Source organism: Artemia franciscana, chromosome 5, assembly GCF_032884065.1.
Source record: "Artemia franciscana chromosome 5, ASM3288406v1, whole genome shotgun sequence".
Classification (NCBI taxonomy): Eukaryota; Metazoa; Arthropoda; class Branchiopoda; order Anostraca; family Artemiidae; genus Artemia; species Artemia franciscana.
Window position 1 is genome coordinate 54,580,432 of NC_088867.1, and position 72,089 is coordinate 54,652,520.

General features: G+C 35.0%; 1 long non-coding RNA gene across 2 annotated transcripts; it reads right to left on the reverse strand.

Annotated features, from left to right (window-relative positions):
- Nucleotides 1–5,572: 5,572 nt before the first annotated feature.
- LOC136027609 (uncharacterized) lies at nucleotides 5,573–56,246 on the reverse strand. 2 transcript variants are annotated; one of them, XR_010617634.1, is made up of 8 exons: nucleotides 56,189–56,246; nucleotides 52,353–52,502; nucleotides 38,395–38,522; nucleotides 32,510–32,662; nucleotides 28,158–28,270; nucleotides 17,859–18,005; nucleotides 13,531–13,643; nucleotides 5,573–7,135 (listed from the first exon to the last, which is right to left on the reverse strand). It is a non-coding gene; the product is annotated as an uncharacterized LOC136027609 (long non-coding RNA). The 2 variants fall into 2 exon arrangements; XR_010617633.1 differs by having other exon boundaries at nucleotides 5,574–7,135; nucleotides 17,859–18,011.
- Nucleotides 56,247–72,089: the final 15,843 nt, after the last annotated feature.

Sequence of the window (72,089 nt, forward strand, 5' to 3'; positions counted from 1 at the left end):
TGCTTGCCTTACAACAAATATAATAATGCTATCTACACCAATAATTTGGAAAAAAAATCCAAAAGAAGCAAGATTGAAAAAAAGTAAAAAGACTTTCGGTAAAATTCTAGGATAAACTACAAAAACGATCAGAAATAGAAATACTTGAGAAGTAGCAATTAGTGTTTTTCTATTCTTGATGAAAGGCTAGGTAGTGATAATTATCATAAAAATGCTTCTTTTTCTTACGGAGAAGAACATCGAATGAACCAGATGGATCCAGAGTGCATTGAACGACTTAAAAAAATTGTTCGTGATCAAGTAACAATGACAAGACTGGGTAATATTATAAACGCTGTCTTAGAAATTTCATTTGTGACCTATAAAGTCATATTCAACCATATAAGTTCGGATTCCTAAGGTTCTGGTACCATTTATTAAGTGAATTTCATTCAGAGAGAATCAATTTAATGAACCCGATAAATGTTGGCATTATTGGTGCTACAGTGTCGATAAGTGCCTTACAACATATGCAATAATTCAATCTACACCAATAATTTGGAAAAAATTTAGAAGAAGCAAGATTGAAAAAAAAGTAAAAGTCTTTGGGTGAAATTTTTGGAATAAACTATACAAGCGATCAGAGGTAGAAATACTTGTAAGGAAAAACACAGAGAGCAACCAACTCGACATTATAGAAAGTGAAATAAAGAAAATTGGTCAATTGACGAAGAGTTTAAAGGAAAATACAATGTGTGTTTTTCTACTCTTGATGAAAGGCTAGGTAGTGATAATATTATGGCAGCATATAAATGCATGAAAATGCTTTTTTTTTCATACAGAGAATGAACATCGAATGAACCAGATGGATTCAGAATACAAAAAAAATAAAAATCAACTGCAATATCTTTTTTGAACTCGGGGCAGCTGTTTTCAAATGAGAATTTTACCTACGCTTTAAATATACTACTATTGCAATATCAAACAATGTAAGCCATTTGACAAGAGAAAAAATGTGATGTTTTCCCAATGTTCCCCAAAATGACTCAGTGCGCTAGAGTAACCATAACATTTGGTTACTCTAAAGTGACTCCATAACATGATGGTTACTAACCATCATGTTATACTGATAAAGTTACTCCATAAAAATACATTTTATACTGATAAAGTTACTCCATAACATGATGGTTACTAACATTGTGACCTATGAAGTCATTTTCAACAATATAAGTTCGGATTCCAAAGGTTTTGGTACCAATTATTAAGTGAGTTTCATTCAGTGAGAATCAAACTAGTGGACCCAACAAGTGTTGGCATTATTAGTGCTACAGTGTCGATAAGTGCCTTACGACATATGTAATAATACAATCTAAACCAATAATTTGGAAAAAATTCGCAGAAGCAAGATTGGAAAGTAAAGACTTTCGGTGAAATTTTCGGATAAACTACACAAGCTATCAGAAGTAGAAATTCTTGTAAGGAAAAACACAGAAAGCAACCATCTCGATATTGTAGAAAGTGAGATGCAGAGAATTGGTCAATTGACAAGCAGTTCAAAGGAAAATACGATGCGTGTTTTTTCTACTCTTGATGATATACTAGGTAGTGATAATCTTGTGGCAGCATATGTTGGCATTATCTGTGATACAGTGTCGTTAAGTGCCTTACAACATATGTAATAATACAATCTACACCAATAATTTGGAAAAAATTCAGAAGAAGCAAGAATGGAAAAAAGTAAAAAGATTTTCGGTAAAATTTTTGGATAAACTACAAAAGCGATCAGAAGTAAAAATACTTGTAAGGAAAAAGGAGGAGAGCAACCATCTCGACATTGTAGAAAGTTAGATACATAGAGTTGGTCAATTGACCAGCAGTTCAATGGAATATACGATTCGCGTGTTCCTATTCTTGATGAAAGGTAGTTAGTGATAATCATAATAAAATTCTTCTTTTTCTCACAGAGAACGAGAATGGAATGAACAAGGGGGGGTCCAGAATGCCATGAAAAATTGAAAAACACTATTCCTGATCAAGTAGCAATGATAAGACTGGGCAATATTATGAACACTGGGGTAATAGGTCTGAGTATGCAGGAATATTTCATTTGCGACCTACGAAGTCATTTTCAAAAATATAAGTTCGGATTCCTAAGGTTTTGGTACCATTTATTAAGTTAGTTTCATTCAGTGAGAATGGAAAAAAAAGTAAAAAGAATTTCGGGGAAATTTTCGGATAAACTACACAAGCGATCAGAAGTAGAAATACTTGTAAGGAAAAACACAGAGAGCAACCATCTCAACATTGTAGAAAGTGAGATACAGAAAATTGGGCTATTGACCAGCAGTTAGGGAAAATACGATTCGTTTTTCTTCTACTCTTGATGAAAGGCTAGGTAGTGATAATCTTGTGGCATCATGTAAATGCATGAAAATGCTTTTTTTTTTCTTACAGAGAACGAGCATCGAAAGATCCAGATGGATCCAGAATGCACTGAAAGATTTAAAAAAAATCAAATAACAATGATAAGACTGGGCAATATTGCAAACGCTGGGGTAGAAAGCCCGAGTATGCAGGAAAATTTCATTTGTGATCGTTTGTGACCTATGAAGTCATTTTATAAGTTTGGATTCCAAAAGTTCTGGTACCATTTATTAAGTGAATTCCATTCAGTAAGAATCAATATAATGGACCCAATAAGTATTGGTATTATGGGCGCTACAATGTCGACAAGTGCCTTACCACATATGTAATAATACAATCTACACTAATAATTTGGAAAAAAATCAAAGAAGCAAGATTAGAAAGTAACAAGACTTTCAGTGAAATTTTCAGATAAAGTACACAAGCCATCAGAAGTAGGAATACTTATATGGAAAAACAAAGAAAGCAACCATCTCGACATTGTAGAAAGTGAGATGCAGAAAATTGGTCAATTGACCAGCTGTTCAAAGAAAAATACGATGCGTGTTTTTTCACTCTTGATGGAAGGCTAGGTAGTGATAATCGTATGACAGCATATAAATGCATGAAAATGCTTTTGTTTTCTTACAAAAAAAGGCATCCAATGAACCAGATGGATCCAGAATTTAAACCATTCAAAAATGAACGCTAAATTATGCTACTTTTACAATCATGAAGAAAATAAAACACAATCACAAAAAATGCCTACTAAATACGAAGGTGTTTGTAAATCTGTTCATATGGCACATGTAGTTTATTGTAATGTTTAGTAGTTCTGCTGGTCTATATAGATGGTGTAAAGATAGATCGGTGCCTCTCGCTTTTAAATATTTTTTCCCCAAATTTCATCATTAAATCATGTCTTCGAGTGAATAATGTAGGCAAGTTCAAGAGTAGTTTCACAGTTGCTGAAGCGAAGTCCAAGTATTATTTTAGTTGCTCGTTTTTGGACATCTTCTAGTTTTGCCGACATGTAAACAGTGTTTTGAGTTTGAGGACCCCGAAGGGGACAGTAGATGTAGGTTTTATACGCCATAAGGAACATACAGAACCCTTACAAAATGTGACACAATGGATTTTACAAATCTGTTTGTGCGGCACTTAACAGGTTGTAGTTTATTGTGATATTTTATTATTTTGTAGTTTATTTTCCAAATTTCATTATTAAATCATGCCTTCGTGCGACACTTACTTAGTTCTTCAATCAACACTTAGGTTCTATATTAAATTTGAGTAGAATCCTTCGCTTTAATCCCCTGAAGAGAGACTTTGTGTGCCCTCCTCCTCCTTATCCTAGTGAATCTTCGGCAGTAGTGCTTGGTGTCAAGTTTAGCATCGACTGCTCTTTCAGCCTCCATGTCGATACAATTATCAAAAAGGCAAATAGTGCGATGCGGACACTTATACTAATGCGTCGATTTGGTTTTTCAGTGACACAACTAAGGATAGCCTATCTTACTTACATTCGACCAATTTTAGAGTATGCATGTCCCGTATGGGGCCCACAAGTCAATAACACTATTTACCTAAGTGACCAGCTTGAGTCAATACAAAAAAGAGCAGTCAAAGTAATATTGTGCGATGCTTTTATCGAATATAAGTTAGCATTATCCACTTTACAAATTCCCTCTCTTCAAGAGCGTCGTCTCAGTTTGATTCTTGAATTTGGCCAATATCTTCTCAGAAGTGATAAAAACAGATCGATACTACCACCAGTTTTAGTGAAACATCGAAGTACTAGGTTGAAGAAATTTGACAGATTAGCAGCACCTCCTTCACGCACAAATCGTTTTTCCAACTCATTCATCCCTTTCTTTGTATGAAAGTATAACAATTGTTGATTTTAAACTATTTGTCTTCTGATTTTTTTTTTTTGTCGTTTGATTTAATCCTTTTTTCTTTTTTGTAAGCACAAGCGCCATTTAGTTTTATGACTACGAGAGATTGTGCAAATAAAACCTATTCTATTCTATTAACTTGATTTGATTGACAACTATTCTTCTGCAAAATCTTTCATTGGCAAACTTATGTAATTATTTGTGATTTTTTCACTAGCTTGAATGTACTTTTAAACTATATTAGATATAGAGCAACCAAAAATCCCTTCTGTTATGAAAGTCTATTAAAGTGGGACAGCCTGATTTTTATAAGATTACATTTAACTTGGAATACAAAGTGATACAATAAATGGTCAAGAAGAGTCAGCCCAAGTAGGAAAGAGACTAATTTTTTAAATAAGAATTTATTAATTTTCTCATGAGCTAACATAATGTCATTGACTTCTTAAATTATCATTTTCAATTTCAAAATTGATGCTAACAATTTGACCATTTTATGAAATTCTGTTCTAGTTTGTTGTGATACTATTATTAATAGAATTTATTTTTTAATCATTTTAGGATCAATTCTGTCACTCTTAAGCAAATCAGAGGTCACTCTTTTTCACGTGGCTGCCTAGGAAAATATGGCCAAAGGATCTGTTTTACTCTAGGCATCGTTTTGGGCTTTTGTGGTTTAATTGCGTCCGGCTTTGTCTTTAAAACAGGTAGAATTTCTAACATTTTGTGAATTATTGTTCTTAAAAACGATGTCCTTAAAAACTACAAAAAATGCTTGCTAACAATTTTCCCAACAATTATGTTTCCTGTTCAAAGCAAAACTATTAACTAACACTGCTAGGGAATTTCTTTAACAAATTGAATCATTGTTGGAGAATTTGAAGTGCAAAATTCAAGCACCAAATAATGAGGCAAAGCAGGATGACTTGTTTTATTCTTACAACATTAATAGAGAATTCAGGACTGCTAATATTTTGTGGCTAAAATCTTCGAGAAATTGAAGACTAAAATTTCTCCAACGATCTTATGGCTATTCTGACTTGACAAATGTCGAGTCTGAGTAGCCATCATTTTTTTTTTTTTTTAATGTCTTGATGTCTTCAAGCTGTTTTAAAATGAATATTTTAAGAACAGCTTAAGTATACTACTATTGCAATATAAAACATTATAATGTTTATTATAAACAATATAAAACATATAAGCCATTTGACAAACGAAAAAATGTAACGTTTTCCCTATTTTCACCAAAATGACACAGTGCGTTAGACTGGTGATGTGCAAATGCAAATGGTGATGTTTTTTCTATTTTTGACAGTCTATTGTTCTTTATAGATAGATCCAGATAAAACAATGCAAAATAGATCCAGATAAAAAAATGTAATATAAAACAATGTAAGCCATTTGGCAAACGAAAAAATGTGATGTTTTCCCAATTTTCATGAAAATGACACAGTGCGCAAGACTGGTGATGTGTAAATGCAAATGGTGATGTTTTTCTGACAGTCTTTTGTTCTTTATAACTGGCTTTACGATGATTTTGAAGTAACAATCATGAAAATAAGCTTTATTTTACCCGTGGCTCCATCTTAGGTGAATTTATACCTGAACAATGGAATTTTGAACCCTGCTTGTTTTGATTGTTATATAATTATTGAGATTTTCCGTTGCCAGGTCGAGCCACCACAAAAAAGTTCAAAATGGTACAAAATGACGTCGTAAAATTTGAAACCTATGAAGTCATTTTCAACAATATAAGTTCGGATACCTAAGGTTCTGGCACCATTTATTAAGTGAATTTCATTAAGTGAGAATCAATATAATGGACCCAATAAGTGTTGGCATTATTGGTGCTACAGTTGCTGGCCTTATAACAAATATAATAATGCTATCTACACCAATAATTTGGAAAAAATCCAAAAGAAGAAAGATGGAAAAAAGTAAAAAGACTGTCGGTAAAATTCTCGGATAAACTATACAAACAATCAGAAGTAGAAATACTTGAGAAGTAGCAGTTAGTGCTTTTCTATTCTTGATGAAAGGCTAGGTAGTGATAATGATCATAAAAATGCTTCTTTTTCTTACGGAGAAGGAGCATCAAATGAACCAGGGGACAGAATGCAATGAACAATTTAAAAAATTATTCGTGATCAAGTAACAATGATAAGACTGGGCAATATTATAAACGCTGGGGTAAAAAGCCCGAGTATGCACGAAAATTTCATTTGTGACCTATGAAGTCATTTTCAACAATACAAGTTACGGATTCCTAAGGTGCTGGTACCATTTATTAAGTGAATTTCATTCAGTGAGAATCAATATAAGGGACCCAGTAAGTGTTGGCATTATTGGTACTAGAGTGTCGTTAAGTGCCTTACAACATATGTAATAATAATACAATCAACATCAATAATTTGGAAAAAATTCAAAACAAGCAAGATAGGAAAAAAGCAAAAAGACTTTCGGTGAAATTTCCGGATAAACTACACAAGCGATCAGAAGTAGAAATACTTGTAAGGAAAAACACACAAAGTCCGAGTATGAAGGAAAATTTCATTTGCGACCTATGAGTCATTTTCAACAATATAACTTCGGATTCCAAAGGTTCTGGCACCATTTATTAATTGAATTTCACTCAGTGAGAATCAATATAATGAACCCAGTAAGTGTTGGGTTATTAATGCTACAGTGTGGATAAGTGCCTTACAAAATATCTAATAGGTTGTCAACTGATCATTGCTGGCTTACGACGACGACAATGCTGGCTTGCTTTTGTCAAGTGGAAGTGTCCAAGTGACATCACTATATAAATTCTGCCTAAAACACCTGATTGCAAGCAAATATGCAGGAATGTCTTTCTAAAAAAAAGAAAAAAACTGTTATGGACACCCATCTAAAACATACTGCCTTAAAAAATAATGTACCTGTTTATTAGTGTGTGTAGTACCAACAGTGAATATTTCCCAGAAAATGTAGCATGGAAATTAACCAAACATCTAAATCCATCCTCATTGGCAGCAAGTGGAAACGTTACTAAGAGGAAGACCAAAGAATACACTCTGTCGGTCATGCTAGAGGGGTCATCATAAAATTTAAATATGTGCATACAACCCCACAGGGAAGACGTAGCAGCGGTGGATTTGAGGGACAAATAATGCCCCTTGCGTCCTGCTAGACGCAAAGTAGTCTAAGGTCTCAGCTGAGGTAATAAGCTGGAAGTCTTTACTTGATTTATGCACAATTTGGCCGACTGGGTATTTTTTTTTTCAAATGTGATTCAGAATAGGAGCAAACCTAATATTGACCCATATGAAATCAGTTAGTTCATCGAAAGACGTAACATCTACCTGCCAAAAAAAAAATCGGCTACTGTCAGAACGACACTTTGTGCCAGTAGTTGGCTAATTTTAACCAAGTGATATTACCAAGAACGGATCCAAGGTTTCGTTTCTGGGGGGGGGGCAAAACCTCTATCCCCACCCGCTCACTCTGAATACGGTCTTGGATGTAATCCCTTTTCAATTCAGTTTATTTCAGATGTTATAAAAAAAACTAAGCCGTCATTTCCCAAAAGAAAGTGTATATAACTCACCTTATTCTGAAGCTTGGACTGAGTATTCCAAACTCGTGTGAGGAATTTATTTCTGCTGGAGCTGGGGCCACATTCAAAAATACACCAAAAAGGGTAATTTATATAAGGTATGTGGGAAAACGATAATAATTTGATGATTTTTGATCGTCAAATTCAAAGAAAAAAGGTGACAATAAAAGAACAAATGTGATTTCTGAGGGAAATATTTACATCCAATTAAGGGTATAAGCCTCACTAAGTCTTGCTGACATAGTTTGAAGTTCCCAAACATTGGTTTTAGCCCTTAAAATTGACCAGTTTGTCACCGATTGCTACCTTAGCCACTTATATTTGTGCCTGACAGGGTCCTCTACCTCTAAAATATTGAGCCCCCCTTATCACTGAACTGTGTCTTAAAGCTGGTGATGTTGCTCTGCATATACAAAATGTTCTTATGATGAAAAAGAAACAGATGTCACGCTAAATATTGTAATTTCGGAAATAAGATTCAATAAAATAGGTACTATTTTCCATGGGTGCCCATAAGCTGAATTTTAGGGGGGGGGCTTACCTGGTCTAATCGGCCGTTTGAATGCTATATAATAGAAATCTTAAAACTAAAATATAAAAATATAAGGCACCATCATTCAGCCAGGGGGGGGGGGGCTGGAGCTCTCCATTCTCCCCATATGGACGCCCGTGTTATTTGATTCTTGATTTTGGTGTGGTTAAAAGAGACTTGCTTTTTTTGCCTGTTGACAGGTGTTTATAAAAAGGCTAAGAAACAATATTCTGACAAGAGGCTGTTCTTTTTACCTCAGCATCTTGAATATTAAAGTTGAGATTTTTTTTTTGATTTTAAAGGGATATTTAACGTAAAAGGAGCTGTCCCCCACTCGACTTTCTGCAACCCTTAATAATTTACAAATGATTCGGTCTTAATTTGAACAATAAAATCATGAAACATATCTTTCTAGGGCTATAATGAAAGAAAGATTGAGATGGCTAGGCCACATTCTGCGGATGAAGGATGACAGATTATCCTCTTTGGTCAACCGTCTGGGGCTACACGGAAAGCAGGTCGTCCTTGTCTTGGTTGGGAGGATGTCATAAATAAAGATTTAAAGGAAATTGGAACTTCCTGAGAGGGTGTAAAGAGGGAGGCCCTAAATAGATTAGGTTGGAGGAGGAGTGTGCGTTCTGTATTGGCCTCAGGCAGCCTGGTGCTGCAGTGAGTTATTATTATTAGCAGTAGTAGTAGTAGTAGTAGTAGTAGTAGTAGTAAAGCGATCTAAATTCAAATTAAATTCGCTCTTTAATTTCCCTCCCATTCTGTGTGTTAATTACTAAATGACCCCCCGCCCCCGGAAAATCTTCTTAAGTCTCACTTTTTGTCAGCTTTGATAAATCTATATTGATTTAATTTGATTATTGTGTGATTTAGTGTAATTTATTGTGATTGGTATTGACGTTAAAATATTTTTCAGGCGCAAACAATCAAAGCATCAAATTATTTTTCGCACAATCTGTTAATCCGGTGTGGTTCAGTATGTTTCAGATTCGGAAGAAGTGAGGATTTATATGAAAGAACTCTTATAAATTAAATAATACATTTGTGTAGTAACTGTCATAGCAGCCGTTACTGAAACATGGAAGCTCGATGAAAATACAGGTCGTGTGGCTGGATACTCTGAGTTCTTGAAAACTCGCTCTAGTCGTGGTCTATCGAAACTTGGGGGCGGTGTTGGTCTGTTTGTAAGAGAAGATATACCCTGTAAACTCCTTTCTGATCTCGCTAATCCGAACCATGAAGTAATCTGGGCGATGTGCAGACCGACATACTTGCCACGCTTATACTCGTGCATAATTGTGGCATCAGTATATTACCCAGAAAGTGCAAAGAATCGCCGAGACCTTGTCTCTTACTTCCAAAAGACTGTTGATGTGCTTCGGATCCACTAAAGTAATCCTGCTTTTATCATAGCAGGCGACTTCAACCAGACGAAAAAAGGCTGGCTTTCATCCAGTCTATCCCTTGAACAAGTTGTTCACATGCCTATTCACGTCTCAGGCAGAATTCTGGATCTCATTCTTACGAACTGTGAGTCCCACTACTGTAATCCTGTTTCTCTCGGACCAGTGGCCAAGTCCGACCATTTTGCTATTCTGTGGAAAGCCCACAGTTCATTGCCCAAGCCTAAACTAAGCCGCGTGGTTACCCACCCGCTGACGGACTCTGCATATCGAGCCTATGGTCAGTGGATAGGCAATTACGATTTCCCAGAAGTTGACGGGGATTCAAGCATCCACGAAAAGACTAAAAGATTCAGTGACATTCTGTACTCCAAATACACCGAAATCTTCCCCACCAAGTGAGTTTGATAAGCCATGGATTACCCCTGCCATAAAGAAACACATCCGTGAGAGATGCCGCCTATATTCTATCGGTGATGTAGTAAACGCAAAGAAACTACAAAATTACACCGTCACTGTAATACGGAAGGCCAAACTTCAATATGGCCGTTTATCAATGTCACCGTCAGTAACAATGCGCGTCAGTAATCCAAAGAAATGGCATCAGTCTGTTCGAAAAATGTCGGGAAAATCCACTACCTCTAGTGTGAGAATATTGGACGATAGTGGCAAACTTCTCACTGCGACAGATGTGAACTCCTTCTTCACTGAAATCTGTACAACCCACCCTCCACCCACCGAGTCCCAAAAAGCCTATCTCTTGTACGGCTGCTCAGAAGAGGAAGTTATTGAAGTCACTGAAGAAGACGTCTTCAAAGAATTAATGAAAATTAAGCCCAACAGTGCATCCTATCCTTCGGAACTTCCTGTAAAACTTGTTCGTGAATACGCCTCCTTCATTGCCAAGCCATTATCCGTGTTGATTAACCTGTGTTTCATGCTTGGTACTTTCCCAGATATTTGGAAAAAGGCATATATCCGGGTTATTCAGAAGTCAAGCCCCCCTAAAGCATGTGATGAATTGCGTCATATCTCGATAACCCCCTGCCTGGCTAAAGTTACGGAAGCATTTGTACTCCGTCGATTGCTCGACCAAATCAGTTCTTCTATCGATAAGTACCAGTATGGTGGACTCCAGGAGTGCAGTACTATAATTTATCTAGTGCGTATGTATGATTGTATAGTTACATGGCTGGATAAAGGTAATCGATTCCTGGATCTAGGTGCAATAGACTTCCGAAAGGCTTTTGATTTCATTAACCACCTGATTGCTGGCCAAAATTTGAAGATAGTGGGTGCGAAAAAGCGCGTGTTATCCGTGATTATGGATTTCTTATCTAATAGGAAAGAGCGAGTTTATGCCCTGTTTGAGGGGGATTCTGACCCCGATTGGACAGGTATAACATTTGGAGCTCTGCAGGGCACAAAGTTGGCTGCCATTGTATTTATAGCCGTGATCAACTACCTACTAGTCGAATATGAGGATCATTACAAGTTTATAGACGATATCTCTTTTCTATTGAAATACTTAGTTGAAAACGGGATTGTTAAGAAAGAGTTCAGTGACGATTTCTTCGATGCGTTTATTGCCGAGTGCAATGTCTCTAAATTGATCATTAACACGAATAAGTCAAAGGTCTCACGCTTTAATCCGTTGAAGCGCACATTCAGCCAACCGTATGTTCCGTTTCCGATTGTCGACTCAATAAAGATTTTGGAAGTTACTTTTTCAAGTGATTGTTCTTTCGGCTTGCACGTTGAAAATGTTGCTAAAAACGCAAATCTGCAGTCTTTGAGTACAATGCGTAGATTTGGCTGTGATGTCCAGTGCCTATTGCTAGCTTATTTTACATAAGTCCGTCCAGTTCTGGAATATGCAAGCCCACTATGGGGCCCTGCAGCACTGCGTACTGTATACCTCATCCAAGAACTTGAGTCGGTGCAAAAGCGAGCCGTGTTCATTATTATTGGCGATCGACAACTATCTCATGGTGAAGCGCTTGCTAAACTCGACCTCCCCACGTTGGCCCAAAGATACGAGCAGATTATCCTGAGGTTTGGGAAGTTTCTTCTCTCTAAACCCCAGCATCGAGACATCTTACCACCTACTGCACCGCCCAACAACCGTACGCGTCACCAAAATAAACTGGTTCCAGTAGCTTCACGCACGAACCGCCACGCAAATTCGTTTGTACCTTTTTTTACGGATTTGCTAAACAAAGCCGAGTGATATTTTCTTCTTTTTTTTGTGTTAATTTGTTATTTAGCATAGTGAAGCAACGCAATTTAGCTGTTAGCTACGATGTTGTTTAAATAAACCTATCTCTCTCTCTCTCTCTCTCTCTTGGTTATATGTACAAAATTCAAAATTCTGAGCATTTTGGTTTGATATTTATTTATTTGCTTAAGCCCCCACCCCTCCCCAGTCTTCAGGTTTTTCTTAATTTTATTAAAATTGACATCCCTTTTCCATGCATATTTTTGCATCAATCTTATCAGGGGGACTCTCTTAGGCCTCTATTAGATCTGCTTCTTTTGTTTCTTATTTTTGATTCCTTTCCCTTCAGCTAAAAATAACCCCGTCTCTCTCAGTAAATTTTATCGTTCCTTTGTACCAGCTAATTTTTGCTTTTCAATATCACAGCTTATTTGAACATTCTAAATCCCCATGCCTCTAGCTCGGGGTAGTTTTCTGACCTTCCTCCTTAAATTGCTACCATACATTGTTCATTCAAATTTTTACTTTTTGGTACTGCTTTTATACATTCCACACGTGTTTTTACCTGTCATCATTTGATGTTCACTGCTCAAACCTCCCTCCCACCCAATGGCCAAACTACCTTACTTTTCCTTTATTTAAACTAAGCTTTCCCAGACGTATTTATACCTTTAGTTAGGGCCTATTTCAGCTTCAATTACACCGGTTAGGTAACAGCAAGAATACTGATAACAGATTTTCACCAACCTCTATGTTTTCTTCGGGTCATGGGTAATAACCATCATCAGGTAGGCTCTCATGGCAACTTTTGACAATTGCTCCAAACTGGGAAAACGCAGATCTTGAAAATATTTCACGTAAAACAATATCATTGATATTAGTACTTACACTTTTGCTTATGGCCCTTCAAACTTTTGAATTAAAAATAAGACTTCTGTTTTCAAAGCTTTAATGCCTAACACTGGAATTAAGAAAAAAATAATGTTTTTGAATTTGGTTTCAGTTATAAGTTTTGTTTAAAATCATATTCAAATATTCAATTTTGTTCAAAAAGTTATTTTAAATTGTAATATTATTTTAAATATAATTTAGCTGATGTGTTTCTTTCCGTTGTTTTACTTCAAAACCTCTTCTTCTTCTCTCTCTTTCATAACGTAATTTAAACTATGGAATCTGAACCTTCCTGAATTAAGTTAATATCCTTCATTTAATTGACAGAGGTCCATTGACAAACTAATTTATTTGTTGTATTTTTTTTCTTTCTCACTTCTAATTGACTTACATCTTTAGGCGAATTTAAACAGTTAGATTGTAAAATTAAAATGAAGTTGGTGACCTTAAAATTAAAGAGTTAAAAGACATGGCTAATTGACGAAAAACCCAAGACTGATAGTCTGAGTAAGAGGCAAAGCTGGCGAAAGTCTTTTTCTTTTAAAGCATCAGGGCAAGAAATTTGTTAAAGAATTTTCAGGAAAAAACTCGCATCTTACCCTGAACATACGACGATACTCATCATCTATGGTTTCAACTGACTCAAACTCTTATTATCCATGGTCAAGCCCGGCGAAGGAGAAATAGAAGCTATAACTGTCTTTTCGTCTTACTGAAAAATAAAATATTCTTAATTATATTCAAACTTCACTTTTTACCAGGCATTGATAGAATATTTTACAAGGTAATAATCATTTAAGAGATTACACTAATTGTTTTATGCTTATATAAAAGGAGCAATTCTCGAGACAAGCTAATCATTTAACTGCAACTACGTGAAGTCTCTAGGAATAAGAAAGAGAAATTATAATTTATGAAAATGTGTCAATTTTGTACAAACCTGTGCCTTCAGGCACAAGGATATGTCTCAAGAGTGTGTTACCGAAAGAATTGGCGGAGGGGGGGGGGGCTATTGAACAATTTGGGAAATGTTAGACTATAGCTTTTGTAGAAAAAAATTATAAGTTTTGTAATATAATGAGAAAAAAAACAAAAAATCCACAGTTAATTTTGCGAATTTTACATGGCCCTTCAAATTTGAAGTTCGCAAAATTTTTATTAAAAGTTGAACAGCAAAAAGTGAATATTAACAAAAAACTATATACATTTACTGCTTTAAGAAAACTATGAAACAAACACAGCAAGAAAACGAGTGGTATATGCAACAAACTATAGAGATTAAAGATCGAATTTTGAAAGTATATATCACCCAGATAAAGAGTGATCGAGGATTTAAAAAATTATAGTAGGTGTGGAATTTTTACTTTCCTTTTAAACGAAGTGAAATCTACTTACTTGAAAAGATGAATTAGGGTAAATGCTAATGAAATGTTTATAATATAAATGAAATCAAAGAGAAAAGGAAAATGTTGATAAAATAACATTGGTTCTAGCAACAACTGATTTTAATTATAATGTTTAGAGTTGAAGCAACAAGAAATATGTATTTTGTATTCAGACATCATACTCACTCGTTAGTTTTATCCAAACAAAACTAGCATAAAGCTGAGATGGCACATTGGGATTGGAAATACAACAGATCAGTCATTTATAACAAGTTGATATTGCCATCTATATTGTTTGAAAAAAAGCATACATCTCAAACATAGGTAGCGTTGACTATGAAATAATTGCTGATAAAATCATATAATTTATTCTTAAATTTTATAGTTCAGAATTTAATGCGAAATATTCCGTTTTGTTTCGAAAATTTGGTATATCTGATTCGTTGTACCCACAATGTTTTATACAGACTTGACAAAAAAATTAATAGTTTATTGTGGCAACCAAAAAAAAAATTACAAAATCGTCAGTAAATACTAGTTGAATATTTCAATTTCAATTTATATGTACTTAACATCGAATATAATGCACATATTCTGAATAAACTATAAAGAATGCAACAATTAAGAGTAAGAAAAAAACTAGATTTACGTAGCAAGGCCAACGTGAGGTGATGCGGCAACCTTTGTTCGGCTTCGACAAATAAAGTGTTGCGAGAACACTCGCAACACTTTGGTTTTGTTCCCTCGCTTCGATTAAACGCTGAAGTTGTTAAGTTGTGAAGTTGTTAAATCCCCTACATTTCTTATCACTGAGACCAAATTGGTCTAACCATCAAATACACAGGAAACAAATAATAGGTACGCAAACTAGAACCACATTTTTGTATAGCCTACTGTTTGAAATATGGTCAGTCAGTTGGGTACCCAAAACAATCTATTTGCAATTTCTCTGGAAAGCATCTTAAAATCTTCCTCTTTTTTTTTGAAGCACCTATACTTCAGAACCATACTTAACTACTACTTATCATCAATTTAGTTTCCAATATTCTAATCTCGGCTTGAAGACTTTTCTTCATATCCTGTCAAACTTTTTTCGACTGTGGAAAAATATCCTGGGACTTAGGTATTCAGTTTTAATGCACCCACCATTTTTACTAATAATACTACCTAGGTCAACTAAGCTGTCTGCTTGATCAATGTTTTGTTACCCAATGTCACCTGTTCATTTTGACTTACTCCTAGCCTTAGCAACCTAGTCTACTAAACATTAATTTTCAAACCTAATGTAGCACCCTGAACTTGCAAAACGTCTAGAAGCTCATTCATTTTCCTCATATTTTCATCTAGGATGCTGAAATCATCAACAAAATCTAACTCCAAGAAATGTTTACTTCCCCCATTGGTTCCATGTTTTACATTAGCCTTGCTTATCTCCTTAGGGCCAATCCATCAAAATAATCTATCCAAATAGGCAGAGAACACAAAACTGCTTAACTCCTGATTTTGAAAAAAAAAAACAGCTACTAACCTCTTTTACTACCTTGACTTTAGCTTTGATATTTATGTATATAGCACTAATTACTTTGATGTATTTGTTTGTTAGGCTACACCATAAAAAGACAATACCTTTGCTAAAGGTCTTCAATAAGCTGAATCAAACCATTGCTCATAATATATAGAAATGACGACTAAAGGTGTTTGATAACTCAGGCACTTCTTCATTATTAATGTCCCAGTAAAATTGTGTACATTCGCTATGCTTCCTAAAAGCACACTGTTCTTCTCTTAAAGTTTTGTCTACTATATCTCCTAGTCTACAAATTATAACCTGAATTGCTGTTACTAGCAATAGGACAAATCCTGTGTCCTTATTATGATTACCATCATGCTAATTAATTAGCCAGCTGTGGAAACTAATTAATTAGAAAGGCTGTGGCTGATACCTCAAAAATAATCAATTTGCTTTTATCACTTTTGTTATACAAAGGTTTTAATTAGGATTTTCTTAAAATTGCTAGGTGCGACCCTTTTTCAAAAATCACATTCATAATCTTCAGTAACTTATTTCTAAGCCCATAACCACCATATTTAAGAACCCCCATTTACCAATTATCAGCACCTGAGGCATTGTCATGTTTCAATCATTTTGTTACTGTCACTAATTCAAAATAAATCATCCTTCACATTTCATCGTCCTAGCTTATCTGGAAGTGCTTAAACTAGCAAAACCGGGACGGACGGACAGACAGGCCGACCGAAAGAATTTGCGATCACTATATGTCACTTGGTTAATGCCAAGTGCCATCATAACCAATTACGAAGAAAATTACTTTCGTCCCTACCCAAACCACAAATCCACCACCTTTTCAAGGGGAGAGGCGTAAACCCCTTGCCCCCCTCCCTGCCTGGATCCATCACTGCTTCTGAGGTCCCTTACTCAAAACGTATCGAAAATTTTTATTTTGAGAGATTGAAGGCTCGGAGAATATATTATTACCGTATCAAATACGGTATGTTACATAATATAAATTCCACAGGAGAACCCTTATGAAAAGGAAACAATAGAAACTTATATTTAACTTGAGGACAAAATGAGAATAAATGAACAAACGAGCTAGCTTAACAATAGAACTTGTTTTTTAGAAATTAGAAATTGTTCTACAGCTTTTTTTTCCGATTTCTTTTAGGGAAATGCCACATACGCCTTTAAATTTTTCTGGCAAAATAGTTTCACATTTTCTAATTCTCATGCTAACCATGGCATATACCGGTAAGAAGCTAATTTAAATAATTCTATAGAACAAATAAAAGAAACACATGATACATTTCCGGCTATTATTTTAAAGAGATGTCAAGGATTCTTCAAAAGTCTATTTATTTGCGTTTTAGCAAGGAGAATATTTTCATATTTCTGGCAAAAAACAACTCGTCAAATAATCAATCAATAAATCAATTACTCATCGCCTTTTTGAACAGATTTCTGTAATTAGGGAATAAGATACTGACTTTATTCAATTAAGTCCTTTAACAAAAAACCTCAAACTTGAAAATCTGAGAAGTTCTTTTTAACCGATTTGACTTCTGAACAACTCGTGTAAACTAGTGGGAGGAATATTTTTATTTAACCTCTTATTAGTTTCTGAGTTTTGTCAAAGGCTCATAAGAGCTCCGAAGAAAACCAAGAGAAATGGCCAAGAATTTCCTACTTTCATTTTTGCTTTCTAATGTAGTTGTTTGGATTCTATATCTACTTTTTGCATTCCATTTTTTATTTTAAAATCCTAATTATAATGCCTTTGAATTCTATTTCTTTATGATTTGATTTCTGATTCAAATACATTTAAGAGTTCAATCCTAATTCTTTCCCTCATAATCCTAATTTAACTTTAATATACTCTAATTTAATTTTTGCTTTAGAACCAATTTTCTTATTTCACTGTCCATGTGGACTGAATAGTCCCAGGATGGAACCTCAAATTATGTAAATTTATATCAATTTTGTATTCATGTCAATCAATAGCACCTCAACTGGCTATACAAACCTTTTAAAAGAAGATTGGCTTTAGGGTATTTAGTGTTCTCGGTCTTTTCAGGAAATTTTTCCTCACCGGCAGAGCTTGCTGTTTCCTTTTCTTCTTTCCTTTCGTCAATTTTTAAGTTGTTTGAATACTCGTTAGAATCTTGCTTTCCTGCAACTGATATTCACATGAATTTCACTTCAAAAATTAATGCTCACATTTACAGAACAGTTTTCTATAACAGTATTATAAACAGTATTCTATAGTCCAGGACAGGTATCAATTAAATCCTTTAAGAGAAGTCTAGCCGTCATGGACTGACAAAATAAGAAAAGTAAACATGGATTATTTTTAGGGAACGAAATAAAGCATTATAATTATTTTTTGTCTTCTTTAATAGCAACAAAAAAGTCAAATCTTTTTCAATGGTTTTTGTGTGGATACTAAACTCGTCTGAGAAACAAATAGAACTTGGAATTTCCGATCAAATAAGCCTCCTCTAAATTGGTATGACAACCCCATCCACAATAACCTTATATGCCCCAGGACAAAACTTAGAGCCCTTTCCCAAATCTTAGGGGACTGTGTCAACCTCAGAGATTTCTCAAAATTTTGGCAAGATACATTTCGGGGAAGAGGGCGTTAGGAGGGCTAGTTGCCTTCTGATAACTTTTGACTCTTAAAAATAAAAATAAAAATTTCAAATCAAATGAGCCTCTATCAGCGTTGATATGACCAACCCATCGAAAATAACCTTATATGCCCCAAGGTCACAATTTAAAACTCTTGCCCCCTAGATCGGTAGCATTGTCAGCCCCAAGAGTATTTTTATATGTCACAAGGATTATTTTGACCAACGCTGCTGTCTCAAAATTTCTATTCGATATACTTGGGAAAAAGAGGGCATGAAGGGGCTGTTGCTCTTCTATGACTTTTGACTCATAAGATAGGGAAACTAGAACTTTCGTTTTCTTACGAAATAAGCCTCCTTCAAAGTTGATATGACCAACCCTTCTAAAATAACCAAATATACCCCCAGGGCCAAAATTTATAGCCCTTTTCCGTAAGCTTTGGGGGCCAGTGTAAACCACAGAGGCAGTGTTATATGACAAGTGGACTATTTTTAACAAAACACTATCTCAAAATTCTGATCAGATATATTTGGGGGAAAGGATGCTAGAGGGGCTAGCTGTACTTTAATCGATTTAACAAAGTACAATTTTAATATCAAATCAGCCTCTTCCAACATATATATCACCACCCCTTCCAAAATCCCCCAAGCTCCATGGGCCTGTTGCCCTCCAATCACTTTGACTCATAAAAAGAAAACTAGAATTTTAAACTATCAATCAAACGACCATCCTCCAAAGTTGACATGATCAACTCTTCCATAATAACTATAGGCCCCCAGGCCAAAATGGAAGCCCTATTCCCCACTTTCTGGGGGGGGAGCTGTGTAAAACCAAAAGGCATGGTTATATGACACATAGACTATCTGCAAGAAAGAGGGCATGGGTGGCTGTAATCCTCCGATCAATTTTATCTCTAAAAAAATTAAACTGGAATAATTAAATGTAACTTTGGCTCAAATATAAAACATTTCGAAGTTCTGTTTTTTACAAGGGATCAGAGGATAAGCAAAATAATCAGAAGCTGCAGCCCTTTTCATTTGTTGAGCAATGTTTTTTCCTTTTTCTTCTATATATTTATTGATTTTAAGACAAAAATGTGGAGTCAAATGCAATATCAAAGAGAAAAGTGTGGACGTTGCTAAATGGTGGTATGCCTCACCCTACTGTTCCACTTATAACTGTTCCACATTTTAGCAAGACTTTTCATCTATCTATCTTTTGTCTGTGGAGCATAGGGGTTTCTGCTTGCAAAAATCAGACACAACAAAAAGTGGAAATTCAAATTTATCATTGGTAAAATATTTGCCCTGAAAAATGAATCAAATGAAAAGTATTACATACACAAGAGCTACACTCCATGTAGGATTATTATTCAAAAATTTTTAGCATTTGAAAGTGCTTTTTTTGCGAATATTCATCACAGTCACTAATTTTAAACTGGAAATATTCGAGGCTAATTAACACAAGCAGTTTTAGAACGGATTAAACAATGGAAAAAAAAATAACAGAAAAATATTTTATTAAAGCAATAAATGAGTTTATCAGGAGAAGGGAGTACACCGTCAGGGTAAGATGATTTATCTTGAAAACTAAAATACATTTAACTAATTCATTAACCACAGAAATGACTTTACAACCCTTTAGGGTGCTAATCTATACCCTGAAATGCATATATGCAACACATTTTCTATTATTCTGAAAAATGTTAGAAAAATTTGTGTAGTGAACAGTTATAACGAAACTCTGACAATATAGACATTACGCTACTGACTCCTGTAAGTAATTACAGATCTCGTTAAGTGAAAGTATAAAACATCCCTAAAAGTCTTATTATTTCAAAATATACTTTTTACTAAAATTGGACAATTAACAAGGTTTAGTCATACTTCCTGATATATTAATTTTGAACTCAATATTTTAAATGTAAGTTTCACTGAGTCATAATCTGTTTTTTTTTTTTTTTTTTTTTTTTTTTTTTTTTTTTTTTTTTTTTTTTTTTTTTTTTTTTTTTTTTTTTTTTTTTTTTTTACAGATCCTATTTTCTTGATGGGATCATTCTGAATCCCACAAATAAAAGGAGTATAGTATCCATCCGTGTCTCTGAAACTTTGTGCGTAAGTGAATGACTCTCTAGACCTTACTCCCATGAGAACCATGACTGAAATAATAAACTTTAAAATGTCTTGGAAATTATACGGTAAGGATGTTTTCTTTGAAGATCTTATAATTAACCCAATGGATTGAGATATGTGAAGCTATGATATACATTATCACAATTTAAAGACTGCGATAATTTCTCAGACTGAATAAAATAGTTGACAGCTATGAATATAAAACCAGATGTAAAAAAAATCTTTGACAACTTTAAAAGATGAGATAAAACTAGACTCATCTTTGTCAAAGGGATTATGAAAGCTTTGTGCAGAACGAAGAGAGGAGCACCAAGTAAAAGATTAAGAAATATATTTACTAATAGAGGTGGTAAATAAACGAGGAACGAGGTGTAGAGGGGGCTAGGAATAGAGAGAAAAACAGAGGGATGATGTAAGAGATAGAATAGAAGATATTTGCGATTATTTGGATCTTACTTTCTTAAAATTTTCATTTAGTATTTTAGTGTAATTTTCTATTTAGTTTATTTATCAGAAAGGAAACCGAACCATTAATTTTTGCATATTCTTCTTTATCTAGGAGTCTTTTGAAAGCTCGCATGAACGATTGGCCAAAATCCCTAATTTCAAATCAACAAGTAAATCAATTAAAATATTCTATTTCTCAATCCAATAATGGAGCTCAAACCACAACCACAAAACCCAAAAAAAAGATCTAAAAGAAATACGTTAATGTCACAAATTTCCTTCAGTGATTTTCCGTAGATGGAATAGTCCGTAGAGAGGAGGGTCCCAAAGGGAATTTCCGGTGAAGGACCAGGGTATTCCAGTGGAATTTTCTGACGGAAAAGATTTTCCGCAAAAAGAATTTGCTTTAAAGGTTGTCCTTTTTGTTTGATTTTTTGTTGTTGTTTTTTACTGCAGGTTGGCGGAGATCCATTGTTTTTCATTTTGTTTTTTTTTTACTGCAGGTTGGTGGAGATCCCTGTTGAAAAATCTGTTTTTATTTTAACCATTCTTTATTTCACAAATGCGTAAAATCACCCTCGATTTCTAGATTATAATTCCTTGTTGTTTTTTTTTTCAAACATCACGCAGCTTTTATGTAAAAAAAGAAAAAGACGTTTTTTTTTTGCAAGAGCCATTTATTTCTAGAAGTGCATGTATTTCCTATCAAAAGCCCTAACTATAAAAAAGCGATAATTTAATAGAAGTTTCATCTGAAATTCCAAGAGAAATTCTTTTTTTCAAAATAGTAATGTCAACAAAACCCTACAATTTATGCGTCGAATTTATGATATTAATTTGGACTTTCTTATGATTCATACAACTTTAATTTAAAAAATGCAGAAAAAATTGTGAAAATGGAAAAAATAAATTCTAGGCTATTGATTAACAAAATTGACTCGTTAGGTTCAATCACTTCAAAAAAGACAGTATTGAGAGCTCATACGGCACTTGCGACTAGGCTGGAAGAGCCAAGAGCTCATATAGTATGAGCTCTAGCAAAATTCTAAGAATCAATAGATTGATTTCAAAGGAAAATCAGAGGCTTAATGCCGGTCGGGATTTAAAGTAAGAGCTCTGAGCCACGATGTCCTTCTAAATATCAAAATTCATTGAGATCTGATCACCCACTCGTAAGTTATAAATACCTCATTTTTTCTAATTTTTCCTCTCCCTTCAGCCCCCCAGATGGTCGAATCGGGGAAAACGACTTTATCAAGTCAATTTGTGCAGCTCCCTGATACGCCTACGAATTTTCATCATCCTAGCACATCCAGAAGCACCAAACTCGCCAAAGCACTGAACCCCAACCCCTAACTCCCCCAAAGAGAGCGAATGCAGTACGGTTACGTCAATCACATATCTACAACATTTGCTCATTCTACCCACCAAGTTTCATCCCGATTCCTCCACTCTAAGCGTTTCCCAAGATTTCCGATTCCAACCTCAAACTCCCCCCAATGTCAACAGATCTGGTCGGGATTTGAAATAAGGGCTCTGAGACATGAGTTTCTTCTAAATATCAAATTTCATTAAGATCCGGTCACCCGCTCTTAAGTTAAAACTACCTCAATTTTTCATTTTTTTTTTTTAATTGACCCCCCCCCCCCCTAGCTCCTCCAAAGAGAACATATCCGTTCCAATTATGTCAATCATGTATCTAGAGCGTGTGCTTATTCTTCCCATCAAGTTTTATCCCCATCTCTCCACTCTAAGCTTTTTCCAAGATTATAAAAATTTGATCAAGGGACTCCTATGTCCCCGGATCAGATTCGAGTCGAAAATTAAGCATCTGAGACTTAACATCCTTCTATATATCAAGCTTCATTAAATCCGATCACCTCTTCGTAAGATAAAGATAACCCAACATTCACGTTTTCCACGAATTCCGATTTCTCCCTCCAATGTCATAGGATCTGGTCGGAATTTCAAATCGGAGCTCTAAAGCACAATATCATTATAAATATCAAATTTCATTAAGATCCGATCAATTATTCATATGTTACAAATACCTCTTTTTTCTAATTTTTTCGAATTATTCCTGCCCCTCCTCCCCCCCCCCCCGACTTCAACAAAGAGAGTGACTCCAGTCCGATTATGTCAGTCACGTATCTTGTACTTGTTTTTATTCCCAGTTTCATCCTGATCTCTCCTCTTTAAGTATTTCCAAGATTTTCGGTCCCCCCCCCAATTACACTGAATCCGGTCAGGATTTAAAATAAGAAATATGAGTTACGAGGTCCTTCTAAATATGAAGTTTCATTAAAATCCGATCACTCTTCGTAGACTTAAAAGTACCTCATGTTTTCTAATTTTTCAGAATTAACCCCCACCCCCAACTACCCAAAAGAGAGCCGATCCGTTCCGGTTCTGTCAAGCATGTATCTAGGACTTGTGCTTTTTTTCCACCAAGCTTCATTCCGATCTTTCCACTCTAAGAGTTTTCCAAGATTTTAGGTTTCCCCTTCCCAACCCTCCCCCCAACCCCCAATGTCACCAGATCCGGTCGAGATTTAAAATAAGAGCTTTGAGACACAATATCCTTCTAAATATCAAATTTCGTTGAGATCCGATCACCCATTCGTAAGTTAAAAATACCTCATTTTTTTCTAATTTTTCAGAATTAGCCCCCCCCCCCCAAAAAAAAAAAAAACTACCCCAAAGAGAACGAATCCGTTCCGGTTATGTCAATTATGTATTTAGGACTTGTGTTTATTTTTCCCACCAAGTTTCATCCCGATCCCTCCACTCTAAGTGTTTTCCAAGATTTTACGTTTCCCCCTCCCAACTCACCCCAATATCACCAGATCCGGTCGGGATTCAAAATAAGACCTCTGAGACACAATATCCTTCTAACTGTCAAATTTCATTGAGATCAGATCACCCGTTCGTAAGTTAAAAATACCTCATTTTTTCTAATTTTTCAGAATTACCCCACCCTCTCCCCCCCAGCTACCCCAAAGAGAACGAATCCATTCCGGTTATGTCAATCATGTATCTAGAACTTGTAATTATTTTTCCCACCAAGTTGCATCCCGATCACTCCACTCTAAGTGTTTTCCAAGATTTTAGGTTTCCCCCTCCCAACACCCCCCCCCCCCCAATGTCACCAGATCCAGTCGGGATTTAAAATAACAGCTCTGAGACACGATATCCTTCCAAACATCAAATTTCATTAAGATCTGATAAACCGTTCGTAAGTTAAAAGTATTTCAATTTTTCCATTTTTACCGAATTAACACCCCCCCCCCCCCCGATGGTCAAATCGGGTAAAATACTATTTCTAATTTTATCTGGTCCGGTCCCTGATACGCCTGCCAAATTTCATCGTCCTAGCTTATCTGGAAGTGCCTAAAGTAGCAAAACCGGGACCGACAGACTGACAGAATTCGCGATTGCTATATGTCACTTGGATAATACCAAGTGCCATAAAAACAGAGGGATAATGTAAGAGATAGAATATGAGATACTTGCGTTTATTTGGATCTTATTTTTGCATAACATTCTTTTAGCATTTTAGTATGATTTTCTATTTGGTTTAATTATCAAAAAGGAAACCGAACCATCAATCTTTTATATTCTTCTTTATCTAAGAGTCTTTCAAAAGTTCACATGAACGATTCGCCAAAATCCCTAATTTCAAATTAACAAGTAAATCAATTAAAATATTATGTTTCTCAATCCAATAATGGGGCTCAAATCCCAACCACAAAACACAAAGAAAAGATTTAAAAGAATTAAATTAATGTTACAAATTTCCTTCAGTGATTTTTGGCAGAGGGAATAGTCCGCAGAGAGGAAGATCCCAAAGGGAATCTCCAGTGAAGCGGCGGGGGTTTCCAGCAGAATTCTCTTATGGAAAAGATTTTCCGCAAAACAGAGTTTGTTTCGAAGGTGTTTTTTTCTTTTTTTTTTCTTTTTCATTTTGTTTTTCTTTTTTTTTCTTTTTTTTTACTGCAGGTTGGTGGAGATCCCTGTTGAAAAATCTGTTTTTATTTTAACTATTCTTTATTTCACAAATGCGTAAAATCGCCCTCGATTTCTAGATTATAATTCCTTTTTTTTTGTCAACCGTCATCCAGCTTTTATGTCAAAGCAAAACATTTTTTTTTGCAAAAGCCAATTTATTTCTAGCAGTACATATATTTCCTATCAAAAGTCCTACATATACAAAAAGCTGCAATTTGACAGAAGTTTCATGTGAAATTTCAAGAGAAACTCTTTTCTCTTTTTTTCAAAACAGTAATGTCAACAAAACCCTACATTTTATGCGTCGAATTTATTATATACTTTGGCCTTTCTTATGATTCATACAGCTCTAATCTAAAAAACGGTAAACAAATTGTGAAAATATAATTTGATAGATGGATAAAATAGATTTCAGGCTATTGATTATTAACAAAACTGACTCGTTAGGTTCAATCACTTCAAAAAAGACAGTAATCAATCAGTGGATAAATATTTAAAAAAAAAAACGGTGACGGGTCATTAAAATTATATCAGAGTATACACAGACATACAGAGTATATAAAGACGCTTTAAAAACAACTAAAGACTTGTTAAAACCTTGTTTGTCAGGTAAATCAATTCAGGTATAATCAGGTAAATCATCTATATAATCAGGTAAATCAAGTAAGTAGAATCAATAAGGCCTCCCCCCTTATTAATTTTAATTAAAATTGAGAAATGAACGCTCTTAGAATCTAACAGAAATTTGGGGCGGGAGGGATGTCCTGGAAAAAAAAATCAAACTACCCTGAGAAGACAAAAAAAAAAACACCGATACATTTTTATTATTGCTGCCCCGCCTTTTGAATATGTTGGGAAAAATATATACTGACCTATAGAGAAAACACGTCAAATGAAAGTAAAAAACAGCTCAGTTTTGAAGAGAAACAGAGACGAGTTTTAAAATTTACCTCCCCCCTCTAGCCTCCAAATTGTTTTAAATTTAAAAAATAGTACTGTATTAAAAAGTGGATTTTGTTCTCTGTTTTATCAAATTTCAAGATCAAGTCCAAAAGGCATAGGCAACTCTTCAGGTAGTACTGAATCTTTGCTAGGTAATTTGCTACTCTTTACGAGTCATGTGATCCACATTCATTACACCACATGTTCTTGAAGGTCCTGGGTGCTTAGGGGATGGGGAGAAGTTGGTGATGCTTGAGGCCAGTAACGATTCGTCTGTAGTGTTTGCAGACTGAACAGATTTAAAGCCTGTACGACATCATTCATTTCTCAACATATTTTCAGCACAGAATTTCCAGTCTGTTTCTTTTGGAGTGGGACGTTCTTCTTGCTTTCTGGAAACGGCCTCAGCAAGCAATTGGTAAAGCTTTTGGGCATCATTTATTATCGCGAAAGTTTCAGTTTCTGATGCTACTCCATCTCGAATATTTAAACTTGTCCATTTCCAAGTATCCATTTTTGGGTTTGGTTGTTGAGGCACGTCTTACCTCTTTGATAATGGATCCAACCATTTCTTTAAATTAAGAGCAGCAATACTACATCGTATAGGACAGTTTTGAAACTTTGCCGAGGTTGGAAAAACTTTTACGGGGGAATAAAAAATCTTAGTTGCAATCTTTGGGATATCAATTTGGAGAGGGGGGATTCAAAAGGTCCGTGACCTAGAGTGTTTAACATCATAGGAGCTTTACTTTGAGCCCAAGAGCTAATGAAAGTAAAACTCAAATAACTAGAATTTTATTGATTTTTTTTTACGTCACATCAAATTACACCGCATGCCAAAGCTATTACACAAAATCCAAATAGAATAAAAAAATATAAAATCTATAACTCTGAATTTAAAAGTGTTTATGGACCCACAATGTGAGGCACTTGCGTATTCTTAGACTAACATATTCCTGTCCATGTCCCTCTTCACTGGGAGGACCTTCTGATCCGTCTACCAATATTTTCTCATATGTCCCTACTTTACTTACCACACGGAATGGTGGTTTTTAGTTACTCCAATTGAAATACCAGAAAAGGGTTCTGAATCTATTTAATGATTTATCTCCTATAATAGAACTACTTCCTAGAACGAACCCTTCCAGATGTCTTGGTTATATGTACAAAATTGTTGATATTTATTTATTTGCTTAAGCCCCCACCCCTCCCCAGTCTTCAGGTTTTTCTTAATCTTATTAAAATTGACATCCCTTTTCCATGCATATTTTTCATCAATCTTATCAGGGGGACTCTCTTAGGCCTCTCTTAGATCTGCTTCTTTTGTTTCTTATTTTTGATTCCTTTCCCTTCAGCTAAAAATAACCTCGTCTCTCAGTAAATTTTATCGTTCCTTTGTACCAGCTAATTTTTGCTTTTCAATATCACAGCTTATTTTTACAATCTAAATCCCCATGACTCTAGCTCGGGGTAGCTTTCTGACCTTCCTCCTTAAATTGCTACGATACATTGTTCATTCAAATTTTTACTTTTTGTTACTGCTTTTATACATTCCACATGTGTTTTTACCTTTCATCATTTGATGTTCACTGCTCAAGCCTCCCTCCCACCCAATGGACAAACTACCTTATTTTATTTAAACTAAGCTTTCCCAGACATATTTATACCTTTAATTAGGGCCTATTTCAGCTTCAATTACACCGGTTTTTATAACTTAATTTGGTTTCAGTTATAAGTTTTAGTTTTGTTTAAAATCATACTTAAATATTCAATTTTGTTCAAAAAGTTATTTTAACTTGTAATATTGTTTAATACCTTCCTGAATTATAATACCTTCCTGAATTGTAATGCCTTCCTGAATTAAGTTAATATCCTTCATTTAATTGACAGAGGTCAATTGACAAACTAATTTATTTGTTGTATTTTTTTTCTTTTTCACTTCTAATTGACTTACATCTTCAGGCGAATTTAAACAGTTAGATTTTAAAATTAAAATGAAGTTGGTGGCCTTAAAGTTAAAGAGTTAAAAGACATGGCTAATTGATGAAAAACCCAAGACTGGTAGTCTGAGTAAGAGGCAAAGCTGGCAAAAGTCTTTTTCTTTTAAAGCATCAGGGCAAGAAATTTGTTAAAGAATTTTCAGGAAAAAAATCGCATCTTACCCTGAACATAAGACGATACTCATCATCTATGGTTTCAACTGACTCAAACTCTTATTGTCCATGGTCAAGCCCGGCAAAGGAGAAATAGAAGCTATAACTGTCTTGTCGTCTTACTGAAAAATAAAATATTCTTAATAATATTCAAAGTTCACTTTTTACCAAGCATTGATAGAATATTTTACAAGGTAATAATCATTAAAGAGATTACACTAATTTTTTTATGCTTATATAAAAAGGAGCAATTCTCGAGACAAGCTATATCATTTAACTGCAACTACGTGAAGGCTCTAGGAATAAGAAAGAGAAATTATAATTTATGAAAATGTGTCAATTTTTTAGAAACCTGTACCTTCAGGCACAAGGAAATGTCTCAAGAGTGTGTTACCGAAAGAATTGGTGGAGGGGGGGGGGGCTATTGAACAATTTGGGAAATGTTAGACTATAGCTTTTGCAGAAAAAAATTATAAATTTTGTAATATAATGAGAAAAAAAACAAAGAATCGACAGTTAATTTTGCGAATTTTACATGGCCCTTCAAATTTGAAGTTCGCAAAATTTTTATTAAAAGTTGAACAGCAAAAAGTGAATATTAACAAAAAACTATATACATTTACTGCTTTAAGAAAACTATGAAACAAACACAGCAAGAAAACAAGTGGTATATGCAACAAACTATAGAGATTAAAGATCGAATTTTGAAAGCATATATCACCCAGATAAAGAGTGATGGAGGATTAAAAAAGTTATAGTAGGTGTGGAATTTTTACTTTCCTTTTAAAGGAAGCGACATCTACTTACTTGAAAAGATGAATTAGGGTAAATGCTATTGAAATGTTTATAATATAAATGAAATCACAGAGAAAAGTAAAATGTTGATAAAATAACATTGGTTCTAGGAACAACTGATTTTAATTATAATGTTTTGAGTTGAAGCAACAAGAAATATGTGTTTTGTATTCAGACATCATATTCACTCGTTAGTTTTATCCAAACAATACTAGCATAAAGCTGTGATGGTACATTGGGATTGGAAATACAACATATCAGTCATTTATAACAAGTTGATATTTCCATCTATATTCTTTGAAAAAAAGCATACATCTCAAACATAGGTAGCGTTGACTATGAGATAATTGCTGATAAAATCATATAATTTATCCTTAAATTTTTTAGTTCAGAATTTAATGCGAAATATTCAGTTTTGTTTCGAAAATTTGGTATATCTGATTCGTTGTGCCCACAATGTTTTATACAGACTTGGCAAAAAAAAATTAATAGTTTAATGTCGCAACCAAAAAAAAATTACAAAATCGTCAGTAAATACTAGTTGAATATTTCAATTTCAATTTATATGTACTTAACATCAAATATAATGCATACATTCTGAATATACTATAAAGAATGCAACAATTAAGAGTAAGAAAAAAACTAGATCTACGTAGCAAGGCCAACGTGAGGTGATGCGGCAACCTTTGTTCGGCTTCGACAAATAAAGTGTTATGAGAACACTCGCAACACTTTGGTTTTGTTCCCTCGCTTCGATTAAACGCTGAAGTTGTCAAGTTGTGAAGTTGTTAAATCCCTTACATTTCTTACCACTGAGACCAAATTGGTCTAACCATCAAACACACAGGAAACAAATAACTGGTACGCAAACTAGAACCACATTTTTGTATAGCCTACTGTTTGAAATATGGCCAGTCAGTTGGGTACGCAAAACAATCTATTGGCAATTTCTCTGGAAAGCATCTTAAAATCTTCCTCTTTTTTTTTAAGCACCTATACTTCAGAACCATACTTAACTCTATCATCAAATTAGCTTCCAATATTCTAATCTGGGCTTGAAGACTTTTCTTCATATCCTGTCAAACTTTTTTCAACTGTGGAAAAATATCCTGGGACTTAGGTATTCAGTTTTTAATATCTTCAATGCACCCACCATTTTTACTAATAATACTACCTAGGTCAATTAAGCTGTCTGCTTGATCAATGTTTTGTTACCCAATGTCACCTGTTCATTTTGACTTACTCCTAGCCTTAGCAACCTAGTCTACTAAACATTAATTTTCAAACCTAATGTAGCACCCTGAACTTGCAAAACATCTAGAAGCTCATTCATTTTCCTCATATTTTCATCTAGGATGCTGAAATCATCAACAAAATCTAACTCCAAGAAATGTTTACTTCCCCCATTGGTTCCATGTTTTACATTAGCCTTTGCTTATCTCCTTAGACCCAAGTCCATCAAAATAATCTATCCAAATAGGCAGAGAACACAAAACTGCTTAACTCTTGATTTTGAAAAAAAAAACCAGCTACTAACCTCTTTTACTACCTTGACTTTAGCTTTGTTATTTATGTACATAGCACTAATTACTTTGATGTATTTGTTTGTTAGGCTAAACCATAAAAAGACAATACCTTTGCTAAAGGTCTTCAATAAGCTGAATCAAACCATTGCTCATAATCTATAGAAATGACGACAAAAGGTGTTCGATAACTCAGGCACTTCTTCATTATTAATGTCCCAGTAAAATTGTGTACATTCTCTATGCTTCCTAAAAGCACACTGTTCTTCTCTTAAAGTTTTGTGTACTATATCTCCTAGTCTACAAATTATAACCTGAATTGCTGTTACTAGCAATAAGACAATTCCTGTGTCCTTATTATGATTACCATCATAATAATTAATTAGCCAGCTGTGGAAACTAATTAATTAGAAAGGCTGTGGCTGATACCTCAAAAATAATCAATTTGCTTTTATCACTTTTGTTATACAAAGGTTTTAATTAGGATTTTCTTAAAATTGCTAGGTGCGACCCTTTTTCAAAAATCACATTCATAATCTTCAGTAACTTATTTCTAAGCCCATAACCACCATATTTAAGAACCCCCATTTACCAATTATCAGCACCTGGGGCATTATCATGTTTTAATCATTTTATTACTGTCACTAATTCTTCCTCACAAAATAAATCATCCTTCACATTTCATCGTCCTAGCTTATCTGGAAGTGCTTAAACTAGCAAAACCGGGACAGACAGACAGGCCGACCGACCGACAGAATTTGCGATCGCTATATGTCACTTGGTTAATGCCAAGTGCCATCATAACCAATTACGAAAAAAATTACTTTCGTCCCTAACCAAACCACAAATCCACCACCTTTTCAAGGGGAGAGGCGTACACCCCTTGCCCCCTCCCCCTCCCTGCCTGGATTCATTACTGCTTCTGAGGTCCCTTACTCAAAACGTATCCGAAATTTTTATTTTGAGAGATTGAAGGCTCGGAGAATATATTATTACCGTATCAAATACGGTATGTTACATAATATAAATTCCACAGGAAAACCCTTATGAAAAGGAAACAATAGAAACTTATAGTTAACTTGAAGACAAAATGAGAATAAATGAACAAACGAGCTAGCTTAACAATAGAACTTGTTCAGTTTGACAAGTGAACATATTGTTCTACAGCTTTTTTTCCGATTTCTTTTAGGGAAATACCACATAGGCCTTTAAATTTTTCTGGCAAAATAGTTTCACATTTTCTAATTCTCATGCTAACCATGGCATATACCGGTAAGAAGCTAATTTAAATAATTCTATAGAACAAATAAAAGAAGCACGTGATACATTTCCGGCTATTATTTTAAAGAGATGTCAAGGATTCTTCAAAAGTTTATTTATTTACGTTTTAGCAAGGAGAATATTTTCATATTTTTGGCAAAAAACAACTCGTCAAATAATCAATCAATAAATCAATTACTCAGCGACATTTTGAACAGATTTATGTAATTAGGGAATAAGATACTGACTTTATTCAATTAAGTCCTTTAACAAAAAACCTCAAACTAGAAAATCTGAGAAGTTCTTTTTAATCGATTTGACTTCTGAACAACTCATGTAAACTAGTGGGAGGAATATTTTTATTTAACCTCTTCTTAGTTTCTGAGTTTTGTCAAAGGCTCATAAGAGCTCCGAAGAAAACCAAGAGAAATGGCCAAGAATTTCCAACTTTCATTTTTGCTTTCTAATGTAGTTGTTTGGATTCTAAATCTACTTTTGGCATTATATCTTTTATTTTAAAATCCTAATTATAATGCCTTTGAAATCTTTTTCTTTATGATTTGATTTCTGATTCAAATACATTTAGAGTTCAACCCTAATTCTTTCCCTCATAATCCTAATTTAACTTTAACATACTCTAATTTAATTTTTGCTTTAGAACCAATTTTCTTATTTCACTGTCCATGTCGACTGAATAGTCCCAGGATGGAACCTCAAATTATGTCGATTTATATCAATTTTTTATTCATGTCAATCACTAGCACCTCAACTGGCTATACAAACCTTTTAAAAGAAGATTGGCTTTAGGGTATTTAGTGTTCTCGGTCTGGTCAGGAAATTTTTCCTCACCGGCAGAGCTTGCTGTTTCCTTTTCTTCTTTCCTTTCGTCAATTTTTAAGTTGTTTGAATACTCGTTAGAATCTTGCTTTCCTGCAACTGATATTCACATGAATGTCACTTCAAAAATTGATGCTCACATTTACAGAATAGTTTTCTATAACAGTACTATAAACAGTATTCTATAGTCCCGGATAGGTATCAATTAAATCCTTTAAGAAGAGTCTAGCCGTCATGGACTGACAAAATAAGAAAAGTAAACATTGGATAATTTGTGATAGATATAGTGATAATTATGTGATAATTATGTGATAATTATGGATTATTTGTAGGGAACGAAATAAAGCATTATAAATATTTTTTTGTTTTCTTTAATAGCGACAAAAAATTCAAATCTTTTTTAATGGTTTTTGTGTGGATACTAAACTCGTCTGAGAAACAAATAGAACTTGGAATTTCCAATCAAATAAGCCTCCTCTAAATTGGTATGACAACCCCATCCACAATAACCTTATATGCCCCAGGACAAAACTTAGAGCCCTTTCCCAAATCTTAGGGGACTGTGTCAACCTCACAGATTTCTCAAAATTTTGGCAAGATACATTTCGGGGGAAAGGGCGTTAGGAGGGCTAGCTGCCTTCTGATAACTTTTGACTCTTAAAAATAAAACTAAAAATTTCAAATCAAATGAGCCTCTATCAGCGTTGATATGACCAACCTATCGAAAATAACCTTATTTGCCCCATGGTCACAATTTAAAACTCTTGCCCCCTAGATCGGTAGCATAGTCAGCCCCAGGAGCATTTTTATATGTCACAGGGATTATTTTGAACAACGCTGCTGTCTCAAATTTCTATTCGATATACTTGGGAAAAAGAGGGCTTGGAGGGGCTCTTGCTCTTCTATGACTTTTGACTCATAAGATAGGGAAACTAGAACTTTCGATTTCTTATGAAACAAGCCTCCTTCAAAGTTGATATAACCAACCCTTCTAAATCAACCAAATATACCCCCAGGGCCAAAATTTATAGCCCTTTTCCGTAGGCTTTGGGGGCCAGTGTAAACCACAGAGGCAGTGTTATATGACAAGTGGACTATTTTTAACAAAACATTATCTCAAAATTCTGATCAGATATATTTGGGGGAAATGATGCTAGAGGGGCTAACTGCACTTTAATCGATTTAACAAAGAAAACTTTTAATATCAAATCAGCCTCTTCCAGCGTATATATCACCACCCCTTCCAAAATAACCTTATATACCCCTGGGGCACAACTTACAACCATTGTCCCCCAAGCTCCAGGGGCCTATTGCCCTCCAATCACTTTTGACACTTAAAAAGAAAACTAGAATTTTAAAAGATCAATCAAACGATCATCCTCCAAAGTTAACATTATCACCTCTTCCATAATAACTATAGGCCCCCAGGACAAAATGGCAGCCCTATCCCCCACTTCTGGGGGGCTGTGTAAGCCCAAGAGGCATGGTTATATGACACATGGACTATCTGCGAGAAAGAGGGCATGGGCGCCTGTAACTCTCCAATCAATTTTAACTCTAAAAAAATTAAACTGGAATAATTAAATATAACTTTGGCTTAAATACGAAACATTTAGAAGTTCCGTTTTTTTACAAGGGATCAGACGAAAAGCAAATAATCAAAGCTTGCAGTCCTCTTCATATGTTGAGCAATATTTTTTCCAATATATTTTCTATTTACTTTAATCAGAAAGGAAACAAAATCATTAATTTTTGTACATTCTTCTTTATCGAGGAGTCTTTCCAAAGCTCACATGAATGATTGGCCAAAATCCCTAATTTCAAATCAACAAGTAAATCAACTAAAATATTCTGTTTCTCAATCCAATAATGGAGCTCAAACCCCAACCACAAAACCCAAAGAAAAGATTTAAAGAAATACGTTAATACCCAAAGAAAAGATTTAAAGAAATACGTTAATGTCAAAATTTCCTTCGGTGATTTTCCGCAGATGGAAAAGTCCATAGAGAGGAGGGTCCCAAAGGGAATTTCCGGTGAAGGGGTGGGGTTTTCCAGCGGAATTTTCTTACGGAAAAGATTTTCCGCAAAATAGAGTTTGCTTCAAATGTTTTTTTTTTTTTTTGTTCGATTTTTGGGTTTTTTTTTTACTGTAGATTGGTGGAGATCCCAGTCAAAACATACAATTTTATTTAAACCATTCTTTATTTCACAAATGCTTAAAATCACCCTCGATTTCTAGATTATAATTCCTTGTTTTTTCCAAACGTCATGCAGCTTTTTTGTTAAAAAAAAACAACAACATTTTTTTGGCAAAAGCCATTTATTTCTAGAAGTGCATGTATTTCTAATAAAAAGCCCTGACAATAAGAAAAGCTGTAATTTAAGAGAAGTTCCATGTGAAATTCCAAGATAAATTCTTTTTTTTTTGTCAACAAAATCCTACATTTTATGTGTCAAATTTATTATATTAATTTTGATTCTTATGATTGCTACAACTTTAATCTAAAAAATGCAAAACAAATTGTGAAAATATAATTAGATAGATGGATAAAATAGATTCTAGGCTATTGATTATTAACAAAACTGAGTCGTTAGGTTCAATCACTTCAAAAAGACAGTAATCAATCAGTAGATCAATATTTGAAAAAACAAGAGCTAAGAGCTGATATGACACTTGTGACGAGGCCGGAAGAGCCAAGAACTCATATGGTATGAACTCATATGGTATGAGCAAAATTCTATGAATCAATAGATTGATTTAAAAGGAAAATCAGAGGCTTAATGCCGGTTGGGATTTCAAATAAGAGCTCTGAGCCACGGTGCCCTTCTAAATACGAAAATTCATTGAGATCCGATCACCAACTCATGAGTTATAAATACCTAATTTTTTCTAATTTTCCTCTCCCTTCAGACCCCCAGATGGTCGAATCGGGGAAAGCAACTTTATCAAGTCAATTTGTGCAGTTCCCTGACACGCCTACCAATTTACATCATCATAACACGTCCAGAAGCACCAAACTCGCCAAACCACCGACTTTTTCCCACCAAGTTTCATCCCGATCCCTCCAATCTAAGCATTTTCGCTGATTTTAAGTTTCCCCACCCCGAACTCCCCCCAATGTCACCCGATCAGTTCGGGATTCAAAAAAAGGGCTTTGAGACATGATATCCTTCTAAATATCAAATTTCATTGAGATCCGATCACCCGTTCGTAAGTTAAAAATACCTCATTTTTTCTAATTTTTCAGAATTACCCCCCCCCCCATCTACCCCAAAGAGAGCGGATCCGTCCCGGTTATGTCAATCATGTATCTAGGACTTGTGCTTATTTTTCCCACTAAGTTTCATCCCGAACCCTCCACTCTAAGTGTTTTCTAAGTTTTAGGTTTCCCCCTCCCAACCCCAACCCCCCCAATGTCACCAGACTCGGTCGGAATTTAAAATAAGTGCTCTGAGACACGATATCCTTCTAAATATTAAATTTCATTGAGATCCAATCACCCGTTTGTAAGTTAAAAATACCTCATTTTTTCTAATTTTTCAGAATTAAACTACCCCCCCCCCCCAACTACCCCAAAGAGAGCGGATCCATTCCGGTTATATCAATCATGTATCTAGGACTTGTGCTTATTTTTCTCACCAGGTTTCATGCCGATCCGTCCACTCTAAGTGTTTTCCAAGATTTTAGGTTTCCCCCTCCCCCCCCCCAACGTAATCAGATCCGGTCGGGATTTAAAATAACCGCTATGAGACACGATATCCTTCCAAACATCAAATGTCATTAAAATCTGATCAACCGTTCGTAAGTTAAAAATACTTCATTTTCTTCCGAATTAACGGGGCCCCACTCCCCCCCAGATGGTCAAATCGGGAAAACGACAATTTCTAATTTAATCTGGTCCGGTCCCTGATACGCCTGCCAAATTTCATCGTCCCAGCTTACCTAGAAGTGCCTAAAGTAGCAAAACCGGGACCGACAGACAGATCGACAGACCGACAGAATTTGCGATTGGTATGTATCACTTGGTTAATACCAAGTGCCATGAAAACGAGGTGTATCACGTTATCTGGTTTTTCTATAGAATTTACCGGATCGAAAATATAGAATTTTTTGCCAAATACTTTGAGAAATGCTTAATAGCCTACCAGAGTTCAAAAGTAATATTAAAAACTTCATATTGGAAAATATTTAATTAGATCCTCTTTTTCTATCGTTTCTATCGATCCTCTTTTATGTTTTGTTTTATTAATTTACGTTTTTTTCCCTTCTTCTTGTTTTCTTTTCTTACCTTATATTTTTTTTTTCTTGATGAATAAATGAATACTGTCACCCGTTACGGGCAGTGCTCTCTTAGGGTGTAGTTAGTTTACAGTGTGTGATTTGTTTTTTGTTAATAAACAAACTGAACTGAAAACCAAACTGAACTAGACAAATGAATTTCGAGCCAAATGAGCACTTATCGAAGTTTCTACAACAACTCCTTCGATACGAAGTGTCCTGGTCTGGAATAGAAAAAAAAACAATAATACCTTGTGCCCATATCGCTCTTTACTTTGATTTTGGATCCTTCTGAGAAGACCTGTCCATATAGTTATCAAGACAGTAAATTATGTGTCTTTTTAATTTCATTTGTAATTTCAAATCAGATTATGGGTCAAAAAAGAAGACAAGAGGTATTCGTGGCACCGAATATTAAGACAGGAGATCACATATTTGTGCAAAAGGCCCAAGGTTCAAAGAAGTAATACCAAGTGTTCTAGAAATTATGAACATGAAATAGTAAGTGTAATATTCAAATCCACGGAAGAAGACGAACAACAGCGAATTAAAATCAACAAGAATGGTTACCAAACCCCCTTTAAAGCAAAGGTGTCAGAAAAATTGATACCAAAGTGAATTTTGACATTGATAAGCAGGAAAAAATGAAGAATGTTATGCAAATAGGCATTGGTTAAAATAGAGACTGTGTAAATGACAGGAGTTCAGCAACCAAGAGTAGTGATACGGCTAAAGGAAAATGTATTCAACAACACATGAAGGACTGCAAGGACATGGGAAAGGTTGACCACCAAGAGAATATGATAAAATATTTTTGACTAGAAAAAAAATTGGTTACAGATTAATGACGCATATGATGAAAACGATTTAAGAGACCCAGAGCAAATAAGCAGTGTTGACAAAACGTTATACAAAACGCCTATTAATTATGTGAAAACAAGGACCAGGACTCTTACGAAGCACATATCTATTGTATACAGTATGAAAAAAAAATCGGCTCTTATTAAACCTGCTCTGAATGTTTGTTGTTTGTCCAAAAGAGTAATAATAAATGATAATTGAAAGTGTTGAAATGTGTAAGGGCAATGATGAATGAAAGTCACTTTGATGACTTGCGCAATTTCTCCTCAAGTGGATTCTTCAAGTTTCGGGCTTTTTTTGTCAAATGTGTCCAAGACTTCACAAATAGGAGAAACTGTTTGGGAAGCAAGCTGTCAAATGATTCCCCAGCACCTTCTAAATACAATTGCTCAAAGGGAAGATCCACAGTATCTATGAAAGTCATAGAAATTTCAGAAAATGTTTCTGAAATTTGTTATTTCTCTTAATATTTCAGTTTTCACTATTCTCTGTATTAAGTTATCCAAACATTTTTGATAACAATAGATTTTAAAACAAAAACCCAAAAGGCCCGGTCAATATGAGATTTTATCAACACTGACCTTTAACTGGCACCCATTAGAATATTTTTATCAATGGCGAATTCTATAAATCTAGTTATCTTAAAGTGAGAATTGGTGATATATCACTGTGATTGGGCTTCAAGACTTACCTTCTTTTTCTCTCGATCTAATTCAAAAGTAAATTTGATCGGTGTATAGATTTACAGCAATTCCATATGTCTGATTGTAATACTTCATCATAATTGTTTGGCCCTTCAGGTTTATTAACGCAAGAACCCTGTAAATAAAAATTATCACACTAAAATATGATTAGGAGGCAAGATATCTGTCCACCAAAATAGATATTCAAAAACTCTAGCTCGTTTCTGCTCTTCTATAAAGCAGTATGATGGAGCATAGGATGTACCCAAAACTTTATTCTACACTTTATTCCAATGACGCAGTAGGCTTTAGATTTTTAAAGGTAGGAAAGGAAGTAGCAGCAAAATTCTTGTTTGTAGTGAAACTAAATTTCTCGTGAACGGTATTAGGAAGAAATAAGGTTAAACTAAATAACTGATATATAGTGATTACAACTACTGAAAAGCCAATCAGTTCAAAATTTTATTTTACAGCAACTTAATTTTTTTTTTTCAATGACGCAGAAGGTCTTAGGATTTTGATATTAGGGATGGAGGCAGTACCCATACTCCTATTTGAACTGATCTTTGATCGCTTCAATCTTGATTCGCATATTTAATTAAAGGCTTATTCGTTTTAAGGCTTATCTGTTCACTTATGTTAGTGCATATTGTATGTTTGTTTACTATGACTGTTTATTTAGTTTCTGTTCATTTTGGGATTCATTTATGCTACAACAGTAAAATATTTTTGTTTGTTTTAAGTTCGATTTGCATAATCAATTTTTACTGAGCTCGTTTTAAGATTATTTCATTCATTTATATTAGCACAACAAAACAATAAAAACGAAAGCGATACGAAACCAGAAAAATGGAACAGCAAGAACTGAGCAAGAAGAGATAAAAAAAACTAGAAAAAATAGTTTTTAAAAGAAAACCAGAAAAAAATCCCCCCCCCCCACAAAAAAAGCATACCAAATGTATTAAAGCTACTCCAACCCCATCCAGGAAATAAAGAGTCCAGCCTAATGGAGGTTAGATTTTAGTTACTTTTAGTTTTACTGACGAGCAATTATGATTGTCCCCTTCTTTTCTTCACTTGATTAGTTGCAATTGCCTCTTTTCTTATTGTTAGACGTTTATGTTCTCTTCTGGTTTTTATCGGTATCAAGCATGCCTTAATTGACGCATCTAAAGATATACGCGGTCATTCTTTATCTTTCCTTGTCCTTTTTTGGCGGCCAGCGTTAAATACCCCCCCCCCCACGAAATACACCCCACGAGAATTTCCCCGAGAAAAAAAAAGAAAAATACCCCTCCCCCCCCCCCCGCAATATATCACCTCCACGCAGCTAGTTGGTCTCCAATCCCTTATGACTTCATAAAAAGGACTAGAACTCTCAATTTCAGATCTAACGAGTGCATTCCTAAGTTAACGAGTGCATATCAATTTCACAATTCTGATGCAATTTTTAAAGTTTCTTTTGACCCCCCCCCCCCCTAAAAAAAAACCTTTGCTGAAAAATACCCTTTTGTTGGGCAATTTTTCACGGAGGGGATTACCAGCATGATTTTAACAAGGGCTAAGAGCTCATATGGCACTTGTGACAAGGTCGAAAGAGCCAAGAGCTCATATGGCATGAGCTCTAGCAAAATTTTAAGAATCAATAGATTAATTTAAAAGGAAAATCAGAGGCTTGATACCGGTCGGGATTCAAAATAAGAGCTCGTAGACACGAGGTCCTTTTAAATATCAAAATTCATTAATATCCGATCACCCACTCGTAAGTTAAAAATACCTCATTGTTTTTCTAAACGTTTCCTCTCCCTTTAGCCCCCCCCACCCACCCACAAATGGCCAAATCGGGGGAAACGACTTTATCAAGAAAATTTGTGCAGGTCCCTGACACGTCTACCAATTTTCATCGTCCTAGCACGTCTAGAAGCACTGAACTCGCCAAAGTACTGGACCCCTCCCTAACTTCCCTAAAGAGAGCGGATCCAGTCGGGTTGTGTCAATCACGTATCTACGATATTTTATAAGTTCCATCCCAATCTCTCCACTATAAACGTTTTCAAAGATTTCCGGTTTCCCCCTCCGACTTCCCCTAAAGTCACCAAATTAATGCCGCTAATTAATGCCGCCAGATTAAAGCCGCGATTTAAAATAAGAGCTTTCAAACATGAGTTCTAATTTTTCCGAGTTAACACCCCCTCCATCTCCCCCAAAGAGAGTGGATTCAGTCAGGTTGTGTCAATCAAGTATCTAGGACTTGTGCTTATTCTTCCCTCTAAGTCTCATACTGATCTCTCCAGCCTAAGCGTTTTCCAAGATTTCCGGTCCCCCCCCCAACTACCCCCTATGACATTGGATCCAACCAGGATTTAAAATAAGAGATCTGAGCAACGAGATCCTTCTAAATATGAAATTTTATTGAGATTCAATAACTCCTTCGTAAGTTAAAAAAAAACCTGATTTTTTCTAATTTATCAGAATTAACCCTCCCCCCAACTCTCCCAAAGAGAGAGAATCCGTTCCGGTTATGTCAATCCCGTATCTAGGACTTGTGTATGTTTTTTCCACAAAGTTCCATCCCGATCCCTCTACTCTAAGCGTTTTCCAAGATTTTAAGTTTCCCCATCCTACCCCCCCCCCCCAATACCACCAGATCTGGTCGGTATTTAAAATAGGAGCTCTGAGACACAATATCCTTCTAAATCTCAAATTTCATTAAGATCTGACAACCCGTTCGTGAGTTAAAAATATCTCATTTTTCTAATTTTTCCGAAATAACCGTCCCCCATTCCCCACCCCCAGATGGTCGAATCGGGGAAACGACTATTTTAATTTAATCTGGTCTGGTCCCAGATACGCCTACCAAATTTCATTGTCCTAGCTTATCTGGATGTAACTAAACTAGCATAACCGGGACCAACTGACCGACAGAATTTGCAATCGCTGTCACTTGGTAAATACCAAGTGCAATAAAAACCATTAGAAATCAGTCTCTTTCCAATGAAAGTGCGCAAAAAAAATTTTATTAACATTTTATTAGTAAATGTTTGGAAAAAAAATCAATGCCATTCTTCTGATTCAAAATAAGGATTCAGAGACCCACCTATACCAGCTAGATAAAAAGAATTAACACGTAGTTATTTACCTTCTTTTATAAACATTTTTTCGAAAATTTATTTTTCTTAAATGATTACTCCGACCTTGGAAGGAGTATTTCGACTCATATTCTTAGTTCTAAGTGTATACTTATACGAACTTTTATTAAAGTTCTAAAGAGTTTGGCCTTTATTTTAATGTTTTAGGATGAACAGAGGAGATGATATGTCATGTATTGCAGAGCTTTAATTAGATGAAAATAGGCAGTAAAGTGGCAACTATTTCCTCACCAAAATCCAAAACTCAAATTAATAATTTTGCACTTCCACTACATTTACTTTCTATTATACAAATCCCCTAAAAAACAACATTGTTGAAAAAAAAACACCCTGCTTTACAAAAAAGCAAACCCCCCAAAAAAGACGAAAAAAAAACAGCCAAAAAAGGTCATGGTATAAACTTCTTCACCTTAGTGTTATAGCAAGACTGGAAAACAAATTTTTTAAATAAAAAAGAAGTGAATATTTTGCTTTTCAGCCACGTTGTGACAGCAAAATCCTGAAATATCATTTCGACAGCCTAAGGAAATTAGGATTTTAAATTTCCCCTACTTGTTAATACGAAATGCAGATTTTCACCTCCCAGTTGGCTTTTGTGGTAATACAGACAGATTCCTTTGATAAACCTAAATATAATTAAATACTTTTCGGTGGAATGCGAAATTAGTAAAATCTAACAGAGACCGCACAAAGTGAATAAACCTTGTCTCGAACTTTTTTGGACAAAGAAACAGTCTTAATAATAAAAAGCTTTTTAAAACCTCAACTATTAAAAAACAATTAAAAAAAATAACTTTCGTCCCAACCCAAACCAGAGCAAACGGTCCCAACCACAAATCCACCACCTCTTCAAGGGGGGATGTATACACCTCACCCCCCCCCCCCTGGATCCATCACTGCTTTTGAGGTCCCTTACTCAAAACGAATCCAAAATTTTTATTTTGAGAGATTAAAGGCTCGGAGAGAAGAAGTAAAGGCTGAAATAAATGAGATATAAAAACAGAAAAAGTTGCATATTAAAGGGGCTCAACACCCACAACTGTACCTCCCACACATTGCGCCCACCCCAATTACATGAGCTGGCTATTTGTACAATACCGACACACGAAAGGCAACAACAATGGACGGACATAGGGAGATACGGCATATCAACTGCAATTCCGGTAAATGAAGGCGATAATTCATAATTGACATAGGGAGAAGTTGACATACTAATCAATTCCTATCCCACCCCTACCCAGCCTACTGCTCCCATGTTCAGCCCAATTGATACGTAGAAATTAAAAGAAAAGACTAGAGCGATAAAAAAAAATTATTGAAAAAACTTGGGAATTAGATGCAAGACAACATACATTTGGTTTTTTGGTATATTAATTTTGTGTAAGCCTTTAGTTGAGAGGAGGGCAAATTGTATTTTTAAATGTTCAGATTCGCAGTGACAAGACAGCATCCGTTTTGTTTTGAAAAAATTAATTTTTAAAATTTTACCAATAAAGAAGTTTTTCATAGAAAAGTAGAGCTATATTACATAAAAACGAGAAAAAATAAAGTTAAATAGCAATTTAAGCTTTACACCAACATAAATGATGCGCTTAACAAATTTTATTTCGATTCGTATGTTTTTATCTGTCAAATTGGAAGAAAAAATGGAAATAATGACATTAAGCAGAACTATTGGGAAGTAATCAAACAGTTCGTGGTAACGAACTGTAGTAAGGAGCGACACGGCTCAGTAGTAGCCGAAACTCTAAAAAATGGAATTTTGATACCAACAGTTACATCAAAAGAATTGCATTTTAATGCTGATTTTAAATATATAAGTTTCATCAAGATTAGTCTTGACCATCAAAAGCTACGAGCCTGAGAGAATTTGCCTCATTTTAGAAAATAGGGCGAAACACCCCCTAAAAGTCATACGATCTTAACGAAAATCACACCATTAGATTCAGCATATCAGAGAATGTAATTGTAGAAGTTTCAAGCCTCTATCTACAGAAATGTGGAATAGAAATTAAAAGTTCTATTGCCCTTCTTAAGTGATCAAAAAAACTGGAGGGTACCTAGGCCCCCTCCCACGCTCATTCTTTCCCCAAAGTCACTGGATCAAAATTCTGAGATAGCCATTTTATTCACCATAGTCGAAACATCTAATAACTATGTCTTTGGGGACGACTTACTACCCTGCAGTCCCTGTGGGAGGGGCTGCAAGTTACAAACTTTGACCTGAGTTTACATACAGTAATTGTTACTGAGAAGTGTACAGACGTTTTCAGGGGAATTTTTTTGGTTTGGGGGGAGTGTTGGTGGGAAGGGGTTTCAAGGGAGGATCTTTCCATGGCGGAACTTCTCATGGAGGAATAGACTTTCAATGGAGGGGGCGCAGGATTTTCTAGCATTATTTAAAAAAAAACAATGAAAAAATAAATATGAAAAGTTTTTCTACTGAGAGTGAGAAGCAGCATTAAAACTTAAAACGAACAGAAATTATGACACATATGAGGGGTTTACCTCCTCCTAATACCTCGCTCTTTACGCTAAAGTAGTTTTAATAGTTTCAGCTATTTATTCTACGGCCTTTGTGATTCAGGGGTCATTCTTAAGGAATTGGGACAAAATTTAATCTTCAATGTAAAGAGTGAGGTATCGACGAGGGGTGAGCCCCCTCATATACACAATAAAACATACGAATATAGAAGTTCGCTATGTAATTTAATTCGTAAGTTACGCATATTTTTTACTTATAAAAACGTTCGTAAAAAATTATAAGTTATAGTTGCCTTTTTAAGCAATAAAAAAATTGGAGGGCAACTAGGCCTCCTCCCTCGCTCCTTTTTTCTCAAAATCTTCCGATTAAAACTATGAAAAAGCCATTTAGCATAAAAAATTTAATATGCAAATTTCGTTTTAATTATTTATGTGAGGAGAGCCAAAATCTAAACATGCATTAATTCAAAAACGTCCAGAAATTAAACACACAAAAAAATGTTTTTTTTAATCAGAGTAAGGAGTGACATTAAAACTTAAAACGAACAGAAATTACTCCGTATATGAAACGGGCTGCTTCCTCATCAACGCCCCGCTCTTTACGCTAAAGTTTGACTCTTTCTCTCAACTCTAAACCCCAAAACAGTTTCTTTTTAAAACAGTAAAACCCCAAAAAAAGATGTGGACTTTGAAAAAACCAGAGAGAAAGCCGTTAAACTAAACGAGAAATAATTGTAAATGATGAGTACGTCCTGCCCTTCTGTTGTACGTGCTTATTTTCATCATTTTTGCTGGAATTTTAGTGTTTTTTTCTACCCGTATAAACAGAGGTTGATATTTTCAAAAAACACGTAGGGCAAAAAGCAACATACTGAAGTTTAACATCTATCAAATACCTTATTTCCCCTGCGAAAAGATTTGGCTTTAACTACACTCTGTAAAGGGTTCAATAGCCTCCAACACCACAAACTTCTGACGAATCAAATTATTTATTTTCTTTCAATTCAACACTTTTCAAACGTTATTGTACTAGGGGTTTTCATATTGTATGCAATATTCGTTCATTTTTAATTGTAAACATTTACTGGTTTATAAGACAAAAATGTGTCATCAAATGTGACATCAAAGAGGTAAGTATGAACATTATATAAGTATGAACAATTTAGTATACCCCGTCCTCCTGTTCCACTTGTAAATCATTTAAGCAAAGTTTTTCATCTATCTTTTTTTGTCTGTTGAGTACACGGATTTCTGTTTGCAAAAATCAGACAGAGTAAAAAGTGGGAAATGAAGAAAAACAAAGTTTGTTAGACGAATCAAACCAAACAGAACAAGATTGTACTTGTTTGTAGGGCGTCTATATATATTCTGTATGTCTGTATACACTCTGATATATTTTTAATAACTCACAATTACATTTGTAGGTATTTTTCTACTAAATTGATTAATTAAATTGATTAAAGTCTTTTCTAAAGTGATTGTAACTTTTCCCCCTAACTTAATGAGTCAGTTTTGTTAATAATCAATAGCCTAGAATCTATTTTACACATTTACCTAATTATATTTTCACAATATTTTTCTTTTCTTTAGATTAAAGTTGCATGAATCAAAAGAAAATCAAAATTAATATAAAAATTTGAAACATAAAATGTAGGTTTTTGTAGAAATTACTATTTTGAAAAAAATAAAAGTATTTCACAACCCTGAAATTTGAAGATTGATGAATAGAGACCTGAAACTTGCATCAAATTACAATCTTTTTTAGTGCTATAAAACAAAACAAAAAAACAGAAACGTGTGTCAAATTTCATAGGATATAGGAAATACAAATGACAGGAAATATAAACACAAATGAAAAGAAATACATGAGTTTGATAGGAAATATAAATACCTGACACTAACGAGGAAATATAATATAGAAAACGAGGGTAATTTTAAGCTTTTTTGAAAAACAAAGAGAGAAGATAAAAGCAGATATTTCGACAAGCTTCCTCCTCCTCCTTTAGATTTAGCACTGCTGGTCTTAATTTAAAGAAATGAATGGATCCACTATCGAAGAGGGCAGAGGTGCATCAACAAGCGAACCCTAAAATGGAGAGCCTACTTGGAAATGGGTAAGTAAAAATATTTGAGATTGAGTAGCAACAGAAATCGAAATGTCGGAGATAAGCAATGATACTTAAAAGCTGTACCAATTGCTTGCTGAAACCATTTTCGGAAAGCAAGAAGAGCGTCTCACTTCAAAATACATTGTTGATAAGATGATGAGGGTTGACTGATGGTGAACATACTTCAAGTCTGTTCAGTCTCCAAACACTACTGACGAATTATTCTTGGCGTCTGGCATCACCTACCTCCCTCGCCCTCTACCGTTCAAGGCATTCAAGATCATATGGAGTAATAAACGTGGATCATACAACTCGTGAGTAGCAGCAAATTACCTAGCAAAGACTCAGTACTTCGTAAATAGTTGCCAGTGCTTTCTGAGTTTGATCTTAAACTTGGATAAAACAGTAAACGATATCGAAGTCTGTTTTTCTCACAAGTTTGACTTTTTAGCTAATTCTCCACATACATTTTTTGTGTTGAGGGGGGGAGAACAAACTCGAAGAATTTAGTTGTGTTTTTTTTCTTCTCATGATTGAACTACGTCTTTTTTGCAACTCTGGGTTTTCTCCACGACTCTATTCCTGTAGTTTTATTTATTTACTCTTTTGTACAGAGTATACTACTGCTCATCTTTTTCTAGGTTCTCCTCCTCCCAAATTTTTCATAAGTCATCAAGAGCCTTTATTTCTCAGTATCAATTAAAATCAATAAGAGGGGAATGAAAAACAAGATTTTAACAAGACTTTACTTGCTTGTAGGGTGTCTCTGTATATTCTGTATGTATATACTGTGATAATTCTAATAGCTGGATAATTCTAATAGAACATAATTACCGTTGTAGGTTTTTTTCTATATTGATCCACTGACTGATTACTGCACTGTTTACAGTGATTGAAACTTTTTGCCCTAACTCAACGAGTTAGTTTTGCTAATAATCAATAGCCTTGAATCTATTTTATCTATCTACCCAATTATATTTTCAGAATTTGTTCTGTATTTTTTTTTTTTTTTTTTTTTTTAGATTAAAGTTGTATGAATAATAAGAAAATCCAAATTAATATAATAAAATTGACGCATAAATGTAGGGTTTTGTTGAAATTATATTAAAAAAAAAGAATAGAAATTCACCATCGTAATTTAGATAGACCTGCGTCAAATTGCAGCTTTTTGCGTGGACTTTAATGTGATAAGAAATGCATACACTTCTAGAAATACAAGGTTTTTGCACAAAAAAATGTTGTTTTTTTTACAAAAAGATCCATGACGTATGACAACAAACAAGGAATTATCATCTAGAAATTGAAGGATATTTCTAGCTGATGGGCAAACGAAGAGAGAAAATAAAAACAGATATTTTGACAAGGCTCTCCACCAGCCGATTGTTAGAGCTAAAAAAAATAGTAATAAAAATAAAAAATGAACTTTTGAAGCAAACTCTCTTTTGTGGAAAATCTTCTCCGTTAGATAATTCCACTGGAAAAAATCCATCCCTTTACCAAAAATTCCCCTTGGGACCCTCCTTTATCTACGGAATATTCCCTCCGCAGAAAATTACTTAAAGAAAATTTATTAATTTGTTTCTTTTAATACTTTTCTGAGGTATGTGGTTGGGGTTATACTCCTCCTAATAGGCTGAGAAACGGATTATTTAAATTGATTTGCTTGTTTTGATTGTAAATTGATTGATTGAATTGTTCATGGGAGCTTTCGAAAAACCCCTAGATATAAAAGAATACACGTAAACTATTAGTTTGGTTTCCTTTCCGATAAATAAACTAAAGAGTAAATAACACTAGAATGCTAAAGGTATATTTAACAAAAGCGAGACCCAAAAAATCTCATATCTTCTATTCTATCTCTTACATTATCCCTCTGTTTTTCTCTCCATCCCTTGCCCCTCTCCACCTCATCCCCCTTCCCCTTTGATTTAACGCCTCTATTAATAAATTTATTTCTTAACCTTTCACTTGGGCCCATCTTTTCGTTCTTCACGATGCCCTCATATTGCCTTTGACAGAGATAAGTGTAGTTTTATCTCTTCTTTAGAAGTTGTCAAAGTATTTTCCCATTTGTTTTAATATTTATAGCAGTCAACTACATTAGTCACTCTAAGAAATCATTCTTTATTTCCAAAAACAGTTCGCAGACGTTAAGTTATGATAATGGGTATCATAACTCAATCGTCCAGGTGAACTGTTACTTCAAAGGAAACATCACAACCATACAATTTACATGGCATCATATTTTTTCAGTCAAGGTTCTTATGGGAGCGAGGTCCACAGAGCCAGTCACTTACACACAAAATTTCAGAGACAGGGATGGATACTATTCTCCTTTTATTTGTGGGATTCAGAATGATCCCATTAAGAAAAAAGGCTCTGTAAAAAAAAAAAAAAAAAAAAAAAAAAAAAAAAAAAAAAAATGTAGGGAAAACCAGATTTTGACTCATTGAAATTTAAAGTTAAAATATCTAGATCAAAAATAATGTACCAGAAAGTATTACTAAGCTTGGTTAATTGTCCTGTTTTAGTAAAAATGATATTTTGAAATAATGAGACTCTTAGGGGTGTTTTAAGCCTTCGGTTTAGTAGATCAGTTATTATTTATAAGGTTTGGTTTCGTCACATCTATTTTGTCACAAAGTTTTGTTAAGAACCCTTTACAACGCAAATTGTTCTAACGGTTTTTCAAAATAATACAAAATCTTTTGCATTCAAAGTATATATTTTCACATCAAGGAGGAGGGGGTTGTAAAATTCATTTCTGTTGTTAATAATTTCCTTAGTCTATACTCGTTTTCAATAATAGTCGTTCAACATAATAGTCGTTACCCTGCAGTGTACCCCCTTCTCCTGATAAACCCATTTATTGCCTATATGAAATATTTTTCTGTCATTTTTTTTCCATTTAGTCCGTTGTAATACCGGTTGTGCTAAGTACCCTCAAATATATCTAGTTTAGCATGAGTATCTGTGTTGAATATTGAAAAAAAAGAGTATATATTTGAGAAGCTAGATCTAGAGCAAAATCTTAGGGGAAAGAGGGTAAAATGACGAGGGAGCTAATAACTGACAATTTTATTTTTAAAAAGTTTGAATAACAAAACAAAAAGTCAAAGAATGAGGGTACCATGAAAAATATTTTTCCCCTACAAAATAATGTAAAGTGGAATGATATAATTAATTATAGAATTAATACATTTTTAAAGGGTTAATATGTAACACCAATTTTATATTTCACATTATTTGACAGTAATGAATTCCAAAATAACCTTATATGCCCTCAGGGCCTAATTTACAACCCTTCACCATAAGCTCTGGGGCCAAGGGGGTGTCGAACCCAGAGGCATTGTTAAGACACGTGGACAAGTTTGCACAAAAGGGCTATCTCATAGGTTGGATCTGTTAAATTTGGAGGGGCAATGCATTAGGGGTTAAGGCTAGAAGCACCTTCTCATCACTTCCGACTCTCAAAAAGAAAACTAGAACCTTTAATATCCAATCAAATCAGCCTCTTCAAAAACTGATATAACCACCCCTTCAAAAATAACCTTATATACCCCCAGGACACAACTTACGACCCTTCACCCCAGCTCCGGAGGTTTGTTGCCCTTAAATCACTTTTGATTCTTAAAAAGAAATCCGGAATTTTAATTTTTCTTTCAAATGAGTATCCTCGAAAGTTGATATAACCACTTCTTCCCCAATAACCTTATATGAACGCGGAGTACAACTTGAAACCCTTTCCCCCGAGCAATACGTGGTGAGGGTTATATGACACATGGATTACTTGAGGGGGGAGCGTGGGAGGCATGTAGCCCACCAATCAAATTTAATTGTTCAAAATAAAATTAGAACCTTCCATTTGGAACGGATCCGTACCAATTATATCAATATTGTATCTATAACTTGTTTTCATTCTTCCCATCAAGTTTCGTCCTGATATCTCCACTCTAAGCATTTTCCAAGATTTCCCGTTTCCAAGATTTATGTTTCCTCCCTCCGACGCTCTATGTCCCTGGATCCCTGGATCCAGGGACCATCTGATGGTCCATCAAAATGGACCATCTGAGACATAAAATTCTTCTATAGATCAAGTTTCATTGACATCCGATCACCCATTCGTAAGATACCTTGATTCTACGTTTTCCAAAAATTCCGACTTCCTCCTCCAGCTTCCTTCAATGTCACCGGATCTGGTCGGGACTTAAAATGAGAGTTTTAAAGCACAAGATCTTTCTAGATATCAAATTTCATTAATATATGATCGCCCGTTCGTAAGTTACAAATACCTCATTTTTTCCAATTTTTCCGAATTACTCCCCCCCCCCCAACTCCACCAAAGAGAGCGGATCCGTTCCGGTTATGTCAGTCACCTATCTTGGACTAGTGCTTATTCTTTCTACCAAGTTTCAGTTTGATCTCTCTGCTTTAAGCGTTTTCCAAGATTTTCGGTCCCCCAATTCCAATGACACTTGACCCGGTCGAAATAAGAGATCGAGTTTCGAGGTCCTTCTAAATATGAAATTTCATTAAGATAGGATCACTCTTTTGCAAGTTAAAAATACCTAATTTTTTTTAATTTTTCAGAATTAACCCCCCCCCCCACTCCCCCAAATAGAGAAAATCCGTTCCGGTTATGTCAATCACGTATCTAGGACATGTTCTTAGTTTTCCCACCAAGTGTCATCCCGATCCTTCCACTCTAAGCGTTTTCCAAGATTTTAGGCCCCCCCCCCTCAATTCCTCACAATATCACCGGATCCAGTCGGGATTTAAAATAAGAACTCTGAGACACGATATCCTTCCAAACTTCAAATTTCATTAAGATCCGATCACTCCTTTGAAAATTAAAAATACCTCATTTTTTCTAATTTTTCAGAATAAACCCCCCCCCCCTCCCAACTCCCCTAAACAGAGCAGATCGGTTCCAGTTATGTCAATAACGTATCTAGGACTTCTGCTTATTTTTCCCCACCAAGTTTCGTTTTGATCTCTCCACTCTAAGCGTTTTCCAAGATTTTAGGTTCACCCCCCCCCCCCCAATGTCGCCAGATCTGGTCGGGATTTAAGATAAGAGCTCTGAGACAAGATATCTTTCCAAACATCAAATTCCATTAAGATCCCATAACCCGTTTGTAAGTTAAAATACTTCATTTTTTCTAATTTTTCCGAATTACTCCCCCCCCCCCCCCAACTCTACCCAATGTCACCAGATGTGGTCGGGATTTGAGACACGATATCTTTCCAAACATCAAATTTCATTAAGATCCCATAACCCGTTTGTAAGTTAAAATACTTCATTTTTTCTATTTTTTCCTGAATTAACCGGCCCCACACTCCCCCCCCCTCCAGATGATCAAATCGGGAAAACAACTATTTCAAATTTAATCTGGTCCGGTCCCTGATATGCTTGCCAAAAATCATTGTCCTAGCTTGCCTGGAAGTGCCTGAAGTAGTAAAACCAGGACAGACAGACCAACAGGATTTGCGATTGCTATATGTCACTTGGTTAATACCAAGTGCCATAAAAACAATGCCATTGATATTAGTACATCATTTTTTATCTATGGCCCTTCAAACTTTTAAATTAAAAGTAAGGCTTCTGTTTTCAAAGTTTTAGTGCCTCATACTGGAATCAAGAAAGAATTAATGTTTTTGAATTTTATTTCAGTCATAAATTTTTGTTTTGTTTAAAATTATGTTAAAATATTCAATTAAGTTAAAAAAGTTATTTTAATTTGTAATTCTGTTTAAATATAAATACATTGATGCGCTTCTTTCCGTTGTTTTACTTTAAAACTTCTTCTTCTTCTCTCTTTCATAACACAATTTAAATAAGAAATCTAAACCTTCCTGAATTAAGTTAATATTCTATATTTAATTGACAGAAGTCCATAAAAAAACGAACTTATTTGTTGTAATTTTTTTCTTTCTCACCTCTAATAGATTTACATCTTTAGGCGAATTTAAAACAGTTAGATTTTAGAATTAAAATCAAGCTGGTGGTCCTAAAATAAAAGAGTTAAGAGACAGGGATAAATGATGAAAAACTCAAGACTGATAGTCTGAGTAAGAGGCAAAGCTGGCAAAAGCCTTTTTCTTTTAAAGCATCAGGGCAAGAATTTTGTCAATTTGGGCAAGAAAATTGAAGCAAGACTAAAAACTGTCTCTCAATGAGACTGAAAACATAATATAAGCTGAAGTTAAAAAAAAAACTAGTACCTTTATCAGCAACTTTACATGTGACTTTCCAAAAATTATTCCATCCATCTTCTACACTGTCAAGTTTCAAACTATCGAGTTTGGTATTCAACTGTTCTTGGAAATTTTCCCTCAAATTATCATCATGAAGCTTACTAAAAGCATACCTTCCTGAAATGTAGTTATTTTTCCTTAATTTCAGCTGTGAATGAGCCATAAACCCTACTAGACAGTAATCTTTACTTTTAACATCAATAACAGTACTCCTATATGCCCTTGATCTTGTATTGATCCTAACAGTCTTTGGTTTACAACAACAAAATCTATTGGATTAGCTGATTTACCGTAATTTGAACACCATGCAAAGGTATAGCCCATGTACAACTAAATACTGTATTGGTTATAGCTATAGTTGTAATACCTATAAAATTGCAGTAGCCTGTAGCCATTACTGTTTCTTTTTCTTTATCTAATTTACCTAGTCTAGGACACCATATATCTTTATTTCTACCAATCTGGGTGTAAAATTTATTATAACACCAAGAACTAGATAGTTAACTTCAAAGACCACACATCCTTTCAAAGACAAAAATATAACAGTAATCATCCTATTTTGAACTGTTATACTAGATAGTTTAATAATTTTTCTGAATTTCGTTCATGAGAATGTGATTATCCAGAATATAATAGCCCCTAAAAAATTCTGACTGTTTTAAATACATTGATATTCAATATTGGAGCTTATTCTAAGATGTACATCTAAAGCTTTAGTCTAATCTTCAAAAATACTGTTCAATCCTAAACAAAAGATTAGTTGGATAGTTCAACAGTTAAATCCTTGTAAACTTTCTAACATACAATCTAAGAAGTAGACTGCTTCATCATTGAATTTGTTAAAATCTGTGCAGTATGTACATGATTTAAGTTTTCCAAGATTGTAGTTGGTTATTCTCAACTAGTCTAGTCTTACATATCAACCAATCTCATCTATTTATGTTTGAGATAAGAAGCCTGTTGTCAATACATTGAAAAAAAATATTTTTAAATCAAAAAATCTATCTGATATTAGACATGGCCAAGCAAAAATAGAGTTAAATATAAAAAAAAAGGCTCTAATTTGCTGCTACTTTTGTTAGTATAATTACCAAAATGCAGAAAGTTATCCAAGCCATTACCCAAGATAGAATGTTATAAATTACTTTTCTCAAGCTGAAATCTTTCTTCTTATTAAATTAACAGTAACCCAGCAACAGAAAGAAAAGTTTTATTATAAACAAGAGCTAAGAGCTCATATGGCACTTGTGACAAGGCAAGAAGAGCTAAGAGCCAAGACCTCATATGGTATGAGCTCTAACAAAATTCTATGAATCAATAGATTCATTTAAAAGGAAAATCAGAGGCTTAATGCCAGTCAGGATTTAAAATAAAAGCTCTGAGTCATGATGTCATTCTAAATATCAAAATTCATTAAGATCCAATCACACACTTGAAAGTTATAAATACCAAATTTTTTTCTAATTTTTCCTCTCCCTTTAGCCCCCCAGATGGTCGAATCTGGGAAAACGACTTTATCAAGTCAATTTGTACAGCTCCCTGACACGCCTACCAATTTTCATCATCCTAGCACATCCAGAAGCACCAAACTCGCCAAATTACTGAACCCCTCCCCCCAACTCCCCCAAAGAGAGCAAATCTGGTATGGTTACGTCAATCACGTATCAAGGACATTTGCTTATTCTATCCACCAAGCTTCATCCAAATTCCTCCACTCCAAGTATTTTCCAAGATTTCCCCCTGCAACTCCTCCCAATGTCAAAAGATTTGGTCGGGATTTGAAATAAGAGCTCTGAGACATGAATTCCTTCTAAATATCAAATTTCATTAAGATCTGATCACCTATTTGTAAGATAAAAATACCACAATTTTCATGTTTTCCAAGAAGTCTGGTTTCCCCCTCCAACACCCCCAATGTCACAGGATCTGATCAGCACTTAAGATTAGAGCTTTAAAGCACAAGATCCTTCAAAATATCAAATTTCATTAAGATCTGGTCACCCTTTGTAAGTTACAAATACCTCATTTTTTCAAATTACCCCCCCCCCCAACTCCACCAAAGAGAGCAGATCTGGTCTGGTTATGTCAGTCATGTATCTTAGACAGGTTTTTATTCTTCCCATCCAGTTTCATCCTGATCTCTCTGCTTTTAGTATTTTCTAAGATTTCTGGTCCCCCCCCCCCCAATGATGCTGGATCTGGTTGAGATTTAAAATAAGAGATCTGAGTTATGAGGTCCTTCTAAATACAAAGTTTCATGAAGATCCAATCACTCCTTTGTAAGTTAAAAATATGTCATTTTTTCTAGTTTTTCAGAAATAGCCCCCCCCCCTCCCTCCCCCCCAATAGAGCGGATCCGTTTCAATTATTTAAATCACGTATCTAATACTTCTGCTTATTTTTCCCACCAAGCTTCATCCTGATCCCTCCAATCTAAGTGTTTTCCATGATTTTAGGTTCCCCGCCCCAAACTCCCCCCAATGTCACCAGATCTGGTTGGGATTTAAAATAAGAGCTTTGAGACACAATATCCTTCTAAATATCAAATTTCATTGAGATCCAATCACCCATTTGTAATTTAAAAATACCTCATTTTTTCTAATTTTTCATAATTATTCTTGTTTGGTGAAAGAATTATCCTTTCACCAAAACAGTACTTTAAAAGGTTGTTCATAATTTCCTATGCATTTGTCTTACTTTTATTTTGCAAATGTTGCTTTTATGGTGTTAAATCAGTGAACAAAAAGGCAGTCTAATCAAGAAACAGAAAAAAAGAAGGGAAATGAAGAATTTGTACTATATATTTAGGGGGTTGTAAGGTATTGTAAAGTACTTTTAGAAAAGATATAAGTATGTATTTTAGGATTTCTTAAGTGGTTTTCATAGCTGTAAATGGTTTCATTCTCAATAGCCTTGATTGTGAACCCAATTCATTTTGTTTCATTTTTAAACAGAGATTTGTCTAACACCATGCTGGTAGCCTGTTAGCCTACAGCTTGGGCTATTGAAAAGGAAATATGTTAAAAAAAAATGCTTTATATTAATAAAAAATTTTAGTTCATATACCCTACTTTGAGGGTGCTACTACCATACTTTACTCCCACTCTACCCCCCCCCCCCCGTTTAAAAATAAACAGCATAGATTACACATTTCTAGTACACTTTTCTGTTTCATAGTTTCATAATTGTTGATTCAATTTGAGGATGTTAAGTTGAAACAAGGGTCCATAACCCTAAAACCCATATCCTAGGAAAATACATGGGAAGTATAATTTGGCACATATATTTACAAACAAGGGAATAAGTCATAGAGGAAACTACAATTTGCCTACATATTACAAAGAAAAGTTTGTTTTGTTAACTTACTTCTTTCTCAACATTTCCAACTGTTGACAAAAACCCAAGGCTGAAGCAAGTCTAGCCATATTTAGCTCAGAAATAGAATTTTTCAGCAGATTTTAAAGAGGCCCATTACTGGGATTCTACATTTTCTACGTATTTTGCAATGTATCAGTTATATTTCAACCCTTCTCTCTGAAAATTGAATCAGTGCAAACAAAACCAAGAGCCATAAAACCCATTACGTAGGAAATATACAGCTTAGGCTGTGCATTTGCGCATTAGGGTGAGATTTGAAGGCAAAGTATAGTGAAATCACAGGAAAAACATGTTAGCCTAACAATAACTAGGCTACTATCTTCTTAAACACCCTATGTTCTAGACTTCAAGCCAAAAACAGAACTTTGTATTGACTGTTTAAGAAAGAACTATTAGCAGCCTATTCCAAAAATATCATTAGCAACCTATCTAAATAAGATAATATAGACTATTTCTTTCACTGCAGCGTGCTAAGCCTGCTGCTCTTTTCTTTTAGAAAGATTCGGCGGTATTGAGTTTAATAAAGGTAGCGCTGTGAACAGAAAAACCCGAGGAATATTCGAGATCATTCGATATCAAATAATTTTTTAATATAGTGTTTCGAGCAGTGGTTCCGAGATTTTTGTTTTTCTAGCTCACGAACCAATTTTCATCCTAAGAACTGTTTCACGATCCCAGCCTGACTAATAAACTACAAATAAGGAAAATAGGAAATTTTGAATTTTAATGAATAAATGGTAAACAGTGAGGTAAAAATAAAATATTTTGGGGAGAAATATTTATTGAAATTGTAATTTTCGTTTTAAAATAAAATAAATGAATGACTTAAAAAAAAACAATGGGATAATGCAAGGGTAATTATACTTCAACCAATGATTGTAAACGTCAAATATAAATCTCCACGAGTTTAATGTGTAGTCAGCACCGAATCAACAGAAAATCAAATAAGAAGACGGATAAGCAATCAACACCTTTTGTATCCATAATGCTGACTATAAATTGTGATTGATTTCGAAGCCTATTTCTTGTAAATATTTTTGTAAATAATTTTTTATTTGTAATTTAATTGTAAATCTATTTTTGTAAATAATTTTTGTAATAATTTAGCATATCACCGTTTTTCAAAGGATGTAAGTGAATCCCCTCCTTCTCGGTATAAAATTTACCCAGGGAATCCTCCCCAATCGAAAAATGTCCATGCAATTCAAAAGTAAAAATACAATATTTAATGATGGGTAAATTTTATAACCTATGGCCTTATACACAAGAATTAATAGGGGTCATGTCATTCCCAAAGGCACAGCTTAAAGACTTGTCAACTAAGCTGAAAATAATATCTATTTAAAAAAAAATTATCTGATATCTTGGGGGAAACACAGGTGTGAAAAAGGGACTATTTGCCTTTCAATCTTTTTGGTCATAGGCAGTGCCCCTTATATACGGAATAGCTTCTGTTCGCTTTAATAACCCCTTTTCTGTTCCCACTATTTCCTAGAAAACATATTATCAAAACTTTTATATAACCATTTTATTCAACGTAGTTGGAAGGTCCAGTCATTATGTCTTTGGGGATGATGCCCCCCCCTAAAAACACCTTCAGGGCAAGGGTTGCAAGTTATGCCAAGGGGGCATATAAGCTTTATATAGAAAGGGTGATTATATAAGCTTCAGAGGGAGCTCATTGGTGCAACAATCAGAAGTTCTAAGCCTCTTTACAAGATTCTGAGTAATTTGACTGTAGGTAGCCCCCCCCCCCAAACCTCGTATTCCCAAAATACATCTGATAGAAATGTTGAGATGGCCATTTGTTTTTATAGAAACTTGGAAAAAAGCTCTTTCGATTAGATATTGACGGGGCAAGTTCACTTTTTAATCGTCGAAAATAATTAGCAAAAAACGAACCCCCCTTCAGCGCCCACCATTTTACAAAACCTATCTAATTATAATTTTGAGATAGCCATTTTGTTCAGGGTTGTTAAAAGATCCATAAATTGGGCCTTTGAGGATAAAATTCCCCCCCCCCCCCTCCCCCCAGTGCTCTCAGGGTAAGGGTTGTAAGTTGTGCCCTGGGGGCATATAATGTTTTCTTTTGAAAGGTTGGTTGTATAATGTTTTCTTTTGAAAGGTTGGTTGTATAAACTTCGAAGGAGGATCATTGGATTGGTAACCAGAAGTCCTACTACCCTGTTTCAGATTCAGCGTAATTGGACGGTGGATACCCCCTCCTGAACACCTTGCATTTTCCCGAATTTTATATGGTAGAAATTTTGAGATGACCAATTTGTTGTCGCAAAAACTTCAAAAAAGGCTCATTCGATGGGAAATTGAAGGGACTAGTGCCCCTTATAAATTTCAAAAATAATTAGAGGACAACTAACCCCCATGCCAAGCCATACCTCCAAACACATCGAATCAAATTTTGAGATAGTCATTTTGATCAGCGTAGTTAAAAGGTCAAGAAAGTATGTCTTTGAAGATGACACCCCACCCCCCAAAAGCCCTCAGCACAAGGATCATAAATTATGCCCTGGGGCATATAAGGTTTTAATAGAAAGGATGGCTGTATAAAATTTGGAGAGGGTCATTGGATTGGTCATCAGAAGTTCTAGTAAGGCTTTTTAAGATTCAAAGTGATCGAAGGGTGGATTCCACCCCCTCCCCACCTGGCCATTTGTTGTCATTAAGGCTCATTCGATTGGAAATCGAAAGGACCTCTCTTAATAGTCAAAAGTGATTGGAAAGCAACAAGCCCCCCCCCCACGCCTATAAATTCCTAAAACAGATCTAATAAAAAATTTGAGATGGGCATTTTGTTCAGCGTAGTTAAAAATTAGGTGTTTAAGGTTGACAACCCCCCACAGCCCTTGGCGTAAAGGTTGTAAGCTATGCCCCGAGGGCAAATGAGGTTTTTATGGAAATTACGGCAGCATAAACTTCGAAGGGGGCTCATTGGATTGGAAATCAGATATTCTAGTTCTTTTTTAAGAGCGAAAGTGATCATAGATTGCCAACCCCCACCCACACATACGTTGTATTTTCTAGAATTGCATCACAATTTTTGGGATAGCCATTTGGTCAAAAAGAGTCCAAATATCACATAATATGACCTTTGGGATGGAAGAAATTCTCCAGAGACTGGAGTAAGGGTAGTATGTTATGCCCCAGGGCTATTAAATGTTTTCATAGAAGGGGTGGTCATGTGAACTTTAGAAGAGGTTCATTTGAGTTGAAATGTAAAGTTCTAGCTCCATTTTTAGAGTCAAACATGATTGAAAGCAACTCCTCAACACCCAGCTCTTTACGCTAAAGTTTTTTACTATTTTAAGAAGTAGAGTTAAGAGAACGAGTAGAACCTTAGCGTAAAGAGCGAGGCATTGAGGAGGAATAGCTCTTTTCATATACGGAGTAATTTTTGTTCGATTTAAGTCTTAATGTCGCTCCCTACTTTCATTTAAAAAAAATTATTTTTTTTTATTTAATTATTTTAGAAACGATCAGGAATTAGATAAAACGACGAGTTTTTTTCAACTGAAAGTAAGGAGCAACATCAAACCTTAAAACAAACAGAAATTATTATGTATACGAAAGAGGTTGCATCCTCTTTAAGACCTAGCTCTTTACGCAAAAAAGTTTTTTTTTTATAGAATGTTAAAATAAAGCGAATCATTCTAATCAAACGGCCGTTGTGTTTCAGGAATTGTTCTTAAAGATATAGGATACAAAGTAAAAATTTAGCCTAAAGAGCAAAATCTTGTGGAAGGGACAACTCCTTTCATATGCGCAATAATTTCTTTTCGTTTTAAGTTTTGATGATTTTCCTTAATTTTTAAAAATTTGGATTTCTGATTGTTTTTAAATACCGGGAAATCGGACTCTCTCTTCTTGAAAAATTCCAATATTTGTGTATTATACGTCACTCACTCAGGTCTACGATGTGTAAAATTGGAAAAGAAACTGGTTTCTTTGGTAGTTTCTTCGTTACTTTAGAAACAAATTTTGGCTCTATATTTGCAAATTAGGGAGGGGGAGTAGAGCATGGTGGATCTGCTTGCAAAATGTGTTAGGTACAATAAATTATTCTACATATTATGAAGTAAGAATTGTCTTCTGACTTCAAACTGTCGAAATGCTCTACCCCCCCCCCACATTCTCTGCAAATATATAGCCCAAATGATATATATCCTATCTATTCTGTCACTTGTCTTTGTATAGTCTCACGCTAAGCTGACAGAAACTAACAAAGAAACCGATTTATTCTTGGGTTTTACACTTCGTAAGCTTGAGTTAATGGGGTATATTACACAAGTACCAAAATTTCTTTCCCCTACAAAAAATAGAAAAACAAAACTCAAATAAAATTCTAAATTCGTAAAGCCTTATTTTTCATGGGGGGGAGGTATTTTCCACGGGGGGATAGTGGGTGGGGGTGTTTTACGGAAGTATTTTCTGCGAGGGGATGGGTACTTTCCACGGGGGGATTCAGGGGGAAACAGGAGTTCTCCGCAAGGGAGAGGGATAGTTTACGGGGGGGGGGTAAAAGCCTGCCACCAGTGAGAAAGGTAATTGAATGATGAAGAATTGATTTGGTATTGAATTGAAGAACTCAAGAATTGATTTGGGCATTAATTTGGAACTTTCAAAGAATACTTAAAGGGGAAGATCATCTCGCCAAAAGACAATACATGCCCACTACTGTTAATGCTACTGTTACTACTAAATTTACTATTGCTAATACAACTGCTACTACAACTTCTATTGCAACTACTTGTGGGGATAGGAACATTGAGATTGACATTTCAAGATGTGCATGAGCATACAAGTCACCAAAAAGATATATCAGCAATGTCATAGCAATGGTTAATTGTATTAAGTTGAAACTTCCAGGACTTGATGAGAGGGGTGTTCTACTAAATAAAGGCAATAGTTTAATACTAATGTTGCTAGTAGTACTACCAGTATTCAATACTATCACAAGTTATATCGATACTACTACTTTGACTCAGTCTTTCATTCGTGTTTGTGGTGTGAAGACCATTTAGTCTCAAAGGATAAAACTAATTAGACTGGTTTGACTGGTTTTTATTAAATCTAGATATTGCAACAGAATATTGTTTATTTGAGTTACGATTCTTGAACTCTTTAACCAGCCTGTTCACTAAGTTTTGGATAATTATCTTTTGGATCTAGGTTGACTGGGATAACTTTTAAATAATAAAAGCCTGTCGTCAAGTTCTAATAAATAAGCATAAAAATAATTGTCCCCATATGGCGAGTCAATTAGTAAACTGGAAATCAATGTGCTATTAGGTTCCAGAAAATGCTAAACACCTGAATGCATTCAGCCGAGTAAAATCTCTTCACACCAGGACCTAATACAAGTGGAATGAATTGGTCAAGTTGAACAGTTAAGACAAGTCGTGATTAATCTTAATGTCGTGAGTCAAATTTTGATGTCTTGTTTTTCATAATTTTCTCAAGTATCGGGAAGACAAAGAAGAAAAAAATGGAAGAATCTCTAAACTTGTCTGCATCTACGGCAACGAGCCAAGGTGATGAACTTTCTATAAGGTCTTTAGCAGAAAATATTAGCTTGATTTTCGACAGGTTTACAGGAAATACTGCCACGTTGGAAGCATTAAAATCTAATATCAAATTTTTTTTAAATAATGTGAAAAGATTGGAGGAAATTGTTTCTGAATCAAGTAAAGAAGTTGCGCTGTTGACACCTCGTGTTCAGTATGTTGAAACAGAGATCACTAGCGTCAAAAACCAAATTTCTGTGGTGGTGGAGGAAAATGTAGCGCTTAAGTCCCATATGAACAATATGTCACTTACTCTGATGAAATTAGAAAGTATTAAATAAAAAAAACAAGTTTTTTTTGAACTGAAAGTAAGGAGCGACATTGAAACTTAAAACGCACAGAAATTACTTCGTATATGAAAGAGGCTGCTTCCTCATCAACGCCCCGTTCTTTACGCTAAAGTTTGACTCTTTCTCTCAATTCTTCTTTTTAAAACAGTAAAAAACTTTAGCGTAAAGAGCGGGGCGTTGATGAGGAAGCAGCCTCTTTCAAATACGAAGTAATTTCTGTGCGTTTTAAGTTTCAATGTCGCTCCTTACTTTCAGTTAAAAAAACATGTTTTTTTATTTAATTTCTGAACATTTTTGAATCAATGCATGTTTTGATTTTGGCTCTCCGCAGAGGAATAATCAAAACAAAATTTGCATATTATTTTTTTTTTTGGCTAAATGGCTTTCTCATAATTTTGATCGAATGATTTTGAGAAAAAAAGAGCGGGGGACGAAGCCTAGTTACCCTCCGATTTTTTGGTTAATTAAAAAGGCAACTAGAACTTTTAATTTTTTACGAATCTTTTTATTGGTAAAAGATTTACGTAACTTATAAATTAGCTTACGTAAAGAACTTTTGTATTCTCATGTTTTTATTACATATATGAGGGGATTCGCCCCTTCGTCAGTACCTCGCTCTTTACACTAAAGCTTAAATTTTATCCCAATTTATTAAGAATGACCCCTGAATCACAAAAGCCGTAGAATAAATAGTTGAAATTACTAAAAATACTTTAGCGTAAAGAGCGAGGTATTAGATGGAGATGAGCCCCTCATATGGGTAATAATTTCTGTTTGTTTTAAGTTTTATTGCTGTTCCTTACTTCCAGCTTAAAAAGCTTTTTCACATTTATTTTTTTTTTAAATAATGCTAGTAAATCCTGCTCTCCCTTCATAGAAATTTTCTTCTCCCATGACAAATTCTCGATGGAAAGTTCCCCCGGCATATCCCCCTCTTCTCAACCCCTCCCCCCATCCAAAAAAATCCTCCTGAAAACGCCTGTATACTTTCCAATAACCATTACTATATGTAAGCACAGGTCAAAGTTTGTAACTTGTTGCCCCTCCCACGGGGACTGTGGGGGAGTAAGTCGTCCCCAAAGACATAGTTATAAGGTTTTTAGACTATGCTGAATAAAATGGCTATCTCAGAATTTTGATCCGTTGACTTTGGGAAAATAATTAGCGTGGGAGGGGGCCTAGGTGCCCTCCAATTTTTTTGGTCACTTGCAAAGGGCACTAGAACTTTTCATTTCCGTTAGAATGAGCCCTCTTGCAACATTCTAGGACAACTGGGTCGATACGATCACCCCTGGGAAAAAAAAACAAAAAAAAACAAAAAAACAAATAAACACCCATCCGTGATCTGCCTTCTGGCAAAAAATGCAAAATTCCAAATTTTTGTAGATAGGAGCTCGAAGCTTCTACAGTAGGGTTCTCTGATACGCTGAATCTGATGGTGTGATTTTCGTTAAGATTCTATGACTTTTAGGGGGTGTTTCCCCCTATTTTCCAAAATAACGCAAATTTTCTCAGGCTCGTAACTTTTGATGGGTATAATTAAACTTGATGAAACTTATATATTTAAGACCAGCATTAAAATGTGATTCTTATGATGTAGCCATTGGTATCAAAATTCCATTTTTTAGAGTTTTGGTTACTATTGAGCCGGGTCGCTCCTTACTACAGTTCATTACCACGAACTGTTTGAAAGAAAACGATAAACATTTTGTGATGTGGAATGTGAAAGTTCAAGATGAAGTAAAAGCACATGAACTACTGTCCAAAGTTGTTACTGAGGGCCTTGACCTACCAGCCCCGAACTCAGCTAAGTTTTAGGGAAAAATTTGAATTTTTTGAAATTTGAAGTGCCGTCAAAGTTAATCAGAAACGAAATTTTGTTCAACGCTAAGAAACTAAAAAACAAAAATATTGGAGGATTTGAGAAAATATTTTTGACAGACGACGCACCTAAGTCTATTCGTGACGTTCGCAAGAAATTGCTCAAAGTGAAATTTAAATTAAGCGATTTTGGAACTGACTCCTAGCTGTCCAAAGGTCTACACCCCTGCCTAATCATCAAACGGCAAAATGGCTCAAATAAAAAACTAACAATCAGTGAAGCATTCAGTTTAATTACTAATCTTGAAAAAAAATGAAGGTGAAATCGCCAAAATGAGTATATGATCTCATAAAATTAATTATGCTTATATGATAATAGATCAGTTTGATAGTGCTGTGTTTATATGTATGACTAGTTTATTAGATAGTATGTTTGTTTGGTATGTATTGAAGTTGAATAAACTATTGTAGTGGGTCCTATGTGGTCTGATGTGTTGGGGTGATATTATTATTATGATTATGATCGAATGGTTTATATTACCAGTGCTGATCATTTGTTTATTTCTTAGTTTTCCGTTGTTTTTTTTTCTTCTCTTTCGCTGCTTTTTCTTATTTATCCTTACCTTGATTATATTATCATTATTTATCCATACCTTGATTATATTATTTTTTACTCTTCTTTCCTTATATTTTTTCTTTATGCCTGTGGTCTTGCGGGTTTGGTCGTGGGGCGGAACTACCATCCACCATGATTAAATCGACAATTTCTGTTAGTTGCCAGGTTGTTATCAACTCTTTGGGGGAACGCTTACTTGAATTACAAAATAATCCTTTAGATATTGAAAATATAATTAATAATTCAATTGGAAGTAGAAATCAGAAGAATAATGATTCTAATTCGACTTTTAAAAGTAAGTATGCTCTAAATGATATGATATTTTCTCTGCGTTCCATCTTAACATTCAGGGACTTTGCTTGTCTTTTGATGAGCTGAAACGGATCGTTAGTGATGGAGCTCCTGATGTTATAGGATTATGTGAAAATTTCCTGGATTCAAAAAAGGATAACCTTTTAGATACTCCTGGATATAGGATGGAGAGGCTGAATAGGAAACAGATGGCGAGAGGTGGCCTTGTGCTTTATATTGCTGATCGTCTTGCATATAATGTCCGAATTGATTTGAGCAGAAATGAGGAAGGAATCTTTGAATCCCTTTTTATTGAGATTAAATCAACACGTAAGTATTTAGTTGTGGGTATGATTTATAGGTCCCCCAGTGGATCTATTCCTTCGTTTTTGAAAATTCTGGAAGAAGTTTTGGACTCAGTTCAAAAACATCCCTATGAACCAATCCTAATGGGTGATTTTAACCTCAACCTGCTGAATCAAAATTCTGCTTCAGCTATTGATTGTTTATCGATGATGCTCTCTTCGGGAACTCTACCTTCAGTTTGTATACCAACCTGAGTTACTGAAACACAAGCGTCTCTTATTGATAATATTTTTTCGTCACTAGACGTCTTAGATAATTTGGTGCTGGTTAATGATATTTCTGATCATTTTCCCGCTATTTCCCGATATAAGGGTGCTGATCAAGCGCAGCGTATAGCATCACCATCTAATCTCCCATTTTTCCGATTTGGTGATACTGAGCTAAGTCTACTTAATTCTCGTCTGGCTGATGTACCATGGGATAGTTTGATTTCTGATTCAGATTTTAACCATTCTTTTGATTCCTTTTATGATTTAGTGAAAGAAGGAATCCTGGAAATTTGCGATCGGGGTCCAGCGCCCTATACTTTGAAAAGGATAGCACTGAATCCATAGATGACTTCAGGTCTCCATAAAAGCTGGAAAAGGAAAAATTATTTGTGGAATTTTTACAAGGCTTCATGATCTGTAGCTCATCACAAGCGATTCAAGGCCTATAGGAGTATATTTAATTCTCTGTGTCGGAAGGCAAAGTGTCAGTATTATCATAGGAAATTTTCTGAATGTGGGAAGATTTTGTCTTCCCCCGTGTATAGACATGGTATATACTTAATTCAGTTTTTAGACCTACTCCCCCTCTACCTTCAGTTCCATCAACGCTGATAGTAAAACCGTCCAAGGAGATGTAGATATTCAGCTAGAGATTACCTCTTATTTTGCTAATATAGGAAAGGTAATTGCTTCCTCTGCAAGCTCTGCAACTTCCCGTTGCGATTTCACAGCCTTTCTTGGACCCTCATGTTTGAAGTCGATGGTCTTGAATCATGTTTATGAATTAAAATTAGCTCGCATCGTGAATGCTCTTAGAGGATCATCCTCTTCAGGACCAGACAAAATTCCTACAAGGGTTATCCGTGCCATTCTGCCTGCTATTCTGTCACCATTGACTAAGCTCGTCAATCTGTCTTTCGAGAAAGGAATTTTTCCTAAATCTCTCAAGCAAGCTAAGGTTATAATACTCTATAAAGGTGGTTCTCGGAGTGATCCTGCTAATTATAGGCCAATTTTCCTACTATCTGTTTTCAGCAAAATTTTTGAGAAGGCTATGCTATGCAGACTTCTTAGTTTTCTGGATGCAAAGGAATTTTTGCATGATTTCCAGTTTGGATTCCGAGCGAGTCACTCTACGGAGCATGCTTGCGCAGCTTTATCGAATTTCATTCATTCGGCAATAGATTCTGGTCATATCCCGGCAGCTTTATTTTTGGATGTTCGTAAAGCCTTTGATTCCTTGATTCATCGGATTCTTCTTTGAAAACTATCGCATATTGGTATAAGATCAAACGCTTATTCTTGGTTTGATTCATATTTCTGGTAGGCTTATTTCAATTGATCCGATTTTCCGGAGCCCTTGTGAAGTATATTATGGCGTCCCTCAGGGATCTGTTCGTGGTCCCATTTTATTTCTGATTTATGTTAATGATCTGATTTCGGCAGTAAAAAATACCAGGCCTCTGGCATGCTGCAAACTATGTCATCCTGATGCTCAGTCGTGTTCCAATACTTCTTCTAATGAAAATTTTCTTGTTGCTTTTGCTGATGATACCACTCTTGGGACCTTTGAGAAGACAGAATGGGATATCAAGTCTAACCTTGTGGAATTATTCGAGAGAGTTATTTCGTAGTTTAATGCCAATTACCTGGTCTTGAATGTTGGTAAATCACATTTTCTTATTTCTTCTCGAATTGGTATAGCTTTCCCTCAGCTAATACACCTTCAGATGTCACAAGGTTCCTTGTATCGGATGGTCCGGTTTCTTGGTATTACCGGCTTGAGGTAAGTTTCCAGGGACAAAACTTTCCGTGTTGAGGGAGATTTTCCGGTTCCAGGGTAAATTTCACACTGGGAGGATTGGGCAGAATTTCTGTAAGAAATTCTTTTTATTTGTCATACTTTCTCTTTGCCTACTCAATTTCGAATGTGGGGATGTTCCAGGGAAATTTTTATGCAAAATTTTTAGCGTGTTTAGATTTCAGGGAAATTTTCACGGAGTAGGGGATTTCCAGATTCATCGAAAAAACAACTAGAACTTAGTCTTTTTCAAATGAAAGTATGTTAAGGATAATTTTTCAGGCTGAATCATCCACAAGAAACTTTACAGGGGGGGGGATGTTCAGCGAGGACGGAATAGTCCGTAGGGGATTTTAAAGGGAGGGGTTGTATTTTACGTGGGAGGAGTCTTCTACGGAGGAGTTTCCAGTGAAGAGAGGGAATCTTTTATGGAAGATGAGCTAGATTTCACCAGCATTATTTGAAAGATGATTATAAATTAAATATAAGAAAACAAGTTGTTTCAACTGAAATTAAGGAGCAACATCAAACCTCAAAACGAACAAAAATTATTACGTATATGAAGAGGTTGTCCCCCTCCTCAGAACCTTGCTCTTTGCGTTAAAGTTTGACTGTTTGTCCCAATTTTTTAAGAATGACTTGATAAAGACAAGGGCCGTTTAATTGGAATAGGAAGCTTTTTTAAAAGTGCTAAAAACTTGATAGCCTGGTAAAAGACTATAAATCCCATATGTTCGGATATTTTGATATTTAGTCTTTCTTTTTCCCAGATATTCGAAGACGTCACCTTGACAAGCCTGGAAGTGAATCCCTATCATTAGTTTTTTAAATTTGATCTCTATGGACATAAATAATGCAAATAAAAGCTTTTATAACCATTTTAGGCTGACACCTTTAGTCAACTAACCATTCCAAACCGAAGATACGTCATTTTGTATAGCCAGATAAAAAACTTTAAATTTCATTTGTGCGGTATTTTTTTATTCAATGTTTCTTATTTCGGATAGGTTATTCGAAGAACTCACTTGAAAATCATCGAAATTTTGATCCGATATTTAATTTTGAAATTTGTCATCATTGTAGCCTATAAAAATATTGTAAATAAAACTATTTACAGTCATTTTACACTGACAATATAAGCCAACTTCCCTTTCCAAATCGAAGATACGGCTTTTTTATAGCCAGATAAAAGACTACAAATTCTTTATACGAGGTTGTTAAACGTGTGTTAGTGGGGGGGGGCTCTCCGGAGAAGTGCGTTCTCCTTGGAGTGGTTTATTTGAGTCGGGAAAAATTTAAAAATGATCAGATGTGGAAACTAAGTCAATATTAAGGATTATGTCTATAAAAATCTGATTACTTGTTAAAAGAAATACAGGTAATTTATTCATTTCGTGGGTCTATGCTATATTCTTGCTCTGTACGTTTTTAGTAGGCCTAGGCTAGTTTTGAAACGCGATAGAATTACGATTCAGTAACGCCGACTATTTACCACCTGGGAAAGTCATTGGCTTATTTGGTAACAATGCAGTTTATCCCTCTCCTGAACTAAACGCTAGGCTATACTTGCTTCATTAGCCTACGTTCAGAAAATTCCATTTATTAAAATTTCAGAGGCTAATGATGTACAAACTAAAAGAAAACACTGAAACAGTAAATTTTTACTTTATAGTAAGTTGCATTTTTCCAGAAAATCAAATTATCACGTTCCTTCCATTCCTATCCTTTTAAAAATCATTTCAAAAATATTTTGGAAGACTACGCTAAATATTATAGGCTAAATCAGTCAAAGATCAATGGCGAGTCGAGACTGCAGAAAATCCATTTTATCAAAGAATTTATGACGTAAGCCTATCACTAGATTTTATGGAGAGATATATTAATAAGACTGTATATTGTACAACCAGAAGGGTGGCAGAATATCATTGTCAGAATAGCAGCTATGATATTTGAAGAGAGTATAAAAAAAGGAATATAATGGTAATAATTTTATTTTATTAGAAGCCTATTGACATAGTCCTATTTCCTTTAGAAGTGGGCAGCCACTAATAGGATATCGTTGTTGCCTCAGAGATTTAAAACAATTTTGTTAGGGCTTCAGGTGTACTGTATATCTATTTGCAAACCTCAAGAATAGGGACATGTTAGAAGGAAACTAAAAAATTCTAAAAGCTACTTTAAACGATCATAAATAATTACTTAGGCTACCTGATTTCTAAAGACACATTACCTCTTTTACCTGGACTCCCCCACCCCAAATGCATAAATCACGGGTCTCTTTACATACCCTTTAAAACAGCGCTACTCTTTCTTAGGTCGTTCGGGCAGCGTTCTGCAAAGTGTTGGCGTTCGTCGTTCGCTAATGTAAAACAAGATTGGAATATATAAACAGCACTTAAGTTGACGGACTTATCGCCCGTCGATATCGTTCAGGATGCAATTCTGACTATGGAGATAAGTTTGTTTCTTAGCTATCTAAATAGTCTTTTAATATAAACTTTGTGTGCTGTAGATTTGTTCATAGGGGGTGGGGGAGAGGGAGAGGGGGTGGTGAAGCAATACGCCTTTATGAGCAAGTAAAATAAGGGTACTTATGTATTATACAAGAAACACCCAAGAAGTGAAGTTTGGTTAAGGTAAGGTTAAACATCAAAAGATGTTGCTTCTCATAAGAGTACAACGTCATGGTGTGTCAATTGTCGCTCTGTTTTGTATTGGGCAACAGCCCCTTGTCCTGGAAAAATACAATTACCTGTTCTTCGGTCCTTTGTAAATCCCAAATCTTAATTTGAACATCCATGGAGAGATATTATATTATATCACTATTCATTACAAACTAACCGGCTATTGTCCTATCTGATTCCCCCCCTCCCCAAATCAAAACGTAAAAATAAGTTTTATTCAAAGTGTTCAAATTCTTTTCGGGTTTCATTTAAGTGTGTCTTTGTCCTTTACCGCTCTTTCTGAAAGTTTCACTTTTATAATTCAAATAGTGTCCAAGTAGCCTACCTCGAAGTGTCCTTTTGGAAAGGAAGGATAGAGGCCGATATTTGCCTAGCTAAAAAAATTCTTTCTAAGATAGCGATAAATATAAAAAAACTAGTTTTTTTAACTGAAAGTAAGGAGCGACATTAAAACTTAAAACGAACAGAAATTACTCCGTACATGAAATGGGTTGTCCCCTCCACAATCCCTCGCTCTTTACGCTAAAGCTTTTAATTGTTTTAAAAAGTAGAATTGTGGCAAAGAGTCAAACTTTAGCGTAAAGAGCGATGGATTGCGGAGGGGACAACCCATTTCATATACGGAGTAATTTCTGTTCGTTTTAAGTTTTAATGTCGCTCCTTGCTTTCAGTTAAAAAAACTAGTTTTTTTTTTATTTAATTTCGGAAGGTTTTTGAATTAATGCATGTTTGATTTTGGCTCTCCGCAAATATATTATTGAAATGAAATTTGTATATTATTCTTTTTGGCTAAATGGCTTTCTCTTAGTTTTGATCATACGATTTTGAGAAATAAGGGGTGGGGAAGGAGTCCTAGCTGCCCTCCAATTTTTTGGTTACTTAAAAAGGCCACTAGAACTTTTAATTTTTAACGAACGTTTTTATTAGTAAAACATATGCGTAACTTAAGAATTAGCTTACGTAACAAACTTTTATATTCTTATATTTTTATTATGTGTACGAGGGGGTTTGTACCCTCGTTAATACTTCGCTCTTTACACTAAATCGTAAGTTTTGTCCCAATTCTTTAAGAATGACCCCTGAATCAAAAAGGCCGTAGAATAAATAGTTGAAATTACTAAAAATACTTTAGCATCAAGAGCAAGGTATTTATCTCCTCCTATATACCTCACTCTTTATGCTAAAGTATTTTTAGAACCCCTCATATGCGTAATATTCTCTGTTCGTTTTAAATTTCAATGCTATTCCTTACTTTCAATTGAAAAAAACGTTTTCATGTTTATTTTTTCATTGTTTTTTTATAGTAATGCTAGAAAATTCTGCGCCCTTTTCATTGAATTTTCAAACCAAAAAAATCACCCTGAAAACGCCTGTACACATCCCAATAGCCATTACTATATGTAAACACCGGTCAAAGTTTGTAACTTGCAGCCCCTCCCCCGGGGATTGTGGGGGAGTAAGTCATTCCCAAAGACATAGTAATTGTGGTATTCGACTATGTGGAACAAAATGGCTATCTCAAAATTTTAATCTGTTGACTTTTGGAAAAAAATGAGCGTGGGAGGGGGCCTAGGTGCCCTCCAATATTTTTGATGACTTAAAAAGGGCACTAGAACTTTTCATTTCCGTAAGAATGAGCCCTCTTGTGACACTCTAGGACCACTTGGTCGATACGAAAACCCATGGGGAAAAAAAATTTAAAAAAACAAACAAACAAATAAACACGCACCCGTGATTTGTCTTCTGGCAAAAAATACGAAATTCCACATTTTTTTAGATAGGAGCTTGAAATTTTTGCTATAGGGTTTTCTGATACGCCGAATGCAATGGTGTAATTTTCGTTAAGATTCTATAACTTTTAGGGGATGTTTCCCCCCATTTTCCAAAATAAGGCAAATTTTCTCAGGCTCGTAACTTTTGATGAAAAAGACTAAATTAATTGAAACTCATATATATAGAATCAGCGTGAAAATTTAATTCTTTTGATGTATCTTATAGCATCAAAATTCCGTTTTTTAGAGTTTTGCCTACTATTGAGCCGGGTCACTCATTACTACAGCCCGTTACCACGAACTGTTTGAAAAGCCACTCTTTTACAGTGCTAATCCGTTTGCTTTGTCATTCCCCCGGGAAAAGTTACTTACACCCTCATAACAGCCAGATTACGTACGCCCATAGAAGAACAAATGTTTTTGAAAATGTTGACCCTAAAAATTCTGAAAATTGTTGTAAGTTTTGGTCACGATTTGCCTATTTGATACTTATCTTTTAGGCCTACACACTCGAGAATTTGAGAATTTGGATCTACAAGTATGGGGTATGGGGTCAAAATAACTGAGACACTTGGGATATATATATATATATATATATATATATATATATATATATATATATATATATATATATATATATATATATATATATATATATATATATATATATAAATAAGTTGTCTGTGTGTGTGTGGGTCTGTCGGGTGACGTCATTTTTGTCTGTTGACTGACGCCATGTTTGTCAACTGACGTCATTATAAGGATTGAGCTGTATACGTCATGAAGTTGTTTGTCGACTGACGTCATATTTTTCAACTGATGAAATTACATACCGGGACACAAATGACAACCGGGACACAGGGAATATAAATGACGACCGGGAACCTCAAAGAG